This window comes from Macrobrachium nipponense, chromosome 12, assembly GCF_015104395.2.
Source record: "Macrobrachium nipponense isolate FS-2020 chromosome 12, ASM1510439v2, whole genome shotgun sequence".
Classification (NCBI taxonomy): domain Eukaryota; kingdom Metazoa; phylum Arthropoda; class Malacostraca; order Decapoda; family Palaemonidae; genus Macrobrachium; species Macrobrachium nipponense.
The window spans coordinates 106,092,967-106,165,055 of record NC_087205.1 but is presented as its reverse complement, the minus strand read 5'-3'; the positions used below and the strand labels follow the sequence as shown (position 1 = coordinate 106,165,055).

General features: G+C 40.4%; 3 protein-coding genes across 6 annotated transcripts in view; 1 reads left to right on the top strand and 2 right to left on the bottom strand.

The window, feature by feature from the left end:
- Positions 1-3,610, top strand: part of LOC135224739 (dihydrolipoyl dehydrogenase, mitochondrial-like) — a 153,136-nt gene extending 149,526 nt beyond the window's left edge. For both annotated transcript variants that reach the window (XM_064264062.1, XM_064264061.1), the window contains exon 9: positions 2,835-3,610. In XM_064264062.1, coding sequence (XP_064120132.1) covers positions 2,835-3,128 — 294 coding nt within the window. In that variant the 3' untranslated portion in view covers positions 3,129-3,610. The remainder of the gene's footprint in view (positions 1-2,834) is intronic.
- An 11,949-nt stretch (positions 3,611-15,559) lies between these two features.
- On the bottom strand, positions 15,560-53,240 carry LOC135224738 (protein RCC2 homolog). Its single transcript, XM_064264060.1, has 6 exons — positions 52,924-53,240; positions 43,633-43,852; positions 41,388-41,638; positions 24,685-24,936; positions 24,189-24,545; positions 15,560-20,144 (listed from the first exon to the last, which is right to left on the bottom strand). The coding sequence occupies exons 1-6, from the start codon at positions 53,098-53,100 to the stop codon at positions 19,974-19,976; spliced, it is 1,428 nt and encodes a 475-aa protein (XP_064120130.1). The 5' UTR covers positions 53,101-53,240; the 3' UTR covers positions 15,560-19,973.
- Positions 53,241-61,143: 7,903 nt separating this feature from the next.
- Positions 61,144-72,089, bottom strand: part of LOC135224737 (ankyrin repeat domain-containing protein 10-like) — a 107,063-nt gene continuing 96,117 nt past the window's right edge. For 2 of the 3 annotated variants that reach the window (XM_064264053.1, XM_064264054.1), the window contains exon 7: positions 63,276-63,412. Coding sequence is in view for 1 of the 3 variants with exons in the window: in XM_064264058.1 (XP_064120128.1) it covers positions 63,222-63,412 (191 nt within the window). In the remaining 2 variants the exon portion in view is untranslated. Of the gene's footprint in view, positions 63,413-72,089 lie in introns of all 3 variants that reach the window. The other variant, XM_064264058.1, reaches the window with a different exon arrangement.

Genomic DNA, 72,089 nt, shown 5'->3' with positions numbered 1-72,089 from the left:
CTGTGTTTTCATTACTGAAAAAGCCCCGCTTACATTGCAACTACGACTCCTCACCGGACAGCAATGAAATAGTGGTTAGCGTTTTCAGTCATTTATAAGCACAGGTTCAGAATCTTGAGAATCCTTCTCTCGATTCGGCTGTGAAGATGTAGGTTGCATTCAATGTCCACCTTCGTCTTCAACGGCACAGTGTTGTTTCTCCTTAGCTGAGATTCAACTACTATGAGAATGTCTTGCCTTCAGGGACCTCGGTCTCTAGAAGGCAATTGACTTTCGCCTGTTGGGCACATGCCTTAAGAGAATCATCACCTCGCCTTCCGGCATCGGTGACAAACAAATACACTATTTGTTTGGTCTCTCGGCATAACCCTTTAAAGGGCAAAGGTCACGTGACTTACTCGGATGCTTGGACAACTTGCCTCACCGAACGCAGTCAGTCGGCAGCTGTCAGAGCGCCCGAGTCAGTTACGAACTACGCTGTGGACTTAGTTCGGTTTTTCCAGATCAATCATTACTTCGTCCTGGCTTGTCACAGTACCCATACCATCGACACCCACCATGGAGTGTCGGTGTCCTATCCACTACCGAGAAGAACAACTTCGCTGCATTGGGATACGAGAATGCGAGACACTTCGCTGCAGACGGATAGACCAGTATGGGTACTGGACAGCACCGAAGTCGAGAAGAGGGATAGGTCATGCAACTATTCCTTTCTTTTCCCCTGAGGGAACTGCATGACTTTTCCTGCGAAGTCAAGCATCCAGGGGATGGGGATCCGTGACACTCGAGTTCGTACTGAACTTCGTAGCGAAGACTCAGAACCCTTCGGTCCCTGACGATCGGTTTGAGTTCTTCACAATCCCCTCCCTAATGGACTTCACCGCCTTCGATGCGAAGGAGATGCTGCTTTGTCCTGTGAGGATGCGACGGCGCTATCTGAAGAAACTCGACACCCCAGGCTGAGTGTTGACGCCTCTTTGTTAGCACCGGGATGACCTAGAAGTACATTCCCTCGCGTCCGCAAGAACTTCTCCGTGGCGCAGGTACTGAAGGCAGAGGTCTGGTCCAACCAGACCACATGCACCTCCTTCTACCTTCGGGATATTGCCCACAGGTCCTTGGATCGTTTGCCTTGGGACCCGTGGTGGCTGCTCAACACGTTGTGTAGCGAACCCAGACCCTCGCAGGCTGAACAGCATCAAGTCCTGGTGTGACTGTAAGAATGGATGAGTGAATGAGAGTGTGACTGGCTCCTCTTCCCATCTTTTTCTCCCCCTCTACCTGTGGGTAGAGGGATACGGTCGTCACCCTGCTGGATAAGGACGAGATGCAGGTGAGCTACTCTACAGAGCCCCATCCTATCCCTTTCACTAGGGATGGGAGCGAATATCCACCACTTCCCCCAACAAGGGGGGGGAAGTGGAAGCCAACAAGAGACAAACCCATAACTTTATGTTGCCTCTTGCAAACAGGAACATGTTCTTGCTTGCTGGTACAAAGAGATACACTTGCCTCTCTCTTAGTACTTGGTCCAGAGGTCTGACCATTGATCCTGCGGTGCACACCCCGATCAATCGGACAGAGGCTTGGATCCCTCCCTCGCTCTTACGACCAGGGAGGCATTCCAAGGTCGGGCGAACACCAGTCTGTTCACAAAGACTCAGATTCCTCCCACCAAGAAGTGAGTCTTCCTATTGTTAAAGGACCGATGGTTTGTATAACGTATCGGAACAAATGACAATTTGTCGAAAATTGCATTTTTCCTAACTATACAAACCTGAGGTTCTTTACATATAGTCCCACCTCATGCCACCCCTCACTCTGCAGTTTTTGCTTGGGCCTAAAGCAAAAGTGATTCTTCACCTCCCAGTCGCGCGGCCCGCGCACTGTCAGACAAGCAGTTAACTACCGAACTCCCTTGTTCGAAGCTTACGACCGTTCCAGCTGCCGCTAGTTACTTCCTATTGTTAAAGGACCTCAGGTTTGTATAGTTAGGAAAAATGCAATTTTCGACAAATTGTCATTTTAAATATGGGTACGAATCTCATAATTGTAAGAATCAGTTTATTAAGGAAATGAATTTTATCAAAACTTGCAATGTAGTTATTTGAAATTGGAATGGAAGTAGCATACCATATGAATGTTAGAAATACCTGGCTAGCTGGGTGGAGGACTTCACAACCAATAGGTAGAAGGTAATGTGTGTTCACCAGTTTTGAGAACAGTGCTGTTCATTACATCTTCTGTGGGCATCATAACCACAGTTCAACAGCCACCACAGCAAGTGGTGCAAGTATTTCAATGTGTCAGTGCCAGAGTTCTGATAACAGAGTATTAGAGGATTAGTATGCACCTCGCCCAAGATTACTGACAGTGGGGCGGGAAGTCTTGATTTCCTTAATCATACAAAGCATCCCACCAGCTATCTTCAGTAAGAAAAATCCAGCACAAAACACCATTGATAACATCATGTTGTCAGAACCAAGTGTTTTCAAAAGGAACCTCAGGCTTTCATATGACAGTTTTTGAAGCTTGTGGATGAGAACTTTCTTATGCCCTTCATTTCAACCACAAAGACCTATTTTTCCTCTGTTTGGTCAGACATTCAACAATTATATCCTCTTCCTCCTTACTCAGTTGAGCCTGCACCATAATTAAAGGTTTGGTTTGAAAAATGTGATTAAAAATTTTTTTTTTTATGCAAACTGTCCCACAAACCCCAGGTATGAGATGTATTGATAGTTGGAACCGGTGGGTCTACTCAATGTGACAAAATGGGAACTGCTAGTATGGGATTCAATGAAAAATATTTTAATATTAAAATATATTTTCAGGGTGTGGAGTATACGGTTGGAAAATTCCCCTTTGCTGCAAATTCTCGAGCCAAATGCAACAATGACACAGATGGTCTTGTGAAGGTTCTTGCTGATAAGCACACTGACCGCATGCTTGGCTCACACATCATTGGCCCAGGTGCGGGAGAAATGATCAATGAGGCTGCACTTGCCATGGAGTATGGAGCTAGCTGTGAAGATGTTGCAAGAGTTTGTCATGCACATCCTACTTGCTCCGAAGCGTTCAGAGAAGCAAATTTGGCGGCATATTTTGGCAAACCAATCAACTTTTAATATTGAATGTTGACAGTGTCTTCATTCTTTAGGATACGTACTTGGTATTTATAGTTATATAATTTTGACTTACAAAAATTCATGAGAAGTTTTGGAGAATGTAAATGTTATTAAATTTTAAACAACAAAAACTTTTCACTGCTGAGCTGTACAGTACTTCAAACAATTTGTACCTTTTTCTGTTATTACAAATTTTTTACTTGTTAAAGAGAACTTTCAGGATTTTATTTTTTATTTAATAATTTTATTAAACAGTGAACCTTGTAGGGTTTATAGTGTTTACTGGATAAAACATGTAATGGGCATGCTTTACTTCAAATTGTATATAGTTGTGCATAAAAATTGTCAAGTCGGTGGACAAGATGTAAGTACTCAAGAGTATATTAATTTCTAAGTAAAGTATTGAGTAGTTTTATTTTAACTTATTATTTTGGTGGTTTAAATGATATACTACTCCTTTCAAAGAAAGTCTTGATTTATCACTTGGGTGTTTCATTACAACTGTCAATCATATGTTGCTTTATTCCTATGAAGTAAATACCTAGTTACTCCATCTCGTACCGTTCGAGTTTGAGGGGCCTGATTTGCACATGTCCAGACCTGCATACCTTGCTGTCTTGTCTCCTTCAATATCCCTGCAAAGTGGGACCACATTGTTGCCTTCCAGAAGAAAGACTTTGTACAGATATTTTTATTATTCACTTAACTGCTTTCTTTCTCTTCAATTGGTGGCAATTTCGCCTTGAGTGTGTAGTGCGGAGCTAGCATTTGTGGTCTGTCCTCAATGACAGATCCCAACAACAACTCCCAGAAGGTTCAACATAGTAGAATGAGAGAGTAGTGTTTCTCAATACATTACAGGTGAGTATTCACTTTTTTGTTTTGTCTACTTAGCTACAGTATATTAGTATTGCACATTGTTCCCTTTTCTGCTAGTTTTTATCTAGTCTTGCAGTGTTTGCTATGGTACTGTTTTTACCTAATGTTCAGTTTGGAGTTCCTTAGTGTTACATTTTTAAAAGGTAACTACTGTGTTATGCAAAGTAATTTTTTTCCTGAATATTATTATTTTTGCTACATCAGTGGCTTTTGCCTCAGTGTTTGAATGGTGCTTATAGGCACCATGTTATTATTCTGTGGTGGATTCTAAGCCTAGAAACTTGAGACCACCAGGACTGTCATCTTGAGGATGAAATTCATCATTGTTTGTTGTTTCTTTTACTGGGTAGCAAGGTTTGTTCATCATTGTTTGTTGTTTCTTTCACTGGGTAGCAAGGTTTGTTGTCATTCCGAGTCTCACAGCCGAGCTTGCTCTACAGGGAGTTGTTGTGCCTCCAGATATCACTTTTATTGATATAACTAGGTTTTATACATCATTGTTTCCATTTTTTGCCAAAATTGATGTTGAAGAGCCTTCATGTACTCTTGTCACTTCAGACCTTCTAGACCTGTTACAAGGTTTCTCATTGTAGTTACAGACACATGTTGCAGTTATGATTCATATGGTGTGTTTTCTTCTTGCCTGTGATTGGTAGGTTTTACAAGATTCAAGGGATTTCTCAGGCACTTTTACACATCTTTTACACATCCTTTGCAATGGAGGTCATTGCTAAGGATGTACTTGCTCCTTTTCACCAGGTACTATTCCCTTGTTATATTACAGAAGTGAATGCTTTAAAGAAGTTTTTCAGAGATAAATGGCCTACTGAATCAGTGGGATTGGGTTTTTGGAGACTCCATTGCTCTCCTTTCTAACAGCAGGAGCTTGAGTGACTGTGGAGTCTCATTGAATATCGTTTTCACAAGCAGGGCCCCATTCTCCACATACATTTCACCTGCTTCCAACCAGCATCATGCTTCAGAAATAACTAAATTATAGGGAACCCTATTTGTCTTTTAACGGCAGACCCTTTGAGAGCTCCACATTTCAACCCTTTGGATCTTTTACTTGTTGGATAAGATTATTACCTATTATTATTTCAGTAGATGAAACCTGTTCACAATGAACAAGTACACAGGGGCCATTGACTTTCAATTCAAGCTTCCAAAGAATGTTGGTTTCAACCTCCCACCGCAAACCCCCCATTGCAGCGGTAACAATCCATGATAGAGGGCCCTTTATTTTTTCAGCACCCTGGGGAGAGACAGACCCGCAACATCCGAGAGGCATTCCACGGTAATAACCACTATGCCACCAAAACAACCATTTTCAGCGTTTGTGCCCTTCCTTGATTTCATTATCTCTGTGCCCTTCCTTGATTTCATTATCTCTGCTTAGGTCTGCTTACCCTGCAAGGCACCACATTGCCGTAAGTCTTATACTGGCAAACTTTCCAGACCATTCACCCCTTAATAGCAGCAGCCATCTTCTTTCCAGTCCAAGTGTCCTTTCACACCATACAGTTCTTAGAGGTCCTTCCAGGCTTTAGAGTCCACATTTACCTTTCATCCCAGGCAAGGAGACAGGCCACCAGCGAAGTCACTTGGTCAAGGAGGGCTCTGGGTGACTACTCCCACGGACAATGCATCTTCAAGGAAGTGGCCTTGTCTCCAGATATATGGAGCCTTGGGGGTGGTCAATGCTCTTTGCAACAGGGATTGCCTCTTTTTTTATAAAATCAAGCCTCTGTCATTTGAATTGGACCCCTCTGACCTCGGTGCCAACAACAGCAATTAGTTCCATTATTGTAGAGGTGGAGTTGATGCTAGTGAGGAAGTAACCAAGGAATTTAGTCAAGAATTGGTAGGGTTCTATCCATCTTTGCCATTACCTCTACTACTGGTTTGTATTACTTTATTTATCCATTCACATTGGTCTCTGCCTCCTTGTGACTACTAGTGAACTGGAAGATCCCACTCCTTGGGACTACAGGTGACCTGGAATGTCTTACCTCACCCCCTTGACAGAAGCAACTTATTTGGTCATGTTGATTGATGCTTTCAAACAGTTGGTTATCCTTCATGGGACAGGATCTATCAACTGGCAGTATCCATCCAACCATTCCGAAAAATTCCATGTCTAACAGCTCATTCTTGAATTCTAATTTTTGTTGCCATGTCCTGTTCTTTTCCTGAAGGTTATCTTCTCTGCACTGTTGGGGCTTGGATTGTGCCACCAGAAGAATGCGTCTCTCCAGCTCTATTACTTACCTTCTCTAGAGTTGCTGGAATCAACTTTTCACAAGAATTTTCCTTTTGTTCCTACACAATATACAAACCCTTGGTCCTTTACATAAGGAATTACTTTCGGCGTAGCTGGAATTACGGCCGTTAAATTCTTGAACAAGGTGGTTAGGCAGCCTCCCCAGATGTAAACACTCCACTTTGCCTTCGGCCGTCCTCCAATGAATACATGTGTTTGTGAGCTCTTGCTGACTGGCCGTTGATCTTTTTCCTGGTGTGATCTTTCTTTTTGTTTATAAATAAATATGTATATACAGGCAGTCCCCGGGTTACGACGGGGGTTCCGTTCTTAAGACGCGTTGTAACCCGAAAATCGTCGTAAGCCGGAACGACAGAAAAATGTCTTAAACTAATAAAAAGTTATCAGAACCTTACTTGTAATCCTTTGGTTACACTACATGTTGTTTCCTGTAGTTTTATGTACAACCTGGAGTTATTTTCATCAAAAAATGCTGGTTCTTGAAGGTAAAAACTATTGTAATCCTCTGGTGACACTACATTCTTGAAGTTTTATGTACAACCTGGAGTGATTTTGCCAAATCTTGAGGGCTACAAGAACAGTTGATTACTATTTACAGCATCACATAGACTAATTAAAGTAAACGTATCTTTAAATAGGTCTTATATTCAATTAGTAGTCCAACAAAACATCTACTGGCATGAGTCAGAGGCCGTTTAATGAAACTAACACTTCTCTGTCCTATCTGTTCAGAAAATAAACGTTACGTCAATCCCCAAAACCATTTGGCAAATGATCTCATTTGCCAAGACGTCTCTCTCTCTCTCTCTCTCTCTCTCTCTCTCTCTCTCTGATCAAATTACGTACTGGATAATATGTCTCTTTGGATACTTGGAATTTGCGTTGTAATCTAACCAGAAACTTAATTTTGTTATTATTACTGGAAACAAGCAATGATTTTTTCATTATTTGTGCTTTTGGACTGTTATAAACTTTGCGCATCGCAAGCTAGTATTCATTCGCTCGGAAACTAGTTCCACATATGAGGCGTCACTAAAAAAATTAGAAAAATACGACATAAAAAGTGTCGAAAATCATATCCTCAAAATTTTTGTTGTAATCTAACCAGAAACTTATTTTTATTAATATACTGTGCTAAACTATAAAGAATTTTTATCATAGTATGCGTTTTTTAAAAGCGTCGTTAACTCGGAGCGTCGGAAGACGCCTCTCTCTCTCTCTCTCTCTCTCTCTCTCTCTCTCTCTCTCTCTCTCTCTCTCTCTCTCTCTATCTCTTCCCTCTTCTCCTCTCCTCCTTCCTGATCAAATTACTGGATAATGTCTCTCTTTGGATACTTGGAATTTGCGTTGTAATCTAACCAGAAACTTAATTTTGTTATTATAACTGGAAACAAGCAATGATTTTTTCATTATTTGCGCTTTTGGACTGTTATAAACTTTGCGCATCCAAGCTAGTATTCATTCGCTCGGAAACTAGTTCCGCATATGAGGCGTCACTAAAAAACAGAAAAATACGACATAAAAAGTGTCGAAAATCATCATAACCTCAAAATTTTTGTTGTATTCTAACCAGAAACTATTTTTATTAATATACTGTGCTAAACTATAAAGGATTTTTATCATGGTATGCTTTTTTTAAAAGCGTCGTTAACTCGGAGCGTCGGAAGCGTCAGCGTCGTAACGTCGGAACAAACGTCGTAACCCAGGGCGGATTTTTCAATGAATATTTAAGAAAAAGCGTCGTAACCTCGGAACGTCGTAAGCCGGAGCCGTCGTAACCTGGGGACTGCCTGTACAGTGTTTGATATTAATATTAAATTCAATTCAATTGATATGCAAACCCACTTTTCGTTATAGCCTATATGGCCGCCTTTCTACTGTGTGTTAAGAGTCGGTGGCAAAGTTATGCCAACATCTTTTATTATTTACATACTTTCGCCCTTTAACGTGAGGACGAGATATGTACTTAACGTGAGTGATGTTGATACTCGAGACATGTATTCATCGGAATTTACGCTTACGCTTTGGGAATTATCGAGGGGAACTTCAGAGGTTTGTCCTTTGTTTTGTTCTTTCTGGTAATTTCTCTTCTCCTTCATCCTTTCATTTACTATCGGACGAAGGTAGAAGAGGGGCGTGTGGTGTTGGTATTTGGGGGATCTCCTCTCACTTCAAAGGGCGGTGCCTTTGGATGCGAGAGGAGTATTCTCATTACTTTAAATAATTTTTCCTTTATTTTACAGACTAACAGTGGTGATTGTGTTTACAGCAGTATTGGTTGGATAGCTCTTTGTATTGGTAGTCCTAACCTTGGAATTGTACCTGTGACTCGTAGCATGTTGTGATATTGATCCTCGAGTGTGTACTGATCCCCTGCTGGTAATCATATTCATTCACCACTACTACCCTGGAGTTATGTCACTGGACAAAGCTTTCCTGCTGCCCTGTGATGTTTAACTATTCCTGATGGTAGAAGTCTCACAGAATTTGGAGGAATTGAAGAGGAAGAGAGCTTGTCAAGTCGTCATCCTCCTCTTAAAGATCATCATATTTTCATCAGTCTCCACCCCTTTGACTCCTAAGGCTCTTTGCCGTAGAAGGAGAAGGTTGTCACCCCCCCCAAGAAGTCTCATTACGAGACTTCTAAGGGTCGTCTCCTCAACTAAGGGACTAGTGTCAGGAGCCGTAGAAGCGCAAACTTTGGTTGCGCTTCTGCTGCTAGTCCTAGAGGTTCTGCCTCTAAGACTAGTCCCGTGTCGGCGCTCGTTCGCGAGTCCGCTAGCACACGTAATCTTCGGATTCATGTGCAGCCAGAGTTTGTTGACACTAAGTCCGCTCACCATCATGACTCGGGCACAGGGTGAAAGAAAGGAGCAAGTTGCTCAGGTGACTCGTGCCTTGCCGGTGATCGCTCTTGCAGTGATTGCTCGGTTCCCAGGGTTGACGTAACCATCCACGCAGAGACCGGTGGAGGCTCCCCATTCAGTCCTCTTGAGAGGTTTCGGTCTCGACGAGGACTGGACGATTTGGAGGACAGTATCGGCTCTCTCCAGTTAGGTGCACACTCAGCCCCACCAAGACGACGGTCATGTTCGCGCGATCGACTGGTCTCGGTGGTGGCAGACGCTTTGCCTGCCATACGAGAGTTTTGTAACCCCCGAGGGTGCTCCGTCAGGTCCTGCTTCCCAGGTCGCAATGGGGCCTGCTGCTTCGGCAGCCGCCACAGCCCTGTCCTGTATGGGAGAATCTTCTGCCGTCCTGAGGAAGTTGGTGAAGAAGAAGAGTAAGGTGTCGTCGTCGTTTTCTGCCGCCTCTTCCCCTTTGACTTCCGAGGCCCCCCAGCCGAGGAAGAAGGAGGTGGCCTCGCCCCCCACAAGTCTCGCACAGGGACTTTTAAGGGTCTGTCTAGCTCCGGTGAGACAGGTGGGTCTTCCGCTGGTCCTCCCGTTCCTCAGGGAACGGTCACGTCTCTCCTTCCTCAGGGAAGAAGACGGGGACTGTGGAGGTACCACCTCCAGACTGGGAACCGTCTCGACCGCTCGCTCATGACCGTGCACCCAAGGTCCAGACGGCTGAGTACGCTCACCGTCAGGACCCAGGCACGGAGCGGAAGGATGGTAAGAGTCGCCCAGGTGACGTGACGGTCCCACCAGACTGTTCATGTGGCAAGGCTGGGAAGAGTTTCCCCCGGTCTCCAGGAACAGCTTCGGCTGATTCTGGGACCATGGCACATTGTGAGGACGGTGCTCGCTCTCATCGCGTTAGTGGACACTACCAGTCACCCGACCATCGCTCCCATCGGGACCGAACGGCTGGCACGGCTGGTAGCAGCTCCCCTGACGCACGAGACTGATGCTGTCGTCCTTGGTCCAGTGCTTCTCCGCAAGGAGACCACTGGTACAGACTTGCAGCTCGATCACCACCGCGGTTTGGCGATCACCTCGTAGACAGGGTAGGAGCATCAGGTCTCCCTCACCTGTCCCTTCAACCTCCTCGGGCTACACCGGGAGGAGCGAACCAAACAGGAGTGACCAGGAGTGTGCTCCTTACGGTCTGGCCACAAGAGCCTATGAGAGATCATGCGCTCCAGTGGTTGGAGGAAATCATGGAGGCCGGGGGGAGCTGGGGAGGACGATGAAGTTTTCCTAGGCTCAAGGAGTGACCATCACCGCTGTTCACGTGACGGTCCCGCTGGACCATGCATGCAGAGACCAGTGTGGGCTCCCCCTTCGGTCCTCTTGAGAGGTTTTGGCCTTGACGAGGCCTGGGACGCATCGGAGGATGATATCGGCTCCCTCCGGTCAGGTGCACACCCAGATGATGGTCACAGTGACCGACTGGTCTCTGTGGCGGCAGACGTTTTGCCTGCAGTACGAGTTTCGTAACCCTCCTCCGGAAAACATTTTCTCCAGACGGTAACGGTTTCCTAGACTCTCGGAGCAGCCATCACCGCAGATTGATGGCTGCCGTGACTCGCTTCTCCAGCTGCTAGTTCCGCTGGCAAGGTGAGTGAGAGCGTCCAGTCTTCCTCCCTCTCTTCCTATGGCTATGCCAGGAGGGGCGAGGTGAATGGGAGGGATCCTGCAGAGCGCTCTCTGAAGGATTCAGCATCGGGGGACTGCGTTCCTGGAGGGACCTTCGGGTCCTACCGGATGTACGTCCACATCGTTGAGGAAGGATCTTGCCCATTCCTCCTCGATTTCTACGGGAATCGAGGAGGACCACCACCCGATGATAGTCTTGACGAATTTGGGGGGTTTCGCAGAGCGCTTAAAATTCTTCGGAATTTCTAGCACTCTCCGAGTGTTTTTGTCTTCTACGACTTGGGTGAGACCACAGTCCAGAGTGGGCGAGACAAGAATCACTGATAATTGTTACTACGATAATAGGGAATCTCGCCGAATGCTCAAATTCCTTGGAATTTCTGGCATCTCATTGTGTTTTGGTTTTCCTGTAATTTCCATACGAACTCGGGAGTCTCGCTAAGCCATTAAATTCCTGGAATTTCTAGCGTTCGAAGGAAGTGTTGCTGCTGAAGGAAGAGTCTCTGGAGGGGCTTGGCCTGGGCCTGACAATCTGTCACCTCAGTACACGGTCACCCCGGGATACGGAGAAGAACGGGCAATAACTGTCAATCCTCCTCCTCTTTTTTTTTTTTTTTTTTTTTTTTTTTTTTTTTTTTCCCCCCCCCACTACTTTTTGGTTATACCAGAAAGAAACGAGGAAATAGAGGAATTCGGAGGAGTTTACTCGGAATTTGAACCCGAGAGACTGTTTTTAGTTCAATCCTAGGATCTTGCCAAACATATGTCAATCCGTTCAGGATGGATATCACCGTGAGTTGAATGCCTCTCCAGTGCTACTGTTTTGACAACATCCAGTTCGGCTTGAACTAGTCGTCTGCGGTATCCTGTTATCACCGTAGAAGTCTCCCTTCAGGAAAACTTCACCATCGCTCTCTTCATTAGAGAATGAAGGAGGTCTGCTTCCAGTCCTTATTCTTGTTCCTCGAATGAAAGAGAAATTAGGCTGGAGGTCGATGTACAGGAACCTACAAAATACACATATTTCTCTCGCGACATGCTTCTGTTATCAGTTGAATTGTGTGAGTAGTAGGCACATAACTGTAGTTATGTGAGACGAATAGTATCTTCTCTTAATTAACTCACAACTCGGGACTGCCTTGCAGGCCTCCCAAGAATTACTGGTTTCGATTTTGAGATACCAGTGGTAATGTCTACCAACTGCACCACAGCATTTGCATTCACCGAATAGGAGGGTTTTCTCCCCTCCCATTTCGGTTAAAATGCAAATGCTTGACCCTATCTTTTTTGCACTTGATGGTTCTAGCCGAACGCATTCCTTCCTAGAATGGAATACCTGGCAACTCAGGATGACAAGTTTAGCAAGAGCTAGTAATGTATGGTGCTGCCAGCCTGCCTCATCCAGTATGGCTTGCTATCAGAGATATTTCTGTTGGTATTGTCTCTCTGTCAAGGATTGACTACCGATTAGAATCTCTGCCCAGCAATCACACTTAGGTCTGTGGTTGGCTGGAATTCTCGCATACGTGTATGACCATCTCTCCTGCATCACCTTTTGCTGTTGCGAAAATTTTCAGACAAGCTATCTCACTAGACTTGTTATCATCTTTCTGTTTACCTCAGTAACAGAAGTCTTGTAGCTTAGTCTTACGCTTCATTGCACCTGCCGCTGCGATGATGCAGAATGATATTCTTCAGACAATCTGAGTTTGTCTTCTAATATACATTTCGTTATTCGTAAGGTGTGCAATTATTCTTTGTTCACCCCGAATTGTAAATGAATAACGGAAGACTTTGCCTGTTCCCTGCCCTGCCAGCTCTGCTTCGAAGGTAAATAGAAATGTCCTCCCTGATCCAGCCCACCAGAAGTGGTTCTTCAGGTAGTACAATCCCTGTCTTTTCATCACTGAAAGACACTTCGCTTTCATTGCAAACTCCGACTTTCTCACTGAACAGCAATGAAATAGTGGTTTAGCTTTTTCAGTCCTCTGAAAAAAAAACAGGGATTAAAGGAGTCTTCACTGGTTGGTGTCATCGACGGGACTTTTTCCATGTTCATAATCTTGAGAGTTTACTTCTCTCTATTCAACTGTGAAGACGTAGGTTAGCATTCACCTTAGTCATTCACTATCTTATAGTATTGTTTCTCCTAGTTGAGATTCAACTACTATGAGAACTTCTGTCTTGCCATCAGGGACTTCAGTATCTTGAAGGCAATTGACTATCGTCTGATGGGCGCATGCCTTGAGAGAATCATCATCTCGTCTCCCAACATCGGTGGAGAACAAGATAGACGACTCGTATGGCATAACCCTTCAGGAGGCGGGTGAGTGCAATCAGTCGGCAGCTGTTGAAGAGTTCGAGACTGCCATGAGCTACACTGTGGACTTTGTATTGGTTGATCCACATCAGTCATTACATTGTCCTATTGGCTTGTTGCTGTACCCATTAGGATCGACACCCACCATGGAGTGTCGGCGTCTTTATCCACAGCAAACTGCCATTGCAGAAACGTCCAATGACAAGTCTCTCCGAGTATTACGAAACCGTGAGAGACTTCTCTGCAGTTGGATAGTCCAGTGGATGGGTACTTGTTGTCACTCGGAAGAATATGTCGGACAGGTAGATAGTCTCGTTGCGACCACAAGAAGACAAGTTGCAATCTCACCTATGATGTGCAGTTCTAGAGGTAAGAAGGATGTGAGAGTGACTGGCCTCTCCACCTTCCACTCCTCTTCCTTTGGGTTGAGGATAGGACTCGAACTTACACTGGCTGGTCGGGCGATTGATGCAGTAAGCTTACACATAGAGCTTCCTTTCTATGTTTCTTATCAGAATCATAAAGCAATCTCGCTCCTTCCTCTAGCAAGGGGAGGAAGGAGACTGGCAATAATACAAACCCTTCCCATAACTTTGCATTAATACCTCGACTCTAAATATTCTTCACAGCCCATTTTCAGATGAGTTACGATTCCTCACTCATTTCGAAAAGGCCCAGAAGTCTGACTCTTGATCATGCAGCTCCTACACTGATCAAGTTGTCAGAGGCAGGGCACTCCTCCTCGCTCTTACGACCAGGAGTAGCCCAGGTGTGTAGAACTCCAGTCAGTTCTAGAGGCTCACTCATAAATATTCCTCCCACCAATCAGTGAGTCTTCCATTTGTAAAAGACAGAGGGTTTGTATATCATGTAGGAACAAATCACAATTTTTTAAAGTAAATTGTATTTTTCCTAACTATACTAACCTGAGGTCCTTACATATATTCCCACCTCATGCCACCCCTCAATCTGAACCTGGGCTGAAAGGCAGTGGAGTGTGTACATCTGGGCAGTCTGGCCTACCCACCTGCCACATGGTAGTTACTGCTCAACCACCTTGTTCAAGAATTTAATGGCCGTATTACGGCCATGTCGAAAGTAATTTGTTATGTAAAGGACCTCAGGTTTATATAGTTAGGAAAAATAATTTATTTTCAAAAATAATTTTTTTTTATTCCATTCCTAATATCATACATGTTGACAAGTTTGCAAATTCACAGCCAGCACTATTTTCCTTATGGTTATACAAATATGATCCCTTTTATGCACTGGTATAATTCATAATCTGTGTGATTGGAACAGTTTTGTTTTTTCCTCACATTGGTGTATGCAAGTGTTTTTGCAGTGAAATAACAGATAAATATGGAGCACACTAGGTTGCCAGTTAGTGAATTTTGAACTAAATCTTATGCAATCGTGTAGTATCGGTTCTGAGCATAGCTGTACATGCGTTTAGCTACATGAATCAGTATCTCCCAGTGTTTTTCTTGTTTTGGCAAATCATGCCCTGCAGGCCAATTTCACTTAAGATGTTTGCCACTTGTATTATCAAGGGTTGTTTTCTGTTGCACCAAACACTTACAGGAGGTACTTGGAGTTATGAGGTCCTCATTGACTCCTTTGTCATCTACAAGATTGTATATCATCCACATAAACTATTCTCTTTAGAGGCTTGTGTGGTTTATCCTCTCCAGAATTGTGACTTACACTAGTTATGAGCTGGTAAAAGAAACTTTTCACAGTAACATTTTCTATACAGATCCATTAATCATATTCCTCATAGCCCTTCCCCTCACAATTCCAGAAGGGGTTGGCACAGAGGACTGTGTAGCGTTAGCTTGCAGTTAGTGAGAGTTAAGTAGACGTGTGGTTGGATTACTACTTTCAGCTCGTTAAAATTACTAGGTCAATTTTACATGGAGTAAAGGCTGTTTGATAATGAGTCAAAAACTGTAAAAAATTGTTTTAAAGCTAATCAGAGCTTACCTTATATAAATAAATTACTCAGTCTTATACATTAACAATGTCCAAGGTGGAAGCACTGCTGGCTAGCATAGGTTTACTACTCAAGGACGTTTGAACTTTTAATTTGACCACTGTGAATCATCCTGAATCTAAGGTAGAAGCACTGCTGGCTAGCTTAGGATTACTACTCAAGGATGTTTGAACTTTTAACTTGACCACTGTGAATCATCCTGAATACAGTAACTGCAAAGTTAGGTCAAACATAGCCTAGGCTAGAAATTTTCAGCCCAAAACCAAATGCACCCGTTACCGATTTTCTTGAATAACAGAGGCTATTAAAAAATTTTAATAACACAACAAATGAGGACAAATTAAAACTCCAAAATAAAGATTTATGCAGCCTCAACTGTATTTCATAAATGGTAAATAAAAAGGACCATTGATATCAATAAGTGTAAAGTATATTTGGATTACCTTTTTTCTACTCAAAGGAAATAATGATTGAGTACCTTTACTCACATAGCCTTATATCTAAAATACTTGTTGAAATTTGGTGCAAAGAAAAATATTACAAAAAATCAATAATAAATTAAGACCCTGAATCAGCGATGCTGCAAATATAAAATTTGGTACAATAAAACTTATGTAATACTGATGAAAATGTGTCCATAAGAATTGCACCACTTATAAAAATAATTAGGTCGTGAAACTCAACCTCTTAGTTGCTATCATCTGCATGAAACTGCTATTAAATCGACATGCACATACTATACAATTAAATCTAGACCTACACTAGCTATGTGCTAAAAACTTGCAAAACTCTACTAAATGTGAACGAACATAACTGCTTTTGCTTTAAAAACATTTTTGAGAATCAATTTTGAGATCAATGTCTTAAACGATCAATTTCTTAGATCAATAACTCAACTCCCAATTTTTGTGATAAAGACTGTAGTTTTGCTTGTGTTTACATTTAATACTGTATTCCTAAGCACTGACATTTTAGCACAAAGATTAAAATTGTAATTATATCTCCACATACAATTTAAAACCCATTAAAAAAAAGTTTTATTTCACTTGAACAATCTGACAGTATTACAAAAATGAGGTAATAAAAAGAAAGCAAAATTATTACAAAGACGACCTGGGTACTGAGCAATATGCTGAAAAAGCCTTGAGACTATGACAGCAAGAAAGAGCATTATAACAAGACAGCTAGACATGAGTCAAAACTATTACTATTATATTGTACATTACAGACAAGAAAAATTAAGTTATTGTGAACCTTGTGACCTGACTGAGAAGTGAAGGGAAAAAAGGCATAACACTCAGTTAAAGGATTTGGATTACGGCCACCTGTTCAGTTTTTGATTAATTTTGGTCATTTTTAACAGATCAGATTTTAACCTCACCTACCTAAGCTTCATTATTGTTACAATTTTTTACTTCTGTTGTAATTTTCATGTACATCAGTACGTACCAAAGTATGTAGAAAGGCCTCGTAACCTTTTTCTAAAGAAATAAGCATACATATGTAAAACTGTGTACTGGAAGATCATACACAAATTTTCACTTTCTGAAACTACTTAAACTACAAAGGCACACATACACTTATCATTAACTCACACTCCTGAGCAATTAATTGGGAAAGTGTCATGGTTCCCTTGGTGAAATCTGTCAACTTGTGCATATTCACAACTAGAAATCAATTTTACACTGGTATGTATGCCTTACATGGAGCGCCTATGCATTCTATTCTCAAGCATTAAGAAGTACCACCTGCACAACCGAGTTATACTGATGTACATCTTTACAAAAGCTGCTGAAATATCAAACACTTATTCATTATTCATAAACAATGAACAGAATCCACATCAAAATACTTCTGTCAAAAGTACATGCTAATGCAAAATGCATTTCAGGGAAACACAAATCTCAGAAGAAAACAGTAAAGATGTGTTTTACATTAGACATGCAGTTGTCTCGGGTGTTCTATTAACCTTGAATTACTACTACTGTACAGTAGTCTAAGATGTATATTGTCATTTTACACCAATTCAAGACAGAAATACACTCATTCAAATTTTCAAAGTATCAAAAACAAACAAAAGTCATCACTATCTCCCCTTGACTACCTACAGAGATGATGGATTTCTGGCAATGATGCATACATAAAATTTTCTAATTTTTTTACCAATACTATCTTCATATTAACAAAGGTAATATTTCTGAAGAATAACAATTCTAAATCATACACAAGTAAGTATTCTAATGTCAGGTACCTTTAAAAAAAAAAAAAGTGAATACAACACATCAGTGGTATAAAGTACTTAAATAAAGGGAGATAATGTAAACATGATTAGAGCCTAAATAAGTTAATGGTCCTTTGCCAGTCCAGTTACTGAAAACTATAAAATATTAAAAGGTAGCCATACAAATTATGACTCATTCCATGCCTTCTTGTTCTGAAATCTAAATGAATTTGTGGCCTCAATGCAATAAATTAAACCATTTTTTTTTTTACTACTTTGAGAATAAATGTGGTTTGCCTTGTGTCTTATCTTTCCACAATCATTCGCTAACAAGAGTTCTGCAACAATCACTCATTTGCTAATACTTTTTAACACTTGCCTTTACTTAGTCACAAGCCCACTTTAGCATGACTTACATTTCCTTTCATTTGAAGAGTTTTAAGAAGAGAAAAAATAAATAAATATACACAATGAACACTAACTGCTTTGGTCTTACATGTCAAGACCCCAAGAATATTTGAACAGCAGTATACTCTAAGGAAACTGCAACATTTTGAAAGGATCACACCAAAATATCAAAATGGAAAATCTTTTGGAAACTATGGCAAACCCTAATAATTTCATAAAGTAAACAAAAACGTGATTGTTTATTGGACTTGAAATTATTCTTTTGTAACGTCTCCAAGTTTATCAGAAGGAAACATACTAGGGATGGATGACTGCTCTCTTGTAATCCTTGGGGTCAATTGAAATATAAAATCAAAGAATGTTTTTACCACTTACCTGAAAATTGATTTGGCTCTAAAAGTTGTCCTGATGTATAACTTATGAGCAGATACACCTTAAATTTAATATTACGAAAAAATAATTATATACAGTTTATATGTATACACTTCTGCTTCAACAAGGTGCAATTATTATGGAATAAAAATGCATTGTCACTGAGAAGTGTGGACAAAAAATCTGTAAATAAAATTACCTTGAATGGACTTGCTTGTACAACATTGCAATCTTAACTTTTTCCCTTAATAACCTGCATTCTGGTTTCATTGAAAATACCATTAAATTCTGTATGAAGCATTGAAAATACCATTAAATTCTGTATGAAGCACTATCAGAAAGAATAAGAATGTAAATTTTTTTCATAGAGGCACTCACAGAAAGAATAGGATGTACTACAAAACGTTAACTTAATAACTTCATCATCATCTACTTTTGTATATGTTCCAGGAGCTGTAGAGTTCACTTGTGTAACCTTCAATGATTTCCTTTATTAAACATTGTCAATCTAAGAATATTTCAACATGGAATGTATAAACACTTCGGATAATCTTTGCCAAACACAAGTAAAAATAAGACTAGCATAACAATGCCAGGAGACAATTTTAAGGAGAGCCAAAAACAAGAGCACCAACACCAATGGCCGGAGTTAGAGAATCCCATTCACTACATCTGCAGGATAATCCTTAGATTTTCAAAACCAAACCTAATTCCTACTCCTACCACAGGAAACTTACATCACAGCACTTTTACGACTTACAATACCTTTGCTTGATTTCTAGAAAAGCCTGCATTGGATCAGTAAGTTTAATTACTTATCTGAATTTTTTTTTTTCATTTTTTTGCATTCATAAACAGAACTAATGTATGTAAAAAAAAAAAAAATGGACCCAATCTTGAAGTAATGCCATAAAAAAGGCAACTACCTAGACATCAGTAGCACAATAGAAATATTTATTCCTGAAAGAAATCTGATATACAGCTTTCCTTTCATTTCGTACATCTTCAACACAAATAGTGTTGTGTTAGGTGATAACATCATATATACAAAATGAAATATTGTTAATAATTTTAGTATCAACAAACAAAGCAATCCTTCAACTAGTGTACGACCTTGAATGAAGTATAGTCTTTTGTGACAGTCATCCTGCTCCCTCTTTAGTAGAAGGTCCAAGATCTTTTTATCGGGTAAAATGACTGAAAAAACTCTCCTACTCACTGAAGTAATGTTGCTTTCTTATCAATGGTACGTGCTACCTTCTAATCTCACACCACAACCACTTTCATTAAGGTTAAGAGATAACTCAACAATGATATGCAAATGATTATAACCAATTCACCAGCCAGATTTTATCATTAAAGAATTAACCAGAACACTGAGTTTAACAATTAATCTCAAGGAGCTGCCCAAGAGGACATCCAGGAAAACTGTAATTCTCATACATCTTGTCAAGTTTGATAATTAGAAAACGTGTCTTACTAAGACAGAATACAGTAGTTAATACCTCAAGTAATTGTCACACATCACTACAGTAAACCGAGTGATTCTTTGTATCATCAAAGAACATCCTACAGTATAAAACTGGAAAAGTTAGTTCTGACTATCATAAGTTCCACATTAGTCAGATTAATCAAAAGGAAACTCTTAAGCATTAGAAATACTCTATTTTTGGTAAACATTTCACTTTGGAATTGTCAAAAAAGGTGATTGCCGCCATGCATAGATAACACTAGTATCTACCCATTACTTAAGACAATTTGAACACTTAACTTTCTCTTGAGTGGAGTCACTACCATTACCAATGGCACCACAAAAATGGCTTACAAGGTGACCTCCTTCAACTTGGACAGGATTTCTTTATCCTTTTCAGTTTCATCTCGCACCAATAACATAGTGTGACCCATCCCACATGTGACTTGATAAACATGAGCACCTTCCAAGGACTTGACTTCTTTTGGCTGAGTACTAGATTTGACATTTTCTCCAAGACCCTGAAATATAACAATAAATAGCAATGGTTACTACCATACTAATATGTATACCCATAATACTTGAAGGCTGGCCTTTTTAAGTTTTAGATTATTCAACTATAGTTATGCAGCATTTTCTAAATACCTTGACAAATGACAAATTTTTATAATCGATTTGTATTTTCTTGCGCCAGCTGGAAACCGGTTAAAAACAATCAAAGACTGTAAAGCAAGGAATCTGTGGCATCTGGCAACTCATGCATATACAAAGTGGAAGATGGTCACCGACCAGGGATGGAACCCTGTGATGCACCAGTCTTTCCCCCAACCCAGGAAAAGAGAGAGGTGGTCAGTAAATGTTAAAACCTCAGGTTTGTTAGCTATGAATAATACAAATAATTAAAAAATTGTCATTTGTTCATACATACGGAACAAACCTTCGGACTTAACAATAGGATAGACTTATACTTGGAGGGAGGTAGAAATACCCTAAACCAGCTGAGAGTTGAACCCACCTGACCACCCTTCCTAGAAGAACACGTTCTAAAACAGAAGGGTCCCTGCCCGTGAGAGAATAGACAATTGGATATCTAAAAACTCGGCCTTCCGGGTTGAAACAAAATTATATATGACCAGATTCATTGCACTCCAGGAACAAAAGAAAACTGCCTGCTCAAGCAACAAACCGTGCAAGCCACAAATTTTAAAATTCTAATTACTGGATACATGTGTGTAGTGACTACCATTTTTTTTGGCATGATTTTCTTTTATAAATTACTCCCCTGTTAAAGGTTACAAGAATCTAGGTGTGCCTAATATTCAGGAAAAAATTTGCTTACTGCCATTTGTAGTCCCAAAGTTAAATTTCCACACATGTAATATGGTTAGTTATCATTTCAGTAATCACATGGGCTAGATTTTCTGAAAATATCACAAATCCTAATTTCAATAATAAAGAAAAAAAATATTAATGGCTCAGAACCTTCAACTATAACTGATATGGATGTCTTTTAAGTATTTGCCTTTGCAAATATTACAGATATACCATATCTTTTACAGCAATAGATAGTGGCATCTATGTCAACATCTGCTACATTCTAAAAAGATGTTCAATACCTTACATATCCCACAGCACTGAAATGGCCACTTCCCTGACTTCACAATTTCCTTGAATCATTTCTGGTCACCATTTAAGTCAAGTGTCGTCTCCATTTCCCTTTTCCATTTATTCAATATTGTTACTTCCTTGGATTCCTCTGTTAACCTGCACAGGGATCCAGCTCATAATCTGGCTTAGTTCTCATTAAACTTCTTTATAAAATAATAATAATAATCTGCTGTTAACGGTAGATCACCTGCAAATGTCAACTCTCAGAGGACTTTCTTTTCTGCAGTCTTTGTACCTTCAGCCTTTAGCATAATGAACAGCAAAAAGAATTTCAAATATTGGACCCTAACATTTACTTCAATTCTTTTAGCATCCATGTCAATATTTACTCTAGATTTCATGATTGTTGTATCAGCATCAGCCCAACATGCCTTTCTATATATTGCCCATCTAACTGCTTGTCTGGGACACATGACCACCTCTTCTTTGAAGGGTAGCTTTCCTGTCGCCAAAGCATTGTAGTGTCTCCCCCAGTTGTTGACTACTTTGATATTAAAACCAAACTGACAACTGCTGATTTTAACCACTTTGCTTAGCCTACCTTGGATCATCTTTCTAGAATATTTATGTGGCATGCTCAAGCAATTTTATTCCTCTATAATTTTCCCACTAGGTGTATCTCCTTTCACTTTGTATATTATATTACTAAGGTCATACACTTTTTCCACTCTTCTTGTCTTATCCCTGTCTTTTAGGTTTATCACTGATGATTTCTTCTATTGCTACTACAACAATTAATTGTTACTCATGAATCAAGGACTTTTTTCATTTACATTAAAAGCTTTTTTAGCCCATTAAACTTGAATTTTCTCTCTCTTTCTCTTAAAATACCAAGCTTCCCAACTCTAGAAAATTGTATAGTAGTACTTCAGACTTCAAACTTAATCCGTTCCAGAAGGCTGTTCAAAATAAGATTTGTTCGAAATATGAAACAAATATCCCCATAAGAAATAAAGGGAATCAGCATAATTCGTTACAGCTAACAAAAAGTACCCTTTTTTTACTCTTTTTCTATTTTTTATGTATTAAAAAGTTGAATTAAAGTGTGAAGCAATAAAACAGTACATTATATGAAGTAAAATTTTTTTCATTTTTTTTTCTGTGAACGATTCCCGAACTGTTTAGTAAAAATGACGCACGGCCAGCTGGGGGATGTAGAGAGGAGGGACAGGAACCCTTTGAGGAAACTGAAATGATTACAGTAGGCAAAGATTGATAACAAAATCAATTTTATTCAAAAACATGGATAATCAAAGGAATCAATAATTTGTCCGATTGTGTCTGTGTGAGAGAGAGAGTAACCAGCTTGTATGACTGTTGACACGTTTACACTTAGATCTTAAGTGTATGAAGGAAATTAATTGTGCCACAATACATCAACTTACTGTTAGCAAATGCCAGAATTTAAAATAAACATGAGAACTTTGCAAACAAATAAGTAATAAGTAAAGCATGGAAAAAAATGAGATTAAATAACTGTTCAATAAAGTTGTTCAAACAAATAATCGAAGGCACACACTGTTTTTATTACGGAGCCGAGTTACTTTTACAGTGGTGAAAAATCATAAACGCAATTGTCGCTAGATATGTATTTTACTGTAACAAAATTAAGTGATTTGGGCAAATTGAGTGGAAGTGAAAGAAATGGGCGAATAATCATCGTAGCCCAGCTGGTAAGTCAGTAAGAAGCAGACCGCTGTCTTTCCTCTCCTCTCCTCTCTATCATCTCACTCAGCGCAATGAACGCTGGGATCAAGTAAGACTTCTTTTTTTCCTTTTTTATTGTATTGCATTCGATTGTTTTCATAGTCTTATCATTATGCTAATTTATTGTGAAATACATTCATTATTCCTCAAAATATTAACGATTCCTTCCTATACCTCAAATTAGCTGTGCATCACCGCAATGACGAATGATTTTGTTAATTATTAATGCTAAATTTTGTGAAAAGTTTTGTTCTATCATTTACTATTTTGCTGAATATTGTTCAACTATACCATCTCACTCGTCGCACTGAACACTGGCTCAATTGCCGGTAAGACTTTTTTTTTTTTATTGTTTCTGTATTGCATTTGATTGTTTTCATATTTTATCTTTATATATTTAATTTATTGTGAAATTCCCTTTTTTGATGTGAAGTTATTGCTTTTACATACATACAGTAATACTATTTTAACCCTCTCTTCTCCTCTCCTCAACATATCAATGCTCCCTTGTTCAGTCTCAAGTCAGCTACACGTCACCATGGTGACGTACGATTATGTACATCTTTTATGCTAAATTTTATGTTCAAATGCTTTATTCTCTTATTTATTTTGTTGTATATGGTCATCATTAAACTTTATATTGTAAATGAAAAAAATGTTAATACAGATTTTCTTGTAGGACACAGTAGGCCGTCGAATACAAGTATAAACAAGATAATCAGTCAGTTCAAAGTACGAGCATTTTTCGAAAAACGGAATATTCGACAAATGAGGTACCACTGTATATGAAAATCTAAGATTATCTAAAAAGATAAATATGTAGTAAACTATGGCATGAAGGTAATTCAACACAACCGAAAAGTCAAGAAATGACATGAAGTGATGAGTGGTTTGAAATATATGCAATAGCCTGAAATATTATCATGAAAACTGTATGAGATAACTAGGAAAAATCAAACCTCAACCTTTTTGTAAAAACCATCTAGTCTTCTATCAACTTATCTTTCAAAATATTAAGGAAATATTTTTCTTAAGAGGGTGGTACTTTTGTCCTCCATCGTGTGTACCTGAATGTGATCATACCCTACCACTATTAGTAAGTACACTATGGCACACCACTTCCTTCTAAAGCAAATGCTGGCACATTTCTCCAACAATTTCCTTAAAATAATGACTGTACTGATTCTTACCAGTTCTCCATATGTAGGCGAGGGACCCCAAGCTATTACACTTTCATCTGCAGCAACAACTATTGAGGTAGTTGAACAACCTACTGACCGAATATCCCAACCACAAAGGTCTTGCAAGGGTTTAGGATACATATTAGCTTCTCCAGTGCGCTTTGTCTGGCCCCACAAGAAAGGACCCAAAAGACTGATTCCAATTGTGTATGTGGAGCCACAATAAATTTTGGTTACACCACGATTATGGCCATCAAAGTATTTTATCAAACGTGGTACATACTCATCTTTAGGCTCGGCATGACCTAATCTTCCATAACCACCAAAGCCCCATGAAAATGCCCTCTTCTTAGCATCAATTGCAACCTGAAATTAAGAATAATTAGAAATAACTATGCAAAAGTTTCCTTTTATATTACTTAACCTATAATTTGATTTTAGATAATTCATCCATCAACACCATACCACAAAGATGCAATACTTGAGTGAATAATAATATACTTACTGTATGATTAGAGCCACAAGCAACATCCACAATTTGTACATCTGTAACAGGGGTGGGGTGACCATCTTTACTGCGTTCTACAAAGATTGGAACTCTTCTTGGTGTTCTTTCATGCTGGAATGCAAGCTTGTTGCTGGTCAGGAAAAATTTACCATCTGTATTATGCCCAAGTTGACCATATTCAGGTAACCCAAAGGAATAAAGGTAACCTTTTTTATCAACAATCATGCTGAACTCTCCTCCACATGCTACCTGTTAAAGAATTAAAAAAAAAAAAAAAAATGAAGTGTCAATATCACCACCCATTCCCTTGTAATTTTCCCCTAAATAAACATGGAATTTTTATTCTAAAATTAATATTAATAATACTTACCGGTATAATTTATCTAGCCCTAAATCCCCCAAAACCGCACCAAAATTTACCACATTGGCAACCCTGTTACCTCCTATTCTGTCCGCTAGTTGGCAACGCTGCCGTTGACAGCTACAAAACCTTCCCTGAAAATCAGTTGTGATAGGCAGATCGTCGGGTAGGATGGGTGGGACTAGATAAATTATAAAGGTAAGTATTATTAATATTAATTTTAGAATAAAAATTCCATATTAATAAACATTACCTTAACCCTCTTACGCCGAAGCGGTAAAAAAAAAATTGTCTCCCGTGTGCCGGAGGTGATTCAGAGTGAGCGAGAAAGCGGAAAAAACAAAAAATTTTTTTATTTTTTTTTCAAAAAATCACAGCGCGCTTAGTTTTCAAGATTAAGAGTTCATTTTTGGCTCCTTTTTTTGTCATTGGCTGAAGTTTAGTATGCAACCATCAGAAATGAAAAAAATTATCATTATCATATATAAATAATGCGATATATGATAGTGCAAAAACGAAATTTCATATATAATTGTATTGAAATGTACACTAAATTGCGATCATTTTGGTATATAACACATTGTAAAGCGATAAAAGCAACACAGAGAAAATATTATCACAAAATAATGCATGAATTCGTAACGCGCGGACGTAAACAAATATTTTTTTCAAAAATTCACCATAAATCTAAATTTTGTCCTAGAGAATTCCAATTTCTTTCAAAATGAAGACAAATGATTGAATATTACTATACTGTAAGAGTATTCGCTTACAATTGCAGTTTTTGACCATATCTGAAGAGTTAAAGTTGACCGAATGTCGAATTTTTTTATATATATATTTTTTATATGCAATTATTTCGGAAATAAGAAAAGCTACAACCTTAAAATATTTTTTGTTTTATTCTACATGAAATTGCACACATTTTCATATATAAAACTCTATGAAATGCCTAATATGAAATGGAGCAAATATTCCGAGAATGGGACGTACGCATTTCGGAGATTTGTGGCGGAGAATCTGCGCGCGGAGGGAAGGAAAGATTTTTTTTTTAAATTCACCATAAATCTAAATATTTTGCTAAAGACTTCGAATTTGTTTCAAGATGAAGATAAATGACTGAATATTACTAGACTGTAAGAGTTTTAGCTTACAATTGCGCTTTTCGACCATTTCGGCAGAGTCAATGTTGACCAAACGTGGTTTTTTTCTATTTATCATGATTTATATGCAAATATTTCAAAAATGAGAAAAGCTACAACCTTCAATTATTTGTTGTTGTATTCTACATGAAATTGTGCATATTTTCATATATAAAACTTTATGTAACAGCTAATTTATAATGGTGCAAACATTACCACAATCGCACTTATGATTTTTTTCGGAAGAGTTACCGCGCGGACGTAAAGAAAATGTTATTTTTTTCATAAATTCACCATAAATCGAAATATTGTGCTGGAGACTTCCAATTTGTTGCAAAATGAAGGTAAATGCTTGAATATTACTAGAATATAAGCGTTTTAGCTTACAATTGCGTTTTTGACCAATTCGGTAGAGTCAAATTTGACCGAGGTTGAAATTTTGGCAATTATCGTTATATGAAAATATCTCAAAACTGATAAAAGCTGACAACCATGGGTTTTTGTTTTTAGTTGTATTGTGGCATGAAATTGCGCACATTTCCATATATAAAACTTTATATAACGGCTAATTTTAAAATGGTGCAAACATTACCACAATCGCATGTATGATTTTCGGAAAAGTTACCGCGCGGACGTAAGGAAAAAGTTTTTTCATAAATTCACCATAAATCGATATATTGTGCTAGAGACTTCCAATTAGTTGCAAAATTAAGGTGAATAATACTAAAATATAAGAGTTTTAGCTTACAATTGCGTTTTTCAACCATTTCGGTAGAGTCAAAGTTGACCGAAGGTTGAAATTTTGGCAATTATCGTTATTTATATGAAAATATCTCAAAACTGATAAAGCTACAATCATGAGTATTTTATTGTTGTATTCTACATAAAAATGCGCACATTTTCATATATAATACTTCATGTAACAGCTAATTTACAATGGTACAAAAATTATGTCAAAGTGACGAAATAATTTCCGAGATGTGTCACAGATACTTTTTAGTGCGGCAAGAAAGAAATTCGCGCTTGCGCACCTGCGTAACAATTGTAAACAAAACAACACCTTGATCCGTGAACTCCCAGCATCCCCCAAGGCGCGTGATTCAAAAGTTTTTAGGCTGGTAGGCCTATAAGTATTTTTCCGCGAATTTAAAAAAAAAAACTTTTTTTTGTAAGTAGACATAAAATACGTCCAGTCGGCACACGGGAGACAAAAAATGTCGACGTAAAATACGTCCAGTCGGCGTAAGAGGGTTAATAAAATTTATCTAGCCCGATTAACCACATTGAAAAAGGAGGGAATCTGAGTACAATTTCCCCTTCGGACAGAATAGGACATAAAACAATCAAAGAAATATATATCATAGGCAGTTAAAAACTCAACCCGAGGTCTAAGATACTAAGAACTCAAGTCTCCTACCATAATGCCGCAAAGACTGGCGGTAGTAAAGGACAAGGAGTAAGTGTATAGTCAGTCAGTCTGCACTAAAGTCAGGTGCCCGACCAGGTGACCAGTCAGACAAAATGAGGACAGCAAGGCTGCACCCCGATGACTTTATCAAGCACTACAACGACACCTGCTCTCTCACGAATGTCTGGCGCCAAGAGAGAGGATCGGGTATTGACAACTCTTTCCCTAAAGGATGAGTGCCTGGACTGCCTGGGCGATTCAAAGCTAAGCAAACATTGGGGGTGTATCAACGCAACCCAACGTCGCCAGCAGCGATATCGGCTCATGAGCAACTCCTGACTCGAGCTTTCTGGTGCCAAGAGAAAGGAGCGCAGAGCAAAAAGGCGACTCAGTCCCGAAGGACGAATGCCGGCAGTCCAACCTGGTCTCATGTTAAACGATCATCGGAGGGTGAATCAACGCAACTGACGTCGTCAACAAGAAACTCAGGGCTACTAAATGTCGCCTGATCTCGCACGAGTGACTGACTCCGAGAAAACAGGTGAGACAAAAAGTAGATGGTGAACAAGTCACCAGATGACAGCAGACGATCCATCAACTAATTCCCTATCCAGAAGGACAATGGAAGAAGCGTGAGTCGTCAGGACAAGCGAACCAGTGGCTAGTCCTAGGTCGGCATCGACTTTGGGAGAAGCATAGTCGCCAGTGCCGACAACCCAGTGGCTGGTCCCATGTCACACTGACAATGGAAGCAGCTAGTCCTTGTCATCAACAACACCTAAATACAAAACTGCCTAATTCCCATTACGTATAACTAAACCTAAAACTGCCATAAGTTATAATGTAAAAACAAAAAATATATACAAAAAAAGAAAAAATAATATACAGGTAACAACCAAACGTAAAACAGGAAGACTACCTAATTCTCCTGTCTGACGACCTGTCCTGCCATCACCAACGGGCCCAAGGAACGAAGGTCGTCTAGAAATAGAGAAATATCCCTCAAGTAAAAGGAGGCAAAAAACAGAATTAGAACTCTAAGTCGCCGCCTCAAGCACCTTGGCGACTGAGACGTTCTTCATAAAAGCTACTGATGTAGCAACTGCTCTAATACTGTGTGCTTTTGGCGTCTGGCCCTCACAGGCAGCCGAACCACCAGTTTTAATAATAAGATCTCGGAGAAAAAAGGATACACCATTCTTTGATATAGGTCTCTTGACATTTTGGGGTGAAACAAACAGATGACGAGGACAACCCTGAATGTCCTTCGTCCGGCGTAAATAGCATGAGAGCGCCCTAACAGGGCAAAGAACTAATTCTTCATTTAAATTACCGACAAAGTCGACCAGGGACTTCAGCACGAAAGACCTGGGAATGGAATTATGAGACTATTCAGTCTTTGCGACAAATTCGGGAAGGTATGACAAAATCATGTCTTGTCCAGATCTAGCAACCAGAAAAGAGAGTGCTTGCAGTTCACCCACCCTCTTGGCTGTAGCCAGCGAGACAAAGAAGTGTCCTTAGAAGAGAGGTCCCCAAAGTCGGCCGTATTCAGAGACTCAAACGGAGGGAACCTAAAGACTTTAAGGACTTTATTAATGTCCCATGTCGGAGGAGAACACTGCAGACTGGGTCGGCCAACTGTCGCGCCATTCTGGAGGACAACCCTTCGTGCTTGGAGAATCTCCCGACAGTCTCCAGGCATGAAGATGAGCTTGTGGAGCCTCTGATGGAACTGATGAAAATGGGGTTGCTTGAGAAGATCTGGTCTCTCTGTCAGACGAATGGGGGGCTCCACCAGAGCTTCCAGTAGGTCGGGTAACCACTCCTTTTGTGGCCAGAAGGGGGCAATCAAGGTGAGATCCAGACGCTTGGTTGCACTCACTTTGTTGAGGACTGACCTCACCAGAGCAAATGGAGGAAATGCATTGGCTTGAAGGCCCTCCCAGTCCTGCTACTCTGAGGAGTCTGGTAAGAGGCAAAGAAGATCTGGCACCTAAAATTCAGTGGGGTGGCAAACAGATCGACTGTGACAGGCCACTTCTTCCTGAGGCTGTCGAAGACTTCCTGGCAAGTGTTCATTCCGACCCTTGAACTTCGTTCGGTCTCGACAAGGCGTTTGCTAAGACAATGTGATGGCCCAGGATAAACTGAGGGACCAACGTAATCCCCGTCTTCTGCCCAACACAAGATTGATCGCGCTTCTTGAGTGAGAAGGTCCGACTGTGTGCCATCTTGGTTTCTTTAGTACGAGACTGCTGTGGTGTTGTCGACGAAGATCGCGACAACCGACTCCAACAGTTGATCCGGAAATGAAAGAAGGCCTAGGTACACTGCCCTTAGTTCCTTCCATTTTATTGACATGATCCTCTCTTCCTCTGACCAAAGGCCTGAAGCGGATTCAGAGCCCAGGTGCGCGCCCCAACCTTGATCCGAGGCGTTTGACCAAAACATTAGGTCAGGCGGAACTGAAAGAAGAGATGTCCCTGACTTGAGGTGGTGAACTTACATCCACCAATAGAGATCCTTCCGACTGTGGAGAGGAGGCGACTATCGTGTCCTCGGACACGAAATCCCACAACTGGCGAAGTGTCGACTGAAGGGACCTCATTCTGAGACGACCTCCGGGAACCAGTTGGATGAGGGATGACAAATGGCCCAGGAGAGTCCTCCAAAGAGAAACTGGCTGCATTATGGAGGACAAAAATTCTTCGACCAGACTTAGAAGCTTGTCTATCCATTTCGGAGTGGGAGAAAGCCTCAAAATCTGAGAATTCAAAACAATCCCAAGATAAGTTATGATCTGGCAAGGGATTAGACTGGACTTGTCGAAGTTGATATGAATGCCCAACTCGACAAAAAGAGACAGAACTATCTCCCTCGACCGGAGACATTTCTCTAGAGAATCGGCCTGGACTAACCAATCGTCCAGATACCGAAGCATCCTTACATTTAACTGATGCAAAATAGCCGAAACAGGAGCCATCACCAGAGAAAAGACTTGTGGAGCAGTGGTGAGGGTGAAACAAAGGGTCTTGAAGTGGAAAACTCCCCAGTCCGTGAAAAACCAAGGTAAGGTCTGCTCTTCGGATGGATGGGGATTTGCAGATAAGCATCCTGCAGATCGATGGAAATCATCCAGTGCCCCATCCTGACTGATGAAAGAACAGTCTGAACAGTCTCCATTCGTAACTTGGACTTTAGAATGAACTGGTTCAAGACCGAAAGATCTATGATGGGGCGCCAGGCACCCGAGGCCTTAGAACTACAACACCAGTGAGTAAAACCCGGGAGGAGGAGGAGCTCGCTCTATGGCATCCTTCTCCAAGAGAGCCGAAAGCTCCTTCTTCAAGGCTTGACCCCTGATTGAGTGTGAGGAATAACCGCTAAACTCAAGAGGACAATTGGAAAGTGGAGGTCTCGAAACAAAAGGGAACTCGCAACCTACCTTCAGGACCTCCACCACTCAAGCATCCACTGCTCTCTCCAGCCTACTTCCGAAAATTCTTACGCAGAGGCAAGGAAGAAGAAGAAGAAGAAGAATGTGGTCCACCTGGAGGTTGAGCTCTTCCCCTGCCCTTAGAGCCACGCCAAGAACCTCTCCAGCGTTTCAAAGAGTGAACACCAGAGGAGGAAGCTGAGGCGCCAGAAACCTGAGATGAACTCTAGAAAAACGAGCCAGGAGGAGGTTGTTGGGCCGGAGCAGAAGGTACGAATCTGGCACTAAACTTACGCTTACTCCTTGAAGGAATGGGAGGAACACCAGAGGAAAAAGCCCTTGATAAGGCCCAGTGAGCTTGGGAAGAGGCATCACCTTGACGTTCCTTCGAAAACTCAGATATATCAAATAGGGAATCGCCAAAAGGAGAATAGGAAAACAAACGGCGTCTCTGAATCTCCAATACAGAGGAGGGTAACTGCGACAAATACAGGCTACGCCTTAGAAAAACAAGAAAGGCCTGCATTAAAGCAGCAAGCTCGTTCTGATGTACAGAAGCCATTAAAACAGACGAGCAGAATTTCTCAAAAAGAGGAGCATCGGGAGGAACAAACCCGGAGTCCTTGATATACATTAAAAGACAGCCAAGGACCCACATATTGAAGGATTGAGCTTAAGGGGCTCATAACAGACTCCATGGCAATAACGTCTTCGATTGAGACCGAGACCGAAGCCTTGGAAAGCAAAGGTTGACCCGAAAGTCGGACAAAATCAGGATTTGGTTGGGGGGTCGAGAGAATGAAGTATCATCCGCCACCTGATAAACTCCTCTCCGGTGTCGTAGAAGAGAAGAGAGCTTCCTCTTCCCTTCCCCGATAACCCGCAGGTGACCGTACACTCGGTACCTCTCGCGAACGAGAGGCCGAGACGGTACCTGGCGTCGAGGCAGAACCTCTGGCGCCAGTAAAGGAGGTACCGGTGTTAGCTGGTACCCCTCCGGTCCCCGTCATCTTCTTCCTTGCGGAAGGAGAGACGGGCCCCGTTCCCGAAGGAACAGGAGGACCAGCGGAAGCCCCAACTGTCCCACCGGAGTGATTTGTTTGTTTGTTTGTATGGTGCTTTTACGTTGCATGGAACCTGTGATTATTCAGCAACGGGACCAACGGGAGTGGGACAGGCCCTTAGAGGTCTCTGAGCAAGACTTCTTAGTGGGGGAGGAGGCTACCTTCTTCTTCTTCGGCTGGGGGGGCCTTGGAAGTCGAAGGGGAAGAGGCGGCAGAAGACGACGGAGACATCTTCCTTTTCGCCAGTTCCTCAGGACATCCGACAGGTCCTCCATCCAGGACGGAGTTGGGGCAGTTGCCGAAGCAACACGGCCCAACTGCAACTGTCCGGAGGGACCTGCGGGAGTAGCAGTGGAGAGAACGCTTCCTCGAGGAGGGCTACGAAACTCCTACCTGGCAGGTGAAGCGTCTGCCACCCCCAAGACTGGTCGGTCGTGCGAACGCGACCGTCGTCTGGGTGGGGGTGTCTCTGAAACAAAAGAATTAATTAAAAGTCTCTGCGTGCACGGACCCGCGGGAACGTCATGTCAACCCTGGGCACCGGACGATCGCTGCGAGAGCCATCGCCGGTCTGGCGAGTCACCCGAGCGACCCTACCTACCATCTTCCGCTCCTTGCCTGGGTCCTGACACGGTGAGCAAACTCCGCAGTCTGGACCCTGGCTGCACGGTCACCTGTGACCGTACACTCAGTAACGCTTGCAAGTGGGCTGCCGAGACGGTTCCGGGTCCGGAGGTGGAACCTTCGGAACCGGGAGAGGAGATACTGGCAGTGGCCGGTACCCTCCATGGTCCCCATCTGCTTCCTCCCCGAGGAAGGAGAGACAGGCCCCGTTCCCGAAGGAACAGGAGGACCCACGGAAGACCCACCTGTCTCATCGGAGCGAGACAGACCCTTAGAAGTTCCGGGACGAGACTTCTTTTGGGGGGAGACCACCTTCTCTTTTACGGCAAAGCCTTAAAAGTTGAAGTGGGGGAGGCATAAAGAAATGATGATCTAGCAGAGGAGGATGACGTCACTTGACGAGCTCTCTTCCTCTTCGGTTTCTCCTTCTGCCAGACTTCTACCATCAGGAGCAGATAACCTCACAGGGCAGCACAACAGCTTCGTCCAGAGACATAACTCCCGGGTAGTAGTGGTAATGAAAATGATTATCAGCAGGGGATCAGTGCACACACTCGAGGATCTGTACACAACATGCTACCAGTCATAGGTACAATTCCAAGGTTAGGATCACTAATATGAAGAGCATCCAACCAATACTGCTGAAAACACAATCACCACTAGTCTGTAAAATAAGGAAAAAAATATTAAAGTAATGAGGTTACTCCTCACACATCCAAGGGCGCCGCCCTCCGAAGTGAGAGGAGATCCCCCAACATCAGCACCGCACGCCCATCCTTCTACCTTCTTCCGATAGTAAGTGAAAGGAAGAAGGAGAAGAGAAATTACCATAACAACAAAACACTGAAAAACCTTGAAGTTCCCTTGGTAATTCCCAAGCGTAAGCGTAATTTCTGGATGAATACATGTCACGGTACAGGAACAATATCACTTATGTTAAATGCATGTCTCATCCTCACGATAAATACATATCTCGTCCTCATGCAGGTCTGAGCCAGTGTTAAAGGGCGAAAGAATATAAATAAGTTGGCATGCCTTAGCCGCCGGCTCTTGACACAACTAGAGGGGCGGTTACAAAGGCTATCACAAAATTAATTGAAAAACCAAGGACAAACCTTTGTTTATTATTAATAGCAAACACTGTAAATGCATAATTATTTAAATACAAAAATAAACCAAAAGGATCCCACCAAGAAAAAAGATTAACGACCAGTCAGCCGGAGCTCACAAACACACGTCTTCCTCGGAAGACGGCCGAAAGTAAAGTGGAGTGTTTACATCCGGGCAAGCTAGTCTGCCCCATGGTAGTTACTGCCTAACCACCTTGTTTAAGATTCAACGGCCGTAATTCTAGCTATGCCGAAAGTATATCCCTATTGTTAAAGGACCTCAGGTTTGTATTACGTATCGGAACAAATATTCTTTTTTTCTTTGTTTTTAAATTTGATAGCTACCTTCAACTTAATATTGAAATGACAATTTAAGGACTATGTTTATGCAATACTACTAGTGATAGGTGTCTCCTATCTATTTGGTAATGTATATCTATGGTTGTGATATGATGTTTTTTTATCACTTCGTTTCATTCACGTCAATTTTGCTATATGGAAAATAGTTTTACACAATAATATAACATAATGTTCTAAAGCTATCAGTGACTGTTTTTAATGTCATTACATATGATTTCTTCCATCTTTGAAAAAAAATCGATAAATAATGTATGAATCGTGCATCAGGCAGGTGAACAAAAAATTTTGAAACTCTGCCACCAGATTTTGCCTGACAGTACATAAGACCGAAAAAATAAAAAAACTGTATACATACAGGAATATACAAGCAGCATGCATTCCCTTCCACATTATTATGATTAGACTGAAATCATCACAGGGTACTCAAGACAGAGAAAGCTTAAATACTTTCCCTTTTCCAAACCAACACCCACCACAAGTTTTTGCTCCCTGTTGTTAATCACTTAGGCATCAAGCCAAACTGGCAATAACCTATTTTGGTTATAATTCTTAGCCTTTTCACATAGCACTCTAAGTAGTCTTATTATCCTGTAATGACCACATTGCAGTGCATCGTTTTCATTTGTATAACATTTCTGTGAAGTCCTTATCCCACTCTTCCTGTCCTATTTCTTCCCTTCGTAAGTTTTCATACATTTAAGGCAGCTCATTTATGACAGGCTCTTCTGCTGCTTTATTGAGTAGCTTTTCATTCCAATTAGCCCTGGGGCTTTTCTAGTCTTCATTTGAGGTCATTTTAATACCATGAAAGTGGGCATACTTATATGACTGATGAGCTTGTGATGAAAAATGAAATTTTCATTATTAAAATGAAGTTTTATTGTATACTTACCGAACAATTATAGAGCCGTGATTTCACGAGCGGCAGGATACTAAATTCAAATTTAGCGCGTCGGCGTCGCCAACACTGGTGGTGATGACGTACATCCTCCCTCCACTCGCGGGAGAACCAGGTACAACTGCCCAGGTGAATCCAATTCTTTCTGCCCGTCCGTCCGTCACCTAAGGGAGGAGGGTGGGTATAATCATAATTGTTCGGTAAGTATACAATAAAACTTCATTTTAATAATGAAAATTTCATTTTTTATTGTAGTGTCTTACCGAACAATTATAGAGCTGATTACACATTTATTGGGAAGGTGGGATTCAGTGGACCACTAGTATTTTTAAATGTTACATTTATTGCAATACCAGTAAACACTCAAGGTGTCTGTTGTACCTTACCTTGTAAGAGAGCTACAGCAGACTGTTACTGCCTCTGGTCGGTGCTCTTCTTACTATTGTAGAGGAATTGGAATTTGCCCAAAGTTTAGCCTCTACAGGAGTGGAATCCTTCCGTAGTTCAAGCGAGTCAAGGCTGACTGACGGAGGATAGTAACAACAAAGATTGCCCTTGCCCTGGGCTAAGACCAGAAATTCAATCATACAAAACATTTGTCACAACACCAGATTTAAAAACATATATACCCAACCATTGTAAAATCTGACCTAACAGACTGGTGAGTATCCCAGGTACTCAGTACCCCCAGCTTCCCTTGAACTCGACAACCTATTCAAGGTGAAAAGTTAGCATAGAGGTGACGACCCCTGTGCCGTTTCTCCCAACACCATGCCAGAAACCGCCACCGGACCTAACGTTTTACAATTCTCGAAAACCGTTTCTATCTCTTTGAGATAATGACTCGCAAAAACCGAATTCGATCTCCAGAACGTGCTCTGAAGAATCGAAGCTAAAGATAATTCTTTCTGAATGCTAAAGAAGTTGCCACTGCTCTAACCTCGTGAGCTTTAACTCTCAGAACGGAAAGATTGTCGTTCTCGGACTGCGAGTGAGCTTCTCTGATAAGCTCTCTAATAAAGAACGCTATAGCATTCTTAGAAAGAGGACGAGAGGGATTTTGAACCGAGGTCCAGAGCTTAGAAGATTGTCCTCTGATACCCTTAGTGGCAAACAGATACTGCTTAATAGCCCTCCCCCCCGGACTGGACATAAGAGCCTTTCTTCCTCCTCATGTCCAACCAAATCAGATAAGTTCCTTACCACAAAACTCCTCGGCCAAGGATTAGAAGGATTCTCATTTTTGGCTAGAAAGGTCAAAGATACCGAAAATACAGCATTGCCTTGAGAGAAACCGACTCTTTTGTCTATAGCGTGCAATTCGCTGACACGGCTTAGCAGAAGCTAGTGCAATAAGAAAGAGTGCCTTCTTAGTCAAGTTCCTGAGTGAAGCCGACTTCAAAGGCTCAAACGGTGGCCCCATGAGGAACTTAAGCACCACATCTAAGTTCCAAGCCACTGTACTTGCGGGAGCTTAGTGGTTTCGAAAGACCTAATGAGGTCCGACAGATCTGAATTGGAGGAAATATCCAAACCTCGATGTCGAAAACCGAAGAGAGCATGGCTCTATATCCTCTGATCGTCGAAGGAGCCAGTTTCTTAGAGTTTCCTAGAAATAGAAGAAAATCTGCTATTTCTGTTAAAGAGTCGCAGAAGTAGAGACTTTAGCACTTCTACACACTCTCTGAAGATTCTCCACTTCCCTTGATAGAGTTTGTTAGAAGACTCTCTCCTACAACGAGCGATAGCTTCTGCAGCTCTTCTTGAAAATCCTTTCGCTCTGACAAGATTCCGGACAGTCTGAACCCTGTCAGAGCTAGAGCGGACAAGTTTTGGTGGAACCTCTTGAAGTGAGGTTGTTTGAGAAGCCACTTCTCTGGAGGAAGAAGTCTGGGGAAGTCTACTAACAACTGGAGAAGGTCCGGGAACCACTCTTTCCTGGGCCAAAAGGGAGCGATTAACGTTAGCGTTACATTGCTGTGCGACATGAACTTGTTCAGCACCTCTCTTATTAGACCGAACGGAGGGAATGCATAAGCTTCCAGACCCGACCAATCCAACAGCATTGCGTCCACCGACCAAGCTAGAGGATCTGGGACTGGAGAACAAAAGAGAGGAAGACGGTTGTTCCTCGATGTCGCGAACAGGTCTATTGACGGTCGTCCCCAAAGGCGCCAAAGTTTCTGACAAATCTTGTTGTCCAAAGTCCACTCCAGAGGTAACACTTGCTGTTGACGACTTTAAACTCGTCCGCCAGGACGTTCATCTTTCCCGGAACAAATCTCGGGACTAGCTGAACCTTCGCTTCGTTTGACCACAGGAGGAGATCCTTGGCTACTTCGTACAGAGAGAAAGACTGAGTCCCCCCCTGTTTCCGCACGTACGAGAGAGCCGTGGAGTTGTCGGAATGCACTGCCACTACTCGGCCTTCTACTAAGCTCCGAAACTGTCTGAGCCTAAGAAAATTGCTAACAGTTCCTTTACATTTATGTGGAACTTCTTCTCCTTCTCCGACCAAGCTCCTGAAGTCCGTTGATTTCCCAGTAGGGCTCCCCAACCTGTGTCCGATGCGTCGGAAAAGAACTGTAGGTTCGGGAGGATGGTCGTAAATCTAACCCTTCTTCCAACCTTGCTCGAGAGAGCCACCACCTTAGGTCCTCTTTTATTTGATCTGTGACAGGAAAGGTAATCGAGTCTGGTTGTGTCTTCCTGCACCAAGAGGCTCTCAGGAAAAACTGCAGAGGTCTCATGTGCAGTCCTTCCCCGACGTCACAAATTTCTCCACTGACGTCAATTTGCCCAGGAGCCTCATCCACTGATTGGCAGAACTTACCTTTTTGTCCAAGAACTCCTGAACTGTCTCCAGACAGCCTTGAACCCGTCTTCGGGACAGAAAAGCCCGAAAAACTTGAGCATTCAGAATCATCACCCCAAATAAAGGATGCTCTGAGATGGAACCAACTGGGACTTCTGTTTGTTGACCAGAATTCCTAACTTTCTGGCAAGATCCAGAGTTGTTCCAAGGTCCTTCATGCACGACTCTCTGATTCCGGACCGGAGAAGCCAATCGTCCAGATAGAGGGAGATTCTTACTCCTAATATGTGTAGCCAGCTTCCTATCGGGGATAGAACCCTGGTGAAAACTTGAGGAGCGGTCGCTAGTCCGAAGCAAAGCGCCGAAATTGAAACACCTTGCCTTCGAACATGAACCTCAGGTACTTCCGAGATTCGCGATGTATCGGAATGTGAAAATAAGCGTCTTGCATGTCCAGATAGACCATCCAATCCCCCTGTCTGATGGACTCCAGAACCGACCGAGTGGTCTCCATATGAAATTTTGTTTTCTGGACATGCAAGTTCAGGCGCTCACATCCAAAACCAAAGGCCTCCAGCCCCCTGATGACTTGGGAACTACAAAAAGGCGATTGTAAAAGCCTGGAGGAAAATCCCCTTCTATCTGTTCTATCGCTTCTTTGAGAACAAGGCGCTTCCACTTCTGCGGCTAGCGCCAGAAATTTGTCTGAGCCCGAGAGTATGCCTGGAATGGAATTGGCACAGGTGAGAGCGAGGGAGGTGAAACGAGAGGAATACGATAGCCGAACTTGAGTACTTGCACTACCCAGGCTTCTGCTCCTCTGTTTTCCCATTCCTCCCAAAACAGAGCCAGCCTGGCTCCCACTGGTGCATGAAGAACCGAGCTTTCATTTGGAAGGTTTGTTAACCTTGGCCGAGGCCTTAGACTGAGGTCGCAAATTCGATTTCGCCGCCAAAGAAGCGCTTGGGTTTTCTCCCTCGAAAAGGCGCTTGGGCCAGAGGAGAAACCGAAGGAACAGTCTCCACAGGAGCTTTAGGTCTCTTAGTAGACTGTGCCAGTAAATCCGAAGTAGATTTCTTATCTAGCGCAGACGAAATTGACAACACTACATCGTCTGGAAAGAGGTTATCTTTCACAAAAGGAGCAAACAAGAGAGCAGACTTCTGTTGGGACGTAACCCTTTTAGAAGCAAAGGAGCACCAAGTTGCCTTTTCTTAAGGGTACCAAAGGCGATGAGCGAAGCTAACTCATCACATCCATCCCTAATGGATTTGTCCGCACAGGACCAGAACACCAATCCAATCCTCCGCTAACTCCTGGGAAAGAGAAGGACAGTCTTCGATCTTGGCCGCTAAAGCGCCAATAGTCCAATCAAGGAAGCTAAAGACTTCCAAAAGTTTAAATTGATTCTTTACAACGTGGTCCAACTCAGGCGCTGTAAAGAAAACTTTCGCTGCGGCGAAAGCAGATCTTCTAGAGGAGTCGATTAAACTGGAGAAGTCTCCCTGGGAGGAGGCAGAAACTCCCAGAGAAGGAGCTTCCCCAGTTACATAAAACCTATACCTCTTACGAAGCAACTTAAGAGGGAGGGTAAGCAAAAAGAGCCTTCCCTAAGTCTCTTTTCATAGACATCCATTTCTCCGTCTCTTTCAACGAATGTCTAACCGCTTTAGATAGAACAAGTTTTGGGAGGAGAGGGTCTGAAGTTTTCCTCCTCATCAAAAAAGTCGAAGTTGGGGAGCGCGGAGCCGCTTTCTCAAAATAATCTGGATAAGATACCAGAAGAAATCTAAGGAGACGTGAATAACACGAGAGGTGATGTGAATCCTCCTCCTCTACTTCTTCTTCATTCTCCGATACCGCCGAAGAAGTAGACGGAACTACAACCGGATCTGAAGGTTTCGAACCACCCTTGGTTGGACTCATTCATCCAGTGGTTAACATCTCTAACTGCTTGCGCAAAGGCGCCAGAGACGAATCAAAAACAGTTAACGAAGGCTTGGAAGAGCCTAAATGTTCAGCAGGAGGCGGAAAACTATTTGCGCCTCGCTCGGAGCCGCCGAAATTCGAGGCGAAACAGGCGCATCAGGCGTAACAGACGAAAAAAGCGCCTAAGAAACACCCTTAGAACTGCTAGCTACAGCGCTAAAACCACAATCTCTACTAGTAGATGGAGCCGAAAAAGGCACAGATTGAGGCGACGAACGAGCCGCTAACGGCCGCGGCGCAACCCTACTCTCAGGCTCCTTATACCGCTTGACTGGAGGAGGCGAAGAATCGGCGCCTGAACGCCTCTTTAAGGGACGCGAAACGGGCGAATCTCGCCAAGAGCGCCGCGCGACCGGAGACGAATCGCTTGAATCATTCGAAAGGCGTCTGACCGCAACACCTTTCCAACGCTTAACCGAGCCCTGTTGAGGCGCAACAGGCTCAACAAGAGAGGCGCCTGTCTGTGGGCAAATCCCGATCGACTCCCTTGGACTTCCGGTATGTCTTCTCCCCGGTGCGGGGGAGCTGGACAGTGACCTTTGTCTAGGAGACGTGTCAGGACAGACAGACGCACCCTCAACTACACTCTTACCTGAGGCCGCTTTCTCCAAAAACGTCTTAACTGAATTACCAAGTTGCAAAACCGTATTCGCTAGTACCGAAAATTTCTGATCTAACCTCGATTCCAGACTGGCAATGGTGTCGGAAGAAACTACACGGGAAGCCGGAGAAGTGGGATTAGTAGGAGGAATAGGAGGTGTAGTTAAAGGAGACATAACAATTTGAGGAGAAACAGAAGGAACAGATGCATCGCAAGACGAAGCAGAGCTAAGTCTACTTTCCCTAAGCGCTGCTTTTCTAATTCTGTCTTTAGCTAATTTCTCCGAGTATGAACTAAAAAACTTCCATTGAGAATCAGTCCAATCAACTACACTCGTTACATGTTCGATCTGCTGAACCAAACCTGTCCCCTACACTTAACACATTTAGTGTGAGAATCATATTCTAACTTGGATAATCTAGTTTTACATCCTGAGATGCAAAACCTAACTCCCGACGGACTAGAATCCGACATGGCAACGCCTAAATAAAAAGCAAAATAACAACAACGCCAAAAAGAGTACTTCACCAATTCCGAAGATCAATTCCACCAGAAAAAAAAGCGAAGCAAAGTCATCCAACCGCACCGACCACCGATGTTCACCGACGCCGGCAGGAAAAGAATTGGATTCACCTGGGCAGTTGTACCTGGTTCTCCCGCGAGTGGAGGGAGATGACGTCATCACCACCAGTGTTGGCGACGCCGACGCGCTAAATTTGAATTAGTATCCTGCCGCTCGTGAAATCAAAATCACGGCTCTATAATTGTTCGGTAAGACACTACAATAAAAGTTGTACTTGTAGTACTCAAGGACATCTTTCTGGTCAATGAAGGTTTAAAAAACTGATGCCTGCAATACAACCAAATTTACAAGAAAAAGTGCAACCTACCTTTGTGATTCTTGATTCTTTAAAGCTTATCCTGCATGGAACATTGATAACGGCAATAGTGTTTCCCGTACCACACTGACCAGACTTATTGTCACCACAAGCAAATACAGTTCCTCGATCAGTTAAAAAGAGCGTGTGATTGCGGCCAACTGCTGCCTGCACTATTGTGAAATCTGAGAGACTGTCAACAGGAACTATTCCTGCACGATTTTCAGAATCACCAACTCCCAACTGACCTTTTTCATTACGACCTGCAAAAAAAAGATTACACATGCATCAGTTTGATAGTGCCTGTTTCAAAATTACACATACATCAGCTCAATGTTTTAAGTCATGAGGGTAATGGAGGTATCAATGTTCATGACCAGTGTCTAGCAAAAAATCTAAAATTTTGACAGAGCACATACAGAATTTTTGCTAATTCTACAAACCTGAAAACTTTCACGTGTAATCTTTGGTGAATCGGTTTAGTCAATGAGGCTTGGTACCAAATTAAGGCTTGGTACCAAATTAGTTACATATTACTAATTTCAAATGGGAACACAGCTGGCCCTTAAATGTAGGGCACACTACAATGACAAATTTTTCATCAATTTGTATTTTCCATAACTAACAAACCTGAGGTCTTGACATTAGGAAAAATCATCTAGTGCCAGCTGGAAACTGGTACTCAGGTAGTTAGAATATTGTGTATGCAAGGGACTATTGGCAAATGTACAACGGTATTTGCCAACGTTACTGTGACAAGATAAATGGTGATTAGTTTTCAAAGTGCACAAATAAGAATTGGGCAAGAGTTGAAAGGTTAGAATATACATGCATCCCTTACACAAAACAAAACAAACCCTGTACAACAATTCTGTACATACTGCAAATTACTAGAGCTTGAATATTACTGAAACTCACAGAAAATTACTGATACTTGATGCACTGGGACTGAAAACAAAATGGGGGATATTTTAGTTGTTAGCCATTAAGTAAAAGAAATAAATACCATATTTGCTGGTGTATAAGATGCACAGTTGCATAAGATGCCCTCCTATTTTACAAAGATATTTTGTGGAAAGAAACAATTTTACTATGTACCATCACACATTTATTGAAAGATATTTTTAAGTAACTTTGTAGAGAAAAATGTATGATTCTAGTCAAAATCTGATATTATACAAGTGACTTTTTTTACTTGTCAGCCATGGGTTTGCACAGTCTGAAATTTACTAATAAATAAACTACGTTACTTTATGAGAAACTGTACCCAAGCTCTTACCTCCTCTCAGGGGAGCTGTATAGTTATTTGTGTGTGATACCGTGCAAGGCCACAAGGCTATGATTTTGTTTACATCCACTCATTGCAAATGGCCGACAGGTTGACGAATGTTTTAAGAGGTAATTATTTCCCAAAGGTATAACAGAGCTTATATAATATAAGATGTATTAGGTGTTGGTTATGTATGCTTGGTAAGACTGATAATTCTGCATCTTTTCAATTTATTATTATTAGTAACACAATTTACTGTAATAACTAGGCTTGTTTTTTAATGTTTTTTATTGGCAACAATTTTTGTGCCTACCCAGTATGCTTGCCATAGCTAAGCATACCCTCCCTAGACACAGGGTAGTTTTTTGATACGTACATTAAAAGAAAAAAAGAGAAGTGTGTAATGCACTGGCAAATATGGTGACTCAAGGGGCAGCACACTAAAGGGAATAAAAGGGAACAAAAATGACTAATTAAAAATAGTTACGTAATTATTAATGGCACAGCAAAAACAATCCCGAATACCCCACATTGGACTTCAGGTGAACAGAGGTAAAGCAGTGATGCTTAGCAGGCTGATGAGAAATCCACTGGCATGTATGCATTGGAGTTTTTCTTTCAATCTCAGTAACTGATGTATCTGGATGTATTTTGCAGAAAAACATACGTAGGTATATGATCAATGGCTTTGTAATAATATAAATGATGGTGTTAAGAAATAAATAAAAAAGAAAAATCCTTAATAACATAACTGATTGCGTTGAGAAATTTAAAAAAAAATCCTTAATAATATAACTGATGGTGCTAAGACATAAAAGAAACATTCTACTCAAAATAAAAGGTAATAAGCAACTGAATTTCAGGGTAAACTACTGTATATTACTATTTGTAACTGCAAAAATTAACGTGCTTTCATTAAGTGGTAGAAATATCATATCTAGTGCAATGTTTACTTATAACAAAACAAATACAAGAACACAGTCTTACCAACAGTAAATGCCTTTCCCTCCTCTGTTATAATAACAGAATGAGCAGCTGTACAGTGTGATGCAACAAAGGCAACTTTTATCCCTTTAAATGTTGAAATGTGTTTAGGAACAAAGTGAATCAAAGATGGAACACTGTTCAGATTTCTTCTGCCTATGTATTCCCACTGAGCACATCCAGTGAAGAGAACAGTTCCACGTTCTTCAGGTATACTGAGCCTCTGGAACATCAATAAGACATAAATTACTACAAAATAAACATTAAGCATTAGTAATTTACATATATTGTATAAACTATTTATTAAAGCATGTCTGTGCAACGCTTCTTACATAATATTTCAGTATATTTGAAATCAACATTCTTAAAACCAGGATATAAACATTACCCTTAAAAAATATAAACAATAACTGAATATTGCTCTGATACCTAACCAAATTTCATACAACATATGAGAAATTAAATTCTGTCTAATCACATTTCATACAACACATGAGGTTAAATTCTGTCTAATCACATAACAGTACGCTGTTTAACATTTAAAAACACACATGGAAAGTCCTATCCATACAATAAAAAGTACTCCAATTGAAAGTACTACTATAATGATTTTAAAAATAACAAATTTGTAACTAATTTGTATTTTCATAACTAACAAACCTGAGGTCTTAACATTAGGATTTACTAGCGCCAAGCTGAAACCGGTAGAATTAAAATTACACTTGTGAGATCCAGGGACTAATGGCATCTATACCAGGTTCACGGGGCATGTATACCCAGAATGCCCACGGCTACCTGTGACCCATCAGTTATATTTCTAACCCAGTTAGACTGCTAGAGGGGTGGTTCGAGGTGGGCCTTTAACTGTTAGACCTCAGGTTTGTTAGTTATGAAAAATACAAATTAGTTACAAATTTGGTATTTGTTCATACACGAAACAAACCTTCGGTCTTAACATTAGGATAGACTTACTATTGGAGGGAGGTAAGTCTCTACAACTGACTGGAAGTTTGCCACCTTATCCATTTCCGAATATATAGGGAAATTCTAGAGAATGGACAATGAACCTAGGACCAAAGATATAAGCGGATCTATTGGTTTCCTCCACTGGGTGTAGATACCATTCTACTGTTTACTCTTGTCCCTTGCGACTGGATCGACCTTCACCCCTCTTTCCTTATTATCCAGAGGGGTGTGTTGCTACTGAAAAGTATATCATCAGCTAAGATAGCTTCACAGTATGGCTGACCATCTCACCTGCATCTAGTCCGTTCCAGCACATGACGGTACTCCTCCTTCATATTGCCCGTAGTTAAAGGAGTAGGAAGAAAGTAGTAAAGAAAAAAGACCAGTCATCCCATTCATTCTACTTTCATACCTTCATCTTAGACTAGACGCAAACTGACCCGCCAGGGGCACTGGATGAACTATATCACTTGTTGGGCCGCCACCACTGGACCCAAGGAAAAGGTGTCCAAGGATCTATGGGCAACATCCTTTCAAATAAAATGAGGTGAAAGTTGTTTGGCGCTTCCACACGCAGCTTTCAGAATTTTATCCACAGACATGTTCTTCTTAAATGCTAGGGAAGCACTCACACCCCTGATGTCATGAGCTCTAGCTCCCACCTGGCTATCTGACCCTCTGTCTTCTGCAGTATAAGCATTTCTGATTGTCTCCCTTAGCCAAAATGATATTGTATTCTTGGACACTTCCTTCTTGTTCCGTCCTGTACTTACGAACAACCTCTGGCACCCGGCCTGAGGTGCCTTGTTCTCTTTAAGTACTCCCTTAGTGCCCTGACGGGGCACAGGAGCATTTCAGCTTTGTCGTTGTCTACAAAGTCTGCCAAGGAAGGTATGGTAAAGGAGTCGAATCTGCCGTCTACTATTGTTGGATTTTGGGTCTTTGCCACGAATTCTGGGACAAACTCACACACCATTGATCTCCAACCTCTCGAGTGCTTTATGAGATATGAGAGGCCATGTAGCTCCCCACCCTTTTGGTTGAAGCCAGGGCCAATAAGAAGACTGTCTTCAGGGTCAGGCTCCTATCCGTGGACTGCCTTAGTGGTTCGTAAGGGGGTTTTGTCAGACTACTCAGTACCTTGGTCAGATCCCAATCTGGGGTTTTTAGCTCCTTTGGTGGGCATGACTGTTCAAAGCTCCTCATCAGCATGGCCAACTCCCATGAAGACGATATGTCCACTCCTTTCATTCGTAAGACTGAGGCTAGAGCAGCCCTGTACCCCTTCACTGCAGATACAGACATATGTTTTTCTGTTCTGAGATATATCAGAAAGTCCGCTAACTGCTGAATAGTGGTACCGAGTGGAGACACGTTCCCCCTACGACACCAATCACAGTATGCTGACCACATTCCCTTGGTATACTGTCGCAGATGATTTTCTGATATTCCAACCTGCCATCTGAGTTTGCTGCTTTCTGCGAAAAAACCCTCGCTCTCGGAGGAGATACTTGACAGTCTCCACCCGTGAAGCGATAGGGACTTCACCGACTGGTGGTACCTCTCCACGTGAGGCTGACACAGAAGGTTGCTCCATGGAGGTAACTCTCTTGGCACATCTACTAGGAGTTCCAGTAGGTCTGGAAACCACTCTGCTTTCGGCCATAACGGGGCTACCAGGGTCATCTTGAGGTTCTGAGACCGCATTACCCTGTTCCTAGAACCTGACGGATTAGACAAAATGGAGGAAATGCGTACACGTCCAGATTGTCCCAGGGGTGTTGTAGCGCATCTTCTGCTGCTGCCTCTGCGTCCGGGACTACTGAACAATACACTTCCAACTTTTTGTTGTACTGGTTGCGAATAGGTCTATGATCGGTCCTTCCCACAACATGAGCATCCTGTCCACGACCTGTTGGTGTAGGGACCAACTCCGTTCCCAGAATCTGATCCCTGCGGCTCAACTTGTCGGCCACTATGTTTTCTTTTTCCCGGAATATACCTGGCCTTGATGTCTACCAGGTTCTCTATAGCCCACTGGTGAAGTTGAACTGTCATCACATGTAACTGCCGAGAAACTAGGCCTCCTTGCTTGTTTATATAAGCTACTACTGTGGTGTTGTCTGACATCAATACCACCGAGTGTCCCTTTACTCTCTCCCTGAATTCTTGTAGAGCCAGGAAAGCTGCTTTCAACTCCAGCACGTTTATATGGAGTTCTCTGTCCTTGCAACTCCATTTTGCTGACACCATCAACTCCTCCATATGGGCTCCCCAGCCTTCTAGTGATGCATCCGAGAACAGCAAGAGGTCTGGGGAGGATTGTTGAAGGGGGACACCCACTGTCAGATTGTCGTCGTCCACCCACCACAGCAAGTCTTTCCTCACTTCTGCCGACAAGGGAATTTGCTCGTACGGGTGATCTACTGTTGGTGACCAAACTCCTTCATCCTCCATTGTAGGGACCGAAGGTGTAGCCTTCCTTGTGGTACTAGCTTCTCCAGGGAGGTTAGGATTCCCAGCACCACCTGCCACTGTCTTGCTGCTGTGTCTGCTTTCCCAGAAAGGCATTCACCCACTTGTTTGCATTTCTGTACTCTTTGGTCTGTCGGGAATACTTTGGCTTGTGTTGTGTCTATCACCATTCCCAGATATTCCAAACGTTGACTTGGATCCAGCTGCGACTTCTGCTGATTCACCACAATACCTAGGCTGTGACAAAGCTGCAGGAGGGTCGCCCTGTCCCTGAGTAATTTCTCCCTGGACTTTGCTATCACCAGCCAATCGTCCAGATATCTTATCAGCCTGATCCCCTGAGCGTGCGCCCATGCCGACACGAGGGTGAACACTCTTGTAAAAACTTGAGGAGACGTTGTCAATCCGAAGCACAGGACCTTGAACTCGAAAGCTTTCCCTGCAAGACTGAAGCGGAGAAATTTCCTTGAAGACTGATGGACTGGTATCTGAAAGTATGCGTCCTTTAGATCGACTTGTCAGCATAAAGTCTCCGATTCTGACTGCTTGTAGAACCGTTTTCGGAGTTTCCATCTTGAAACTGGTTTTCCTTATAAACAGATTCAGCGTTGACAGGTCTATTACTGTCCTCCACTCCCCGTTGGATTTGGGTACCAGGAAAATCCTGCTGTAGAAGCCTTTGTCGGACTGCATACTTGTTGCACAGCTCCTTTTTCCATCATCTTCTTCACTTCGTCCTGCAGAATAGTGGCCTTCTGAGATCTGTGGGCATAAGTGACGTGGGGTAATGGTTGATCTGTCAGGGGCGGGGTTACCTCGAACGGAATCAAATACCCGATCCTGAGAACATCCACCACCCACTGCTCTGCCCCTAGTTCCTGCCACACCTTCCAGTGATTTGCCAGGCAACCCCCCACTGGTGTGGCCGAGTGATGGGAGGCGCCCATCCTATCTTCTTGAGCCTCTCCCCCTTCCCCTATTGCCCCTTCCTGTCTTTTGTTTCTATTGTGAAGGGCCGATGAGTTATCCTCTTTGGGGAAGAGGGTCTTGTGACTCTATTAGGGATGCTATGTCTCACTGGTTTCTTTCGAGACATCTGCTGTTGTCTTCCCTCCAAAGGAATAGTTTGACTGTTAGAGGTTTTCCTAACTGCCTGTTGCACCAACCTATCGTTAGTGTCCATCCTTCTTCTATCTATCGCTTCTTCCAGTATGACCTCTGGCAACAGTAGTTGCGATTCCAAGATATCCCCATTCCTCATTGCTAACAGGGAATCCAAATCCACATTGCGGCTTAGTCTAGCCAATGCTGCATCTCTCCTCATTAGCAGGATATTTGCCCAAACATTGGCACTTACGTTTGTCAGGTACGCAATCGCCTTGGACCCTGACTGTAGTAATCTAATGAACAATGGTTCATCTACTACTTTCCTTGTTGCTTCCGAGGATGCAATTTTCGCCACTGCTGTTGACCAAAGGTCTAACCAGGACGCAGCCTGAAAGACAGAAGAAGCTGTTGCTTCTAACGTGGCAGCCTCTTGGTACGTCATCGAATGGCACTCCATTTTAACCTGATCCAAGGTTAATCCAGGCCTTAACCTTACAACATTAGGGTTCATTTGTCTAGACAGCAAAGGGACCTTCGGTGTCGTATAATATTTCCTTTGCTTTATCATTGGAGGGGGAATAAATTTAAATGATCTATTAGATCTTGAGGAATTATCCCTCCCTGCAATCTTTGCGTTTACGTGTTGCAAGACCGATTCCGCATGACTCGAGCAAGGCAATTCATACGACACCTTGGTATCCCTCTTTAGTCCAAACGCCATGTCAATTCCAGGAGGAAGCATACTGGCCGGTGTTTCTGTCTTCTCCCGAAAGGCCTAGTGAATTGACGAATCAATCAATAACCTCTGCATACGAGGCCAGAAACTCTTGGTTTGCTCCTTCCTCCGGCTCTAGTGTACCACTCTCCGTCACGAGAGATGTTGTCTCGCCTCTATCTTCTGACAGACGGCCCGGAATTCCACGGCCGCCTGCCCCTACTACGGCCTCTGGCCCTCTTTGATCTTTGCTGGCCGCTGTTGGCTCGATCCCAGATAGTCAGACAGGGGAACGAGAACGTCTCACTCTTTCTCTGCTCACGGATCTAGAGCGAGAATCTCGTCTAGATCTCCAAGATGAAGGCTCCTTAAGACAGAGGTAAGTTCGTCTTTATTAGCATTGGCATCGTTTTCGAGCGTCGGCGAGCCAGGCCTCGGCCTTCTATCCAGACGGACACTGCTTCCCCGAACGTATCCGCCGAGGTTGCCAACTCTCTATTTTTTGTACTTTTAAATAGGAGCCTTATCGTCCTTCGTACGTATTTTGAACGGCCTTAGGGCGAAACTGGATATCTGCATTCCAATCCTCTGCTGCACCTTTCGCCGCCAACGTCGATTTTAAACCAGAGGTATCGCAGTTTTTGCGATCCGAACTGGCAACTCCGCCGTCGGCCGCTAGCTCGCCGGCCGTCCGTCACCTCTCTCGCTTGTTCGGACTCTTGCGAACGGCTTCGTCTGGCAACCTTGTGCTTAATAGCCACTGATTTTCCGACCTTCTTGCTGACTTGGAAATGACAGTCTTCGTCCGAAGGAGAGGAAGAATTGATTCTTCTCCTCTTGGCCCGAGGATCCGCTAGGAACTCCCGAATCCTCCTCCAACGCTTGACTGGCGCTCGCCGTGACGTTATCGGACTTAGCGATGACGCCGAACTAGAGGAAGAAGACGAAGAAGGCGAATCACACTTTTTCTTTTTGTCTCTCTTATTCATTCAAAAGCTCCTCTATATCCTGTAACTTCTGCATTACAGTTTGCATTGACGGATCAGAAGCGTATTAGCGTCTGGGTGCAGCGAAAAAGGCCGAGAATCGGTCTGTGACGTCATCACGCCTGCCATCTCAGGAGTGTGACGTATGTTGTGACGTCATCGCTCTCGTAGGGAGAGACTGAGAGGTTTTCTGCTGGTAACCGCACGTTTGCTGCCAAATTACCTCACACGTTCTGCATCGCTGTAAATACTGAGTGGGATGGAGAACAGCGGCATTATTCCCATAAAGTTGCAAGCCCGGGGGATGAGGAACCATTCAGCGCTGCCGGCCCCTGCTGGAACCGTGACGTCATATAATGCGCAAGCAGACCATCCAAGGTTGGTACGCCTGGTAGGCCTAGCGCTGACCACGTACCATCTAACCTATGCGCTTGCGTAGCAGGAGCCTGGAACAAAGATGGCGGATCTCCCCCTCTACTTGCTGGGAACAAAGGAGAGTGCAAATTATTCATAAAATTACCCAAGGCCCCCTCCTGACGTTTCCGATACAGAACCGCTAGCGAAACCGAAGGGGTATGAGAAAACAATTCAAAAAATCAGGGGTGGAAGAAACATATGGAGCAGCCTGGTTTATTACCGATACAAAAGAAGCCGGTAAGGTTTGGTCATCCAAAGATGGCGTCACCCCCTTTCTTTTGTATTGGCTTTTCCCATAGAACTTCTTCCACTGTTCCACCGACCAACCGCGACAAACAGAACACGGATTAGTAACCGTTACATAACGTTTTCCCTGCACCTACTACACGTTGGATGAGGATCCGTCGACAACCGAGGTTAGGAACCTAGAACAAGGGAAGCCACTGACTCCTGGGCATTTCCTTTGTCTCCTCTTCGAAGCGGTAGACGATCCCGATGTTGAGCAAAATCTCCATCATACCACGTATACACTCTTACCACACACTGATCACACTTGGAGAAAGAAAAGGAATGAAAAATAAAAAATGAAATGGATAAAGAACGGGCAAACTGAAAAACCGGCTTTAAATGAGATAGACAGTAACACGTCTTATCTTAAAGGCGGTAGGAAAATAACTGATGGGTCACAGGTAGCCGTGGGCATTCTGGGTATACATGCCCCGTGACCTGGTATAGATGCCATTAGTCCCTGGATCTCACAAGTGTAATTTTAATTCTACCGGTTTCCAGCTTGGCGCTAGTAAATCCTAATGTTAAGACCGAAGGTTTGTTTCGTGTATGAACAAATAACAAATACAAATTTTTTATAACAGAAGTTATACGATGGATCCAAGAATGTATTTTCAAGCAATTTAGTTGCCATTTTATACTCAATTTTGGTAAATCTGCATTAAAAATCAAATAAACATTTCCTTCAAAACTTCAATACTTTTTTATTCAGTTTACTATCCCACAATGTCTAAAACATGTCGTAAGCTACTTGAGCTTAGGTTAATGCAGTGGTTTCCAACCTTTGGCATTTTGAGATTCGTTGTCTTCAACATCACAATCCTCTTATCCTATAAGCAGATTTGCTTTCTCCGTTAATTGTGAAGTGTTCTGTCAATTATCGTGTATTCAATTTATATTATTGAAATAATTAAGATAATTAATTAAAATTAAATTATGTCAACATTACGGCAAAAAAATATAAAAAAGTGTTCTCGCCCCCAGAATACGAAGTGAATATAGACTGTTTACACTACAATGCTAAAGGTAAGGGTATTTATAACTTTCAGTCATTTTACCCCCTTCTTGCTTCTCATCTTCTCTCACCCTGTCTGTTAGAACCATCTACTTACCCCGAACCACATTTTATCTCTCTTTCAATCACCATATGCACTCAGCGCTTACTACCAGGAATGCTTCCATAACTAACATGTCTGGTTGGTTTACGAGTGTTCTCCCACACCCAAAACCCAAACTTTCCAAGCATCCCCAACCATGTCGGACAGTGATAGGAAGTTAAAAATACTTGACAGACGCAAAACAACCTAATCTCCTGGGGTAAAATACCAAATGGCTGGCCTCTACCGTAGCGTGACCACCTTCCTGAAAAAAGTACTTTAACACGTCCCGTAACCCAGGAAAGACATTGGTCAAGAGCCAGCGTTCATCGAAGCAATACCTTGGGACCTCTACTTTCCTCTCGAAGTAAATTTTTTTCTCCCAAGTCACAAATTAAGGCCATAATTTCCAATTTTCAGGAAGGTGGTCGCGCTATGGTAGAGGCTAGCCATTCCGTATTTAACGCTACATCAAAAGACCTAAAAGTAGAGGTAAGGAGTAATTACTTAGAAATACTACACAGTAAAGTGTAAAAAGCAAACCATTAGAATACAGTATAAGATAAAAGGGTATTTCTACAGAAGCAGTCCGAACGGACTGCAAGGAATTATCCGCGGGGGATACGACCATCCTATCCGGGATTGGGGCGTGCAAGTCCAATGTATTTTGCCGTGTTTAGTACTGGCCCCTGGGGGGTTAATTACAGTCGTCCGAATAAATATACTTAAAATTCTCGTTCAGGGGGTAAAACTGCATAGAAAAACCGCAACTGCCATAGTCTAGACCGCCACGGATAAGTACCCTAGATCTACCAATAAAAGTAGAGGTAAGGAGTAATTACTTAGAAATATTACACAGTAGTGTTAAAAGCAAACCATTACAATACAGTTACAATGGGTTTAAGCAACGAAACTTCGCCACTAGCCTACCTGATTGGACGTATCCTATGAATTTGCCCGGATTTAGTCAGTAGCTTAGTTACTGTTCATAACATTACCTAATTTAGCTGTTGAAATTCATGCAAATTCCTTGCTATCCCTGTTTTACTTACGTTACTTAAGACAACCTAGGTAGTAGGTATCCCTACCTAGCAACTTGCCCCGGGTCTAAAATAAAAAAAAAATAAATTGCTAGCTAAGCTTCCCATGAGCATTAAAGGGCAGCCTTTTACGCTAAGGCCGGTTCCTTCATTGCACCTCTTAAATTGTGCATCGCGTCTATTGCATCCAAAGGCAATATTACCTTCTTCTCTGGATCCGAAGAGGAAGCCGAATCGGAGGCGACACTGTCCTGACTGGTGTCATCTTGCAGGAGCGATGCTTCTGCAGATCCCTCGTTAGCCGATAGCGGCGGATCTTCTTTCAGTTTCTTGGTCTCCTGCTCCTCTTCGTCCTCTGCTGGTCTCTTCTCCGGGGTCATCTTGGGGGTATAGACGGCGTGGAACACAGAAAAACGGCGCGGCGAGAGAGGCTGTATCAACACTTAATTTTTTTTTAACAATAAAAGCTGGCTGAGCTGTTGTCTTCCCGGCACCCGACAAGCGATGAGGCACATAAGCAAATTGTCCGAAATATTTCATTAGCGACTTCTTCTGCTACACTTATCACTCGTATTTTATTTGAAATGTCATTATTTTCTTCAAATTAACTATTCTGTGAGGCGAATAATAATATTTTAATAATAATAACATAATTATATATTACATTATTTAATGACGATATTATTATATTTATGTTTATTTATGAATATACATTTATGGAAAACGTATAAAGAACTATCAAACACCACATTTTATTACATTCTTATTCACTTGGAGTATCTTCCTAAAAACGAAGTTCCAAAATCAACTTTAAAACCATTTATGAAGTGTAATAATTTAAAATGAATAATGATGCATTTAAAGCCGTGTGAACTGTTTCAAATAAGCCACTGACGCTTCCCTTTTCTTTTGTTTACGTTTAGCGTCATACACAGCGCGCCATCTGTGCCTGTCTCCCATTCCAATTCATTGTGAACTTACCTCGTAGAAAAAAAAAATAAAAGAGAATACTACCATTCACTACTTGATGATGAATAACAGTGCTTGTGTTATGACAAGTACTAGACAGTATTACTTAAGATAGGTTAAAATCGAAAAAGCAAAATGGTGATAAACTAAGCTATTGCTTTATTCATAATGTAATGTTATAGAAAATGTTACATTTTCAGGATGAACTCGCAAATAAATTTGCATGTCCGAATGAAACATTTCGCTGCAGTTTAAACTTCAAAGGACATTGACTTACGATGTGGAGGGAGCATCTTATAGCAAAATTATGTCACTGTGATATGTCCTTAAGCTTGCTTATAAATAAAATTTTCCTAATTTGCGCATTACTACTTTATCTTAACGTTAACACTAACCTGGATTAATCCTGACACTAACAATCACTTCTACATAGACATCAGTCTTCTCGGAAGGTAATATTCCATTAATGGGCTAAGCCTCCGATAATGCTGAGAATACTTCAGTGTTGTGCAGGAATTATTATATTTTACAATCTAACTTTCTTAAAATGGTTTTTCAGAGTTCATGTGGCAAATGCGTTGTAAGTCAGCTGAAAATCGCAGATAAATGTGCCTGTCATTTTGTACGTTTTTACATGCATTGATTTTATTTCCATCCATGTCAGATTAACGTGATATGATGTACTTGTTTTTTTATTTTTTTATTGTGTAATAATATCGCTGATCTACCTACAAATAACCCAAGCTGAGTTGGATATACTTAAAAAACTATCTTTGTACTTATATATTTTTTATACTACTTAAACCTAGAAACGTGTTTATAGATTATGGTTTTAATAAGCACAGTTTCTTTTGAACTAAGCTAAAAGAACGTTACACCTTTAGTATTATTCACAGAGAATAGACCCTATTAAATAGAACCCCATATTTAAAATTTATTGTTGATGTCTGTTTTCTCTTGAGTAGCAAGTCACCCATAGAGAAATTATTAATTTTATGGTAATACTGAGTCATTGATAATTGTTTGGATAGGTGACTATACCAACCACACTACTTCAAGTGATTTAATTTTCGTCTTCATGTGTATTTAGACAAACTTTATATATATCTAACTGAAAACTGCTATTGGTTGATTAGCTTTTTATGTGAACATTTACGTATCCAAGAATCCAGAATATTTTAAGAAGTATCCAATTCTATTTGACTATAGAGAAAATAGTTGTAATTAACTATTTATGTTCGAATCCTTGAATGTGTTATTCCAGTATGGCACTAACAATTTTTACAGTAAAAAGGAACTGATTTAGCTAGAAAATAAGCCTGTAAATACAACCCGGCCTTCGGTTGTTTCCCTTTAATAGGCCTTGTTCGGTTGCTCCCTGTGCTTAACTATAGAGATAATCATGGTACTATTACTCCATTCTTTATTAATCGAATTTCTCAAACTGTACAACTGAAATGTGTGATTTTGCCAGAGATTGGATTACTGTATGAAGTGCATACTCTTCTACCTATTCTAGACTTACTTTTTATTCAATGATCCGCTTTTTTTCTAATCTACTGTTAGTGTTATTGTTTCGAAATGCTTACCTGATATTATGTTAGTAATTTTATAGGTATCATGAATTCTATTCCATTAATTCAGCGGTTCCCAATTACTTTTGGTCATTACCCCTTTTTCCAAAATCCTGGCTGGCAGCAAGCTCGTTACCCCTACACCATATCTATTATTTTGTACATGATTAATGTAAAACAAACTCTTTTGGTTGGTTGAACCTTCCTTTATATTCAATTATTGAAACAAATATATAAAAAAATACTATTACTTCTGTTGAAATAAAAATAAGAAAAATGCATACATATAATAAGGTTGAAAATAAATGGAATAATACGCCACAACACATAAAAGTAACACAAAAACGAAAGAAAAAATAATAACTATGAATTCATATCATGACATTTTCTATAAGTTAAATAATTACACATTGTTAAAAACTCATTTAAATATCGAACCCAACTTTCAAATTTTGCTACAATTGATAATATGGTGTTACCAATTTTATTAACGGGTGTGAGGTAAAATAACTAAATATTGATAAAATACTTGATATAACGTTTCTAACATATATTGAATGTGGCTGATGTTTTATATTCATTTAAATTAGGTGTGAAACTTTTTATGTAAAATGCTTTCTAAATTTTTTTACGATTTATCATTTGGAGCATTATCTGTAATTTTCAAATCTTTTATATTTATTTTATTATAATTTTTACAAAGTGTTCCATAGGTGCTGAATAATGGAACACTGTGTAAAATATCTAAAACAAAACCCATTTTTACCTTTTTGGTTAAAAATAGCAAAGGATTCTTTGTATAATATATATATATATATATATATATATATATATATATATGATAGATATATATATATATATATATATATATATTATATATATATATATATATCTATCTATATTATAATATATATAGTATATATATATATATATATATATATATATTATACAAAGAATCCTTTGCTATTTTTAACCAAAAAGGTAAAAATGGGTTTTGTTTTAGATATTTTACTACAGTGTTCCATTATTCAGCACCTATGGAACACTTTGTAAAAATTATAATAAAATAAATATAAAAGATTTGAAAATTACAGATAATGCTCCAAATGATAAATCGTAAAAAAATTTAGAAAGCATTTTACATAAAAGTTTCACACCTAATTTAAATGAATATAAAAACATCAGCCACATCAATATATGTTAGAAACGTTATATCAAGTATTTTATCAATATTTAGTTATTTTACCTCACACCCGTTAATAAAATTGGTAACACCATATTATCAATTGTAGCAAAATTTGAAAGTTGGGGTTCGATATTTAAATGAGTTTTTAACAATGTGTAATTATTTAACTTATAGAAAATGTCATGATATGAATTCATAGTTATTATTTTTTCTTTCGTTTTTGTGTTACTTTTATGTGTTGTGGCGTATTATTCCATTTATTTTCAACCTTATTATATGTATGCATTTTTCTTATTTTTATTTCAACAGAAGTAATAGTATTTTTTTATATATTTGTTTCAATAATTGAATATAAAGGAAGGTTCAACCAACCAAAAGAGTTTGTTTTACATTTTACATTGCCAAACTACAAGATATGTTCATTTAATTAATGCAACGGTTCCATTATAGGGGTAAATTACCCCACTGGGGGTAATTTTGCATCTGATGGGGGTAATGACAGTTTTCATTTTGACAGGTGCTGTAATACATATATATATATATATTATATATATATATATTATATATATATATATATATATATATATATATATATATATATATATGTATGTATGTATTATTAATAAAAAAAGATTAGAAATTTAAATCTTACCGAACGTCCAGCATCTCTCGCCGGTAATTAGTTGTCACCTCAGAGGAGGGTGTAACGTTTTATATATGTATATATATATATATATATATATATATATATAGATATATATATATATATATATATATATATATATATATATATATATCTATCTATATATATATATATATATATATATATATATATATATATATCATATATCGTTACACCCTCCTCTGAGGTGACAACTAATTACCGGCGAGAGATGCTGGACGTTCGGTAAGATTTAAATTTCTAATCTTTTTTTTATTAATAATACATACATACATATATATATATATATATATATATATTATATATATATATATATATATGTATTACAGCACCTGTCAAAATGAAAACTGTCATTACCCCCATCAGATGCAAAATTACCCCCAGTGGGGTAATTTACCCCTATAATGGAACCGTTGCATTAATTAAATGAACATATCTTGTAGTTTGGCAAGCTCCCATTAATTTTTCGATTTCTGCATCGGCTCTGAACGCACTATTTGTCGATGAATGAATACCTCTAGAAACATCATACATTTGCCTGTAAGATCGGATTCTTGAAAGTAAAGCTTATTTTCAAGCAGTTGTGGGAGGTAACTCTCATGGCCAGGTAATTAATCATTCTCTGTTTTCCAACATAGTTCCTTTAGATAGTGGCTTCCAGAAGATTTTCATGTTAGTACTGTATTTTATTTAATTAAATTACAGCTCGTTAAGTGTAAATGCATTTATTGATAATCCAATAAGATTTCATTATTTGATATGTTTCCAGAAACTTGATGATATGGAGGTATTTCCATTACGCCAGTGAAATAAGAGCTAATAAAGAAAACGAGATACCTATATTTCCTTCAGTATTGAGGAACTTGTTTGATTTTTTTATTTGACCTGCTGTCTCATTTCCCTGATTAATTAATAATAAAATTCAAGGTCTACATACTTAATAAATGGCATCTTAAAAATGTAAGGACTGGGTAAATCGAAACTGATGAGGATTCTACCAAAATTGAATTTTTGTTCCCTGAATTTGACATTCTTTGTTGGTTGAAGTTTGGTCATATAAAATGTTTAACACTTTGTGCTGACCCGCATTATTTGCACACAGGGACTGTATCTTGTAGATTATTCATGAAACATCCATGGGTCAAATGAGTGTGATCATTTCTAGGATATAAGTTAAAATTTCCTCAGTGTGGAAATGTGGAACTCTTTTCCATTGATAGAGTACCACAAACTATTGATTTCATCTACTTTAAGTTCTTGTAAGTTTATTATTGCATAAAGCGTACCATTGCTTTTAAAGATTGTGCTTTTCAGAGAAATTACATAATCACTAACGGGAATGACCAAGACCACCGAGATAGATATATTTCGGTGGTCTTGGAATGGCCACCATTTTCATAATCATTTCCATTTATGCCTACAAAATAGGGATGCAGTACATTTCATATTTCCACTAATCCCTTAGAATTTGTAAAATAAAAATTTGCTTCAATGGCAACCGTTCAATAAAAATTATAATTTAAAATATTTCTCTACTGATATACTTTTGATCATGATGGTAGGTTTGATTTCAAAGACCTTTTTGAAATTAAAGCACTCTCCAGTAGAGAATTTTGCATCAAGCAATATGGCTGGATAGCCTCCACTTCATGAAGATTTTGTAACAACTATATATAAACTGTACTGTTATTGACAGCGTTCCAGGGTACATGGTTAGTTTTTACTAAAGTAATAAAGATGCATACAAGCTCAGGCCTGACAAGTTGAATTGCATTGAACTGAATATAGAATTTAGGCCAAGCACTGGGACTATGACGTCATTCAACGCTGAAACTATAATTGAAAGTAAAAGGTCTAACAGAAGGAAAACTCGCAGTTGAATTACGAATCAATTATTAGGGGAGGGTGGAAAGTAGGATGGAAGAAAGACAATATGAAAGGAATAGTACGGTAAAAGGAACGAAAGGGTCAGGCCTGACAAGTAGTCCAAGGAGAAAGTTATAGTTGTGGAATTTTAATCCTCATATTGATTCAATAAGATAGTTACCCTAAGGAATGGTGTAGGCTGATTATTTAGGGAGTATGTTCCAATAACTTGTTCATAGTTTCACTGCACTTCAGTCAGTCTCAACACGCGATTTACTATTAAGCAACTAATTTTTAAAGCCATTACAGATTCCCAGTTCTTCATTGTGAATAGATTATATTTCTAATTTTGAATCAAATGTTGATCAACAGATTACACTTCGATAATCTGGTAAGTATTGCTATAATAGCTTCCAACAGCAACACTGAACTGAATGTCAAGACAAAGTCCTATTCTTAGGTCCTTATTCTTCTTCTTCATATTCATATAAACTATTATCATTGACAATGCTTTTATGTCCAGATTCCTTGCCTTCAAATATACGATTCCCACCTCCTGGATTTCAGATTTCGGCATATTGCTGACTTTGAAGCACTTACCCCTTACCTATGCTGTAATTCTTAGATATCAGAAGAGCCAGGCTTGTTATTATTATTAATAGGGGTTAGTTTTTCCAGACCTCTGAGTCTCAAGTAGACTCATCTCGGGCTGGTTCTCAGGGATCAATTCTGAGAGAAAAAAAAATTTATTTGAGAAACCTGTCTTATTTAAAAAATTTATGATGTTATTAATTGAAAAATTCCTGCTTTCAGCAAGAATACTTTTCATTTCTGAATTCCGTAGATCTTTGCTGGGTCCAATTTGGGCACTCAACAAGCAAATGCTGTACTGTCATGGGTGTTTGACATCTGTTACATTTCACTGGGTCAGCATGTGGTGTTGACATCAAGTGACCATGTGAGAATCTTGTGTGTCCTATACGAGCCTTGCTAGGATCACCTCTTTTGATCTTTCTTCCTGTGAGGATGTCCTCCATGCATATACTTCAGTTTTTATGTTTTTAAGTTTAGTTGTTGTTGGCAGTTGGCACCGAGGCCCATTCTCCTTTCCAATCTTGGTAAACCAATGCTTTAACAGATTTTACCCAGTATGACATTGGGGCATGTGAAATTGTTGGAGGGATAGTGCAGGCTAATTTGGCAGCAGAGTCTGCATATTCATTTCCTTTTATTCCCACGTGTGCTGGGATCCAACATATTTCCATTGATATTCCTGATTGGAGTTGATGAATTTTTATTTGAATTTCCTGTACTATTTGGTTTCCTGGTTTATACTGTCTTATTGCATCTATAGAGCTACGTGAGTCACTGAAAATAACAGACACTTGCTTTTGCCTCAGATATCATATTTAGAGCCATCTGTATGGCTGTGACTTCATCAGTAAATACCGAGAGCCAGGCTTGTGATGAGATGGAATTTCATTTAGCCATATAACACTCAACCACAAAAATCAAGCACTAGGGTAACAAGGCTCTTTCAGTGCTTTCCATAGTTTAGTGTTTTTTCTGTTAGGCCATATTTTCACAGCAAGTCATTCATGAACTTTCCATGCATATAAATTGACCATTCTTAGTAGAATTTTAAATGATTAAAGCGAGCTGTCGTACAACAGTTGTCACTTAAATACTAACCTGACAACATTTCCATAACAAAATTGCATTAAGCAGCTACATGTAAAATACGTATGGCCAATGCATATTCTAGTTGTGTATTCGTCCAAAGTTGGTTGCCCTTATCCCTATATAATTTAGGTAGCAAAGTAATTCTCTCTCAGATGACCTTTCATACATTGTGGCTTTTTATTACTGTTGGAAATACATACTAGCTTAAAGGAGTTTCTAGATCCAGATACTTTCTCCTCAGAGGCTGACATGACACACTTCACTCTGATTTAGTCTCAATTTGACAAGTGGTACTAAACTTGTTTACTGTATATTGACATAGTATTAAACTATGGTTCACGTCCATCACCTACACAAATGTCTTGAGTTTAGAATGAAAGCAATTAATATTCAAATAAGTAAAAAAAAAATCTAGAGACAATAGCAATTCCTAGAAGGTACTAAGAATGTTCAGAAACAAATGTTGAATATTTTAAGCTTTATTGTACAGCACTGAATACATCATTACATTTACATTAGTATGTATATTTTTTATTTTTTATAAAATTAATGATCAATATGATCATACAAAGGTGAAAGGTTTAATCTGCAATTTATCAACTTCTATATAAATGTTTTAGAAACAAATACAGTACCTAAAATAATTATTCTTTGAAAAAAATTCCATACCGTATATGAACTATATCACAACTTAGGCATGAATAACAATAACAACTTGAAGTTCAAGTGCAACAGCTGCAAATGTTTTCTACTCTAAGCCAATCTACATCCTTCATTAAATAAAAGATGTTACCTATAGTAAAAAAAAAATTGGCAATAGGAGAGCCAAACTGCACTCGCCACTTACCATAATATGAAAAAATACAATTGATAATGACCTTATTTTGGTACAGCATGAATGCAATCAAGACACCAAGTTACAAAACTCCGATTATACCTGAAGATGGTGCAACTGGGACCCTAAATAAGTGTACATTGTTCTTTTCAAGATATAAATATAACACACTTCTACTTCCTTATAAATTAACGGTTTATTACAAAAATTAGAGCTCAGTGCATCATCAAAGCAAACTTAATCTGTAGCAATAACTTAGGTCATATTTATAACAGTAAATATGTTTGTTGAATTGAATTCTTAAGGCAAAAAATTAAGAAGGCAATTCCATTTACCTTAATGTAGTGAAAATATATTTGTGGCAAAAGAATGATACCCTAAGAATATCAACCATAAAGCTTCAAACACTACTTACTAAGGAGAACTTAGTAAACAAATTTGTTAGCTAGGATGAGATGAGATCAATTATATGAATGAAAAAATGACAACCACTAAAACTATGACCTCCTGCAGTATGCCTCAATGTCAAGAAAAGCAGTTTGTACGCCACACTGTCAAAATGTACCATACCTTTCCTGGGTCTAATTTCAATTCTAAATTATTTTTGTTACCTAGTGCAAGGCATCATGGTTAGTAATATTAGGACCATGAAAATGAAAATGGTATGGACAACATGACACCATTTTTTCTGGCACAGTATACTTTTTTATTCAAGTTAAATCTATGGTGAATGCAAAAGTACACATTATTCTTTTAAACATATGGAAAATGCTTGAGAAAAAATTTAGAATTTTAGTTTTAAGAAATTAAACTTAAATTTTTACAAATTTTGTGAAAATGGGAAATTTAAAAATATTACTAAAATCATCCTAATCCCAGGTGAAGGTGAAATATCTTTCATGTACAAAAAACCTTGGGTAATAATTGAATTTATTCTGTCACATCTTCAATATCTTACTTCATTTTATCAAAAAGCACATCTGGTACAAAAAGTTTTGATGTTAGATAGTATTACGTATTGGTAACACTGAAAGGGATCATGACCAGAATCTAATACTTTATTTTGTATGTTTTTCTATAAAAGAAAAGTGAAAAATGGTGGTGGGGCTCTTTATCTCCAGTACAATATACTCTATGAACAAAAACAGTTTTCATCCTAGGAAACCTCAAAACATTTTCCAAATACAACATCTGATGGATAACGACTAATCTGTGATCACCAAAATCCCAATAGTTTCTAGCTTCATAATAAGCAGTTCATTAAAAGTAACCCATCACAATCACTTTTTAAAATTTTAAAGGGATTTGCTGTATAGTGATCTACAAACATCTTTCACTGGTATAGATAATTTCCAAAACGTCCTTAGTCTACACTCCAAGCAAATCTGATCAAACAGGAGTGTCTGATAAATGCAAATACATGACTTAAAACATATAAACACTATACTGTAGTAAAATGGAAAAATAGTACATCAGAAACACTGACAAACTTCTAGTCACGTCTCAATGTATATAAACTTGAATAACCTAGTGTTGATTTATAAGTGGTTTGATGTGAAGAGGTAATTATATTTTTAGTTTGTTACCTTTCAAATGATCAAAATGTAATCTTTCTATAAGTTATGTACTCTATTTATTGCAATGGCAGTGAATTCTCATCTTCAAATCTTTCTCTACCTCTGAAATCAATGTGATCTGTAGTCATATCAACAACCATGCATTTCTGTCATGATGGCCTCAAAATTTAAATTTTCATATCCATTTTCAGCCTTCACTGTGCAAGAATGATCAATCACTGATGAAAATACAGGCAATACTTTTGTTGGAGATGTAGCAGTCATTTGGAGATTTCTTACAGCAGGAAATACAGTGCGGCTCACAGGATCAAACTCCACACCTATAAAAATGAAAAAAAAACGTGGAAAATTAGTTTTAAAGCTTACAATATATAATTTACTAAAATACACTTATTCCTTGCCAAAGACTATAACCTGTTCATTTTAAAAACATCACTCCTTGCCTGTACAGACTGAAAATAGATCATAAGTACAGTGATACAAAATTGCATCGTTATTGTACTGGGTTACACATACACTAGTACTTAATTTTAAACCTTCCAATTGGTTTTATTCTTCAAATGGTCTTTTGATGGAAAAAATATCAGCGCTACCATTGAACAATCTGACTAGAATAAGAACGTGGTATAGACTACAATTTCAATATATGAAAGGAAAGCTTACTTAACAAAAAACCTTATTTATTCATCTGTATACAACACTCTTGCTTAAAGCAATCCAAATAGCAATATGATTTAGTTTCATGTACATCCCTAAAAGACTAGTTACTTTAACCTCAAAATCTAAATATGAATGAGTTAAAACATAACAAAAGTATGCTTAGTAGAGATGGATTGTTAAATGGCAAAATATCTCTCTGCTGCTGACCATATTCATCAAAAGCATCCTGTAATCTAAACCCTATGCAAACTAATGAAAGGTATGAAAGCAATGAATATTCAAATTTCTGTAGTCAATTTTAAGTTTTCAAACCAAAATCCTCAAACAAATTGTTACCTTGGCACTCTTCATCACAAATTTTATGTCAGGTTAGGTGTTAAAAAAAGTTCTTCCTTGTGAATTTTTGTATTTCCCATACTCTCATCTATACGTATTATTTCTGTGAACCAGTGCCCAGTTACTTCTTTGATTAAGATTGCTTTTCAAAGTGCATGGTGACATATAATGAAAGTAGTTCTTCTGGTTTCTTTGCCATTCCAAATCTTCATTATCCGTTTATCAAATAAAACAAATAATCTGGTATTATCTTCTGACTGACTCACAGAACTGGTGAAACAGTTTTCTGTTTGTTCACTGATGCCTGATGACAGTGCGAACAATGGACCAGACCAAGAGAAAAAAATAAATTTCCTAAAGCACTCACTATTAACAAGTTCCCGTTCTAGTAATATGAAAGCTTCCACCCATTGTCTATTTACTAAATTGTTCAGTTACTGTAAGTTCATTAACATATATTGATCATCAAAAAATAAATGATCCAGGAATGTTGAGGCACTGCAATATCAAGGTAAACATATTAACTTACATTTCTCTTTCTCCAAATTCAAAGCCATTAAAAACAGTAAGCACCTCTTAACATACAAGTTTTTTTTATACAGCCTTATTAGTATTCATCTATATTTTTGTCCCAAATATTCCAAGGTTCATCAGTTTTAACTGCAACACAGACAAGCAGTCTCTCAATGCATATGCATTACATGGATCCATAGGTATTTTTCAAATAACCACACTTTTCAGATAGTAAACTAATTAAAGTTACAAGGATTTGCAGAACTGGAAGGGTGGCTGCCCAATAATATTTAGGAAAAATATTTTTAATAGATTGTTTTACTATCATAACACAATTGATCATATGCAGTACATATATGCTTGAACTGGTTTTTTTTAGGAGGAAGGCTCAGATAGTGAATGCCTTTAGGATCAGAGTGCCTGAAGGTTAAGGAGTAAAGAAGAAAATTTCTTAAAACTTAGGTATTAAGAAAGAAAGGAAGGAAAAAATCCAATTTTCCAGCATCCTTTCATTTGGAAAATTGGCTGGTACATTATTTAGGCCAAAAAGTCTCATGCTGGATTAATGCTATCACTCAGGCACTTTTCCAACTGCTGCAATTTAAAAATAGTTAAGAATGCTTCCACATTCTAAGTTTTGCATTGCCAAATTACACCATAGCAACAGGTTTTCACTCAGCTTTATTTGGACAACAGAAGCAGTATTTTAAATTATGTATTACAGCCACTCCTAACATATGAAGTTCCTAGTTCTGATATAAAATATAGGTACTTCTCAGAATGTTAAGTGTGTATGTAAAGCTCTTTGAAAGTGATGCAAAAAACTACAGTTCATTAATGTTAGCTTCTGTGATAAAATGGGCTATGAGAACTGTAGACAATGGACAACACTTTTGAAATAAACACAATACATACTGGCATACTAAAAAAAGTGGTCATATTTTTTCTTCTCTCTCTCAAGAATGAATTGTAAAGCAAGGTGCCTCCATCTATCAAATCTTTCAAAGCTGAAAGGAAAGTACACTACCAACATGCAACACATTAACCAATATGCAGTACCTGGAAGTCAATGTCTCTTAACAGAGCAGTGAATGAGATATGGAGAGGAATTATGTTTGTTTGTTTGTATGGTGTTTTTACATTGCATGGAACCAGTGATTATTCAGCAACAGGACCAATGGCTTTACGTGACTGCCAAACCACGTCGAGAGTGAACTTCTATCACCAGAAATACACATCGGAGAGGAGTTATGATCAAGTGGGTGAAGAATCACAAATTTCTTCACCATAGGTGAAACATGGCCCACTACTAACAGTCCCAATGAATAAAAGTCCCATCATCTGTTAGAAATGCCTGTCAAATAAAGGCAATAAGGACACCTGCATGTAAAATAGAAGCTATATCTACACTATGCTTAATAGTGCCAATGTAGAGTGGTTTGACTTCATGATCTGCACCCAAACCTTTTCCACTTTGCCTTCCATTGCATTAAAATAGGCTCACATCACCCGGCTAAGCTCAGTGGATACATTCTTTGTTACTTTTCTCTTCCTTTATCCCATGAAGGAAAACAGTATGGAGGTGTTACCCCTGAAGGCTACGGTCCTCTGCCAGTAATCTCACAGGCACTGCTGGACTTGGCTGAGGTCCTCTTCATTATTATAATTAAAGATTGTCATTTATTATGAAGTTGGGAGCAACAAAAACAGGCACTCCCTCTGACTACCAACCTCTACTTATAGAATGAGTGGCCTCCCCCTACAATGTGAATGTCTCTGGCCCATTTTAAAAATGGACAAGTGAAAAAATAATCTTCAATCTAAGGCCCAGCAAAACTTCCAGAAGTGGTCCACACAGAGGATTCTTAAGTTTCTTCAAAACAAGGTAGTGACCCAGTTAGTGGTTAAGCAGCCAACAACAAACAATCTGAAAGTGCTGGCTGAGTTTCTGTAACTCCATAGTTGAACCTACTTCGAGCCAACAAAGTTAAAAAAACTTGCAAGATAATTGATAGACAACCTTCTGGATCACGTAAAGTGTACGAAGCTGGGAAGCAATGGTATGGTGGAGTTCACTGAATCAATTCCCCTTCCACCAATCTGACAAAATCTTTACCAACTGACATGATAGATATAGCTGGCTGAAGAACAGCAAGATTTTGCAATGGCAGCAAGTTTTCTCTGGAAATTCTCTATTTCTAAGGACTTGCTGGATAACTCAACATGTGAAGACAAAGGATGTTCAGGGGTGTGGAATCCTTGGAAGTGGCAATGCTTGAGGAGTGTCTTCCAACCTGCTAGACTCGTTCGTATGTTGATGGTACCACTGTCATTGGTATACCCTCCTCTGAGAGTAGCAAAATCTTTGGGTGAGTAACTGTTCATGGTGAAAGATACAGAAAAAAAAAACCGCATAAAAACAAGAACCAAGCCTAGCAAAGTAAGACATACTGCAGAAAGACCAAAAACATTTATTACACTGGAAAATGTTATTAACAATAGAACAAATATCACTGATTTTAAAAGTATTTAATATATAAAAATTGGATACAATTATGTAAAAAACAGATATTTTATGCACTAGTACCAAACCACCAAAACTACAAAAATTTAATAAAACATACTACACAATTCAAACAAAGCAGACCCAACCGGAGCCCACCCCCCCACAAAAAAACAAACAAACAAACAAACAACAACAAAAACAACAAGTATGTACTACAACAACAAAAACAACAAGTATGTACTATGGAAACTGAGGCAGTTACAAAAATACTAAAAATCCACCGAAATAAACTGAAGAAGCAGAAACACTATCCACAAGAATGAAGCAAATACAGGCAGTCCCAAGCTTACAACGTTCAGAGGTTACGACACTTTTCAATTATATTCCTCAGAAATTATTTCCAGGTTTATGACGCATGTTCCAGGGTTACAGCGCTTACAACGCCAATCTGACAGAAGAAATATAACTAAAAAAATGCAAAATATTGAATATTTGAAGGTTTTTGGATGAAAAAAGGGATTTTGACGTAGGAAAAATCTATTTCTGGGCGAGGAAGCCGTGTCGCCCAGTGAAATATGTCTGCTTTAGCACTATTTCTAGTAAAATATTGCTATAATACCAGAGAACTGCTAAATTGGACATGTCAGAAGCCTCTGACTCGCTCACCTATATAAAAGGTGTCGGTATAAAACTGGGGCGAGTGTTAAACACTACCACAGCAACCCCTCCAATTAGCCTTTTCCTCATCAAAAGACCCTAAATACGGGGAGCCGACCCATAGGTCACACCTAGCTACCCCGTTGAAGGCGGCTGTGACGTCATACTTATCGATAGCAATGAAGCTTGGTGCACTGCAAGGGGAGGGGACCAGGGGGGGATTTCACTGGGCGACACGGCTTCCTCGCCCAGAAATAGATTTTTCCTACGTCAAAATCCCTTTTCTGGGCTCAGCCGTGTCGCTCCCGTGAAATTGTACCAGAGAAACACCAAGCTACATCACTCTGAAATGAAACAGAATATTAAATTGTATAAACTAACACCATAGACCAAGTGAAATAGCAAAGAGATTTGCTGCGATAGGTAGGATGTTAATAAAACTGGCATAATGGAAAATATTCATATGACACAAGGACAATACTATATTGATGTTGCAAGGAGACACTGACCTCCCTACAGCTATTGCCTGATATTTAAGATCCTCCAAGGACTTAAGGTAAAGCTTTGGAAAACCCAGTGCGACTGCCGACCAGTATATTTCTTCAGATCATCAAAGTTCATATATTTGAAGAAATTTACAGAAGTTGTTATAGCCCGAATAGCACGCGCTTTGGGAAAGGACCCTGGGCTGACTTCCTTGGTAAAATACAAAAACTGCTGCGTAATGCCCTTTAGGGATATGGTACCACCACCGCCCCACATGAAAAGGAGGGGGGGGGGGGGGGGGGGGGGGGCCTTCGGAAAAGGTAGATGTGCTAGATAAATAGTCCTTAGGGGTTTTAACAGTACATAAAGATGGATGTTGCGGAAGCGGAACAACCTTCCAAGGGGATCGCCATACCAAAGGGTTCTCATTCTTAGCCATAAAATAATTATTTGGTGAAAGCAACACGTAACCCGAGGGAAGGAATTCTATATGCCCTTGGCCACTAGATAAAGATGACATCTCCGATGTTCTGGCACCTGAAGCCAGACTTAATAAAAACAGTGCCTTACGCAAAAGGGTTTGGCAATCACATTTGAAGTTGTCTGTTTTAGAGTCTAACCTGAGACCATCGTTAAGAAACCATGACACTGACGACGGCCTTTGAATGGGCCGCAGGCATGCACAAGCCCTTGGGATTGAGGTGAAATAAGACTCAGTTAGATTTATACCAAACCCGAGAAGAAAATCTTTTTCGGAGCTGACTTAGTGGTTGTTATTGTGGCAACTGCCAAGCCTTGTTCGAATAAAGGCCTGAAGAATGTTATAGTCACGTTCATTGTCATTACTTTGACATTGATTTCCTGAGAAATGTAGGCAATTGTTTAACTGCTGAATCATACTGGCGAAGTGTAGATTCTGTTTTGTCTGACTCCAAGAACAGAATGTTCTGTGGATCAATGTCCCCTACCCTCCTACCTGCAAACTTCATGAAATCCATAAAGATAGGGTTTTGTGAAGACCTGAGGAATCGAACACAGTCACCGTTTGAACTTGTTGCGTCAGCCTCAAGCCCGGGGGAGGGTCGGGGGGTGGAGGCGTGAGGATTGAACGGTGGGGAGGGTGAGGATGAAGACCTAGTTCTAGGAGAAGGAGAAACCAATTGTTCTTGGGCCAGTAAGGAGCTATGAGAGCCACCTGACCTTTGAAGGATTTCAACTTGTGCAACACCTTCAGGAGAGGGTTCACTGGAGGGAATAAATAAACCTCCCTCCACTGGTTCCAATCTATACTCAGGGCGTCCGTAGCGTATGCTAGAGGGTCCATACTTTGGGCTACGTAACAAGGCAGCTTGTGGTTTGCCCCTGTAGCGAACATATCTACTTTCAGACCCGGTACTCTCCTACAAACCCTCTCGAAGGGTTCCTGGTCCAGTGACCATTCTGGCTCCAGGGGGACTGACCGGGACAATGCGTCTGCTACTATATTGTGGGACTCCTGCCAGATGGGTAGCCGATAGATGCCAGGTGTTCTTGTCAGTTAGAGAAAAAATTGCTATCACCCTGTGGTTCACATGACTTGACTTGGACCACCTCTGTTTATACCATGTATCACTACTGCACTGTCGAGAGCCAATCTGATATGAGTCTCCTCCGGAGGACGGAGCTTCTTTAAGGTCAGAAACACTGCCATAGCTTCCAGGATGTTGATGTGAAGCTTTTGGAACTGAGGTGACCAAGTTCCCTGAACCTTGTCGTGCTGTGAATAACCTCCCAACCTGATAGTGATGCGACTGTATGCATCAGTAGGGACGGGGGAGGGAACTGCAACTGTAACTCTTTGGCTATTGCCCATGGACGTAGACGTTCCTTGGGAATCAGAGGTACCCGGCCGAACTTGTCACGACACTTGGCATTGGCCTTGAACGTCAAACTCGATTGATGTCCTTGAGCTTGGCTTTCAACAGAACGTCTGTGACTGACGCAAATTGGAGCGAGCCTAGGATCGTCCCCTGATTCCTTCTCGAAGCCTTTTTGCATTTTAAGAATTGGCTTGTTACCTTGGCATCCCTTCCCTGATGGAATGGAAAGGTTGTGTGAATCCAAGCCCCAATGGAAACCTAGCCACTGGAACTTGGATTCTGGGGCCAATCGGGACTTGGTCCTGTTGATCTTGAACCCTATATATTCCAGGAAAGATATGACCCCGTCCATGGCTTTCCTAAACTTGTCTTTGACCATCTCCCAGATTAGCCAGTCGTTTAGGTACGCCACTACCAATAAAACCTGAGACCTTAGCTCCTGCACCACTACCTCCGCCAGTTCCGTGAAAACCCTTGGGGCTATATTCAGCCCAAAGGGCATCACCTTGAAGGAATAAGCTTCTTTTACTAGTTTGAAGCCCAGGAATGGATGGGAGTGCTGAGCCGTCGGGACATGATAATAGGCGTCTGTAAGACCTATAGAGGTGGTGACGCCCCCACGGGGAAGTAAGGCCCTTACCTGAGAGATGGTCAGCCTTTAGAACTTGTCGCAAGGAATGTACAAGTTTAAACGGGACAAGTCTAAGATCACCCTCCTTTGGTCGGTCCCTTTCTTGGGACACTGAATAGACGACTTTGAAATTTTAAGTTCTTTGTCCTGGAGACTGCTCCCTTCTGGAGAAGGTCCCTGGGGTAATCCATCAACCCTTGGGTTGGATGCTGATAGATAGATACTATGTTTTCCGCCCAGCTGCTGAACTCCCAACGATGTTAAAAGAGATACAGCCTGCCTCCTATTTGAGGAACTTCATTGAGATGATGAGGGTCGGGCGGGTTCCTTTCCTGACCATACACCTCTAGCTCGCCCTTGGGCTCCGGTTCCTCCACTCTGACGAAAGGGGGAACCTGTTGGCTAGCGACGGCGAAAGGGAGACAAATTGAGGCTGTTGCCGAGGCTGAGTCTTAGAAGATGAAGGTTGGGGAACTTGCTGAATTAGTACAGCTTATAGCACAGGGTGCTGTTGCGGAACTTGGAAAGGTTGGTACCTTCTTTGACTTTTCCTAGTCCTAAAACTGGAGGAAGAAGACTCTTAATATCCTTTTGAAAGGGATGCCCCAACGCAATCTGATGCTTGATTAAAATGTGATGCCTCATTCTGAACCTCGTTTAACTGCCGAAGCTGGAAGAGATCTGCACCCTAGATTGAGGAAGCCAGAAGCTGTTGGGTTCGTGCCTGATCGTAGCCTCGGATAGAACATGCTTCTTGCCATTTCTCTTAGTAACCGCAAAGCCGTACGAGGCACATTGCATGCTTAAAAGTAACTACTCCGCAATGACCTTATACAGCGGTTCATGAGCATACTCCAGAACCGCCGTCTCCGTCATCACTAGAGAGTTAAGAGACCTTGCAAGACGTGTCCTAGCATCAAATCCGGCTTGGATCAGTGCGTCTGACAGAGGCGCTCACTAAACAAGTTGATTGCACAGTTTGGCTTAAGCTTGCCTGCCGAGAATGTAGCCAGCAAACTTCCCACAAACTCTCTCTACCTTGGGGGTAGCAATGATGTGGAATCTGTCTCGCTAAGCTGGGGCTCTTCCCAGAGTCACTGCCTGAAGGGTAAATCCTGCTACCTTTGATGTAAAAGGTAAGGAGTTCCCGTCATGTTGTTACCTTAGTATTTGAGCAGATCCACTTCTAGGCTCCATATCTATTACTTGATGAGCCTTATTGCTAGAAAGGATAACAGTCCCCTTGGAGACCTTGTCCTTTCTAATCGAAGCTGCCTCCATAAGCCTAACATAAGCTATAAATGGTGGCCATAACCTTTCGGGAAATAACTAGAAATCCTCGAGTCTAT

Bases quoted from the DNA above. Each gene is read 5' to 3' on its own strand.
- LOC135224738 (XM_064264060.1), bottom strand. From the start codon at position 53,100: ATGACCCCGGAGAAGAGACCAGCAGAGGACGAAGAGGAGCAGGAGACC. The intron at 24,546-24,684 runs GTAAGTATATTA...TCTTAATTTCAG, and splicing joins CTTGTGGCTCTAATCATACA to GTTGCAATTGATGCTAAGAA. The intron at 20,145-24,188 runs GTAAGAATCAGT...GTTATATTTCAG, and splicing joins CGCCTACATATGGAGAACTG to GGTCTTGGAGAAAATGTCAA.